Source organism: Schistocerca piceifrons, chromosome 1, assembly GCF_021461385.2.
Source record: "Schistocerca piceifrons isolate TAMUIC-IGC-003096 chromosome 1, iqSchPice1.1, whole genome shotgun sequence".
Classification (NCBI taxonomy): Eukaryota; Metazoa; Arthropoda; class Insecta; order Orthoptera; family Acrididae; genus Schistocerca; species Schistocerca piceifrons.
In genome coordinates this window covers 924,697,341-924,769,429 of record NC_060138.1, presented here as the reverse complement: position 1 = coordinate 924,769,429, position 72,089 = coordinate 924,697,341, and the positions used below count along the sequence as shown (strand labels likewise).

At 41.1% G+C, this 72,089-nt stretch overlaps 1 protein-coding gene across 1 annotated transcript; it reads right to left on the bottom strand.

Annotated features, from left to right (window-relative positions):
- Nucleotides 1-21,206: 21,206 nt before the first annotated feature.
- On the bottom strand, nt 21,207-71,625 carry LOC124805213 (CD63 antigen-like). The gene is made up of 5 exons (XM_047265717.1): nt 71,499-71,625; nt 49,834-50,022; nt 37,557-37,727; nt 29,466-29,648; nt 21,207-21,502 (listed from the first exon to the last, which is right to left on the bottom strand). Exons 1-5 carry the CDS (start codon nt 71,559-71,561, stop codon nt 21,410-21,412), a joined length of 699 nt encoding a protein of 232 aa, XP_047121673.1. The 5' UTR covers nt 71,562-71,625; the 3' UTR covers nt 21,207-21,409.
- Between the last annotated feature and the right edge of the window lie 464 nt (nt 71,626-72,089).

Sequence of the window (72,089 nt, the reverse complement as noted above, 5' to 3'; positions counted from 1 at the left end):
TTGGACCTGGCGAAGGCGTGGACAACTTGGTGAGAGAATGTGTAAGTGCCTGTGAAAACTACAAAACACTGAGCAAGTGAAATTTTCTAACTAGTGAACTGCAATATGCAGTATAAATTATCCTAGTACAACACATGAGGGTTTATTATTTGATGTGAGACAGGACTTGTATAAAATTATATGAATCTTTAAATGTAATCTTTGTTTACCCAAAAAGGACTTCACTTATGATGAAGATACCTAATTTTTTATTAAAAGTATAACTTGTGGATCTTGTGTGACAATGTAGAATACACTATATGTATGTATTTTATATGGGGATTTTCATATGGCCAGTTCATATAAGTATAAATTTGAAAAAACACTTGTACTGTAGCTTTGATAAGATTTGTTATGTAATATTTTTTCGTTTGTAGATTTTAAACCCAATTTCTGACTTTACTTGTGGTCACAGAATTGCCCAGTTAGCTATTTGCAATATCTACTTGGTCAATCCAACGAGGGGTTGATGTGATGAAGCAAGCCGGGATAATTTTACTTACCCTCTTGTTTTGCCATCTGCCTCCTTAAAATTCACTTTTTCTGTTTTAACTATTTCCCATTAACTTAAGTGAATATAATTTGCATTTCCATAAAAGAAAAAGATTGGCCCTTAGTCTTAAAGAATATAACTCCAGATCTAATTTTGTGCTTAGTTTTATGTATGTAATCGATTTTCTAATTTATTTTGACTATTCCTAGTTAATATCCTTCATTGTAGGGCCAAATAAACTTAAATTCTACTGTTGACTTATAAACAGATATAAATTCTGTACTAATTATAAACATTTGGAAGATGGAATACTAGTAATCGTAAAGTATCTGTTTGGTTCTCTTCAAAACATGTTAGGAACCAGCCCATAATTAATTCCAAAGTAATTAACACTTCTGTCAAAAAGACTGTTTGCATGATTTAAACGAATAATTCATCTTAACCCTCATGGTAGAAGAAACTGTTAAAAGGAACCAGTTATTCGATGTATTCATTTAATTTAATGAGTTAAGTTTTAATTGTAATTTTTGTAAATTAAACTTCAAACATGTGTAGTTTCAGTACCTATTATTGTGAGGATATATAAGGGCCCAATTTTTGGTCCCAAGACAGTCAGTCCATGGCCAAGCTTTAGTCGAGGAACCTGTGTTGCTTAGAACGACAACAATGCATCAACTTAACAGTGAAATAAGAGCTCAACAATAGGCCATGTGTTAAAGCAATGACAGTGTCTGTTCCATACATATCTGATTATTCCAAAAGAATGTGAATTGTATGGTTATGTTTTTACTGCTCATTGATTTTCAGGAGTAAACCCTTGTAGCAGTATGTGGATGTTCGCCTGCTAACTATTAATGAGGGTTACAGGAGGTTAGAACAATAGTGCACTGGCCATATATAACTGAGTGTTATTGGGTGGGTTGTGAAGAATGAAAGTAAAAGACTGTGAAATGCAACTGTGCATTTGTCGGCTAGATCATTTATAGTAGACAGTACAGCATGTCCACGCCCTATTTTTTCAGCCAATACTTTGACACTGAGGGCATCAAATGAAGAAATAAAGCAGGTGAGTGTCATCACAGGTGCTGCTATGGCCACAAGTGAGTAAATTTTGTAGAAAGCTGTAGGCCTCAAGCACTTGTTGGCAATAGTGATAGTCTCATTTAAAGTGATATCTACTTGCTTAGAGTGGCTAAACATCTCCCATACTGATGCAGCATATTCTCTTGCTGCAAAACAGAGTCTCATCTCTGATGATCAAACAGTCAGTTCATATATACTGTTTCTTGCACATATTTTTTCTTTCAGGATTGTATAGTGTTTTTTAAATGGCAGTATATGAGCCAGGCTGAGTACCAAGTATTTTGATTTGGTACAGTGTTGTAATCTAACCCCTCTTCATTCTATTTCCAGCTGTTTTGAGGCTTCTCTGTTATGCAGGTAATGCATTCTTTTGGTTTCTCTATCTAATTTATTCCCTTGGAGATTTACATAAAATCTAGATTCTGCAACATGCCTCTTAACGTGTAAGTCACTCAAATATCCATTATTATTTTGTACACTTTTGTGAGGAGTCATTGGTGATTTACTGTATCATACACAGCAGGAAGGTCACACAAAGACCGCAGCAGTTAACAATTTACTTTCAAAACTGTCTTCAGTGTGTTGTCAGATTTAGTATTTGACTATAACATGTTTTCCCTGATCTGAATACAACTTGTTCAGGGATAAGTTTTGTATTGATCTTAGTTGCTGTTCTTAACAGAATCATTATTTCCAACAACTTGTGTATGTGGCAGGTTAAGGAAATAGGATGGAATATTTTTGGCTCCACCATTTCTTTGCCACGCTTTAGTAATGCCACCACTTGTGCCTTCTTCCACAGTTTTCCAAACATCTGTTCATCATCCTCACTAGCGATTCATCATTTTTTAACCAAACTGCTTTATTTATTCTGTTCATAAGTCAACAGGGCCTGCTGCTTTATTTTCTTTCAGTTCTTGAACTGCTGTTTCCAGTTATTTAGGTGAGAGTGGTGTATCTAGAGATTCGCTCTCTCCTCCTACGTTTCTCTTGAGATTCAATGTAATTTCCTTCCACCTACTCTTCCATTCAATAAGATTTTGTCAGCAATCTGTGACATTTGTACTCAATGGTGGGCAGGTATGATCATTGCTAAGACTTTTTGTCAGCTTCCATGCTCTTTGACTGTTCTGTTTCATACTCCATGAAGAATGGGCTGCCATTCCCCAAGAAACCTTCCAGCACCTGATTGAACGTATGCTTGTGATAATGGAAGCTGTCATCAAGACTAAGGATGGGCCACCAAAATATTGAATTCAGATGGAGGGCGCCACAAACCTTTAAGTCATTATCAGGCAGGTGTCCAGATGCTTTTGATCACATAGTGTATATATAACACTAGAGAAACTTTTTCTAAAATAATCCTATAGTAAAGAATTCTACTGTACAAAATTACATGAAAGTAGAAGATAAAACGTTTCTGATTCAGTTATAAACTACATATAGGATAGGAGAAGAGTTTGACTGCCTCAGGAAACATGAAAAATGAGGCAGGCAGCTGGGGTAAGCATTATTGCCACATAATGAATCCAACACAAAATGTTGAACCCCCTACTTGCTAATTGCACAAGAATTTCATTCCAAATATTACATCAAGGCTGACATTTTGAATGACCAAGAAATTGCACTCCAAAAGCTGTGTTGTCAATTCCAGAATTAATAGTACCTCTTGTTTCACACCCTCTGATAGCTTACCAGTAACACCAATAATTTTTACTCCAGACACCTGCATCACCTCTGTGTTCTTAATAGAGTCAAAAAATGCCTGTGAAGTGCAATTCAAATCACTACCACTGCCCAGTAAACACTTAACATATATACCTTGCACACTTGCTGTTGTTACAGAGTGCCATACTTTCTGTTTACTTACCATGTGATCTTCTTCATACAACAAATCCTCATTAATCTTTTCCCTGGAAAAACTAATATCTTGCTTATCAAAATGATTATCAGACCCACTGTCACTTTCCCTATGCTTTAGATATTGTACCTCTTCCACGTTTATCTCCATTTCAGTCAATTTTGAATCTACATTTTCATTTAATTTTACCAGTTTTTCCTCTACCACTACTGCACACTTGGTTTCTACCTCAGTTTCTAAATCATTTTTAATCTGATCGATTTGGTTCTCAAGTGTAACCCTGTTTTCAGCACATTTTTTCTCAGAAACTTCCACCTTCCTACCATAATCATCAGAAAGTTTCTCTATCTCTTTGACACATTTACTACCATGAACAGGGGTTATTATGGACCAATTTTTGCTTGTCTTTTCATATGTGGCAAGAAAACAAAGGATAGTAACATTGAGAAAATTTCAAATTCTTTTTTCTAGCATTGTCAAATACTTGAGTTATCATTAATACGAATATTAAATGAAATGCATCACATCTGTAGCTGTGGTACCATAAAAAAAGTGGGCCAATGCTACCCACACTTGGGGTTCCTTTGACCCACTCAATCATTTCTTTAAAAAAAATAAAAATAAAAAAGAAATGAAAAGAAAGGGTAAAACATTTTTGGATCAAAGTAACCCTAATAAACATCTGTAGAGTAGACAAAGGGGAACATGATGGACAAATAAAACACTTAATTTTGAAGAGAAGAACAGGAAATACTGAACTTTATTCATAATGAAATATAACAAATTTCCAGTACACATTAAAACATGATGGCATACAGTATTTTAGTATCTTACATTCCCTTCCAAGGTTAGAAAATGTTCGCCAGTGTTTACAAAGAGATTATCATATGTTTAAGCTGCAGTACAGTACGCATTTGAGATTCATTAAATAAATATCTGAAGCTCTGGCACCTGAAAGTAACCATGTTTGATTCGTCATGGTGGAGTGATAATTCTCACCAAATCTTCCCATAGATAAAATGGTTCATGTTTTTGTTCTGGGCACTTGTAATACGATTTTGTCTTTTCTGTGCAATTTACATTATCTTCTTCCTCACTCAACTCTTACACAATTCTAGGATATTCTTCATGATTGTACAAAACTATAACATAACTGATAATTTTCCCATCAATATCATTTGATGCTGGACGTCATCTTCCAAATCTGATAAAGTTACAGAATCAGCATCAGATTCCAACATGACTGCATCCTCATTTTCTGAGAATCTGAGTCAAAAAGAGGGCTGCATGGTCTTCCCCTTTTTCTTTTGATGCCATCAATAACATCTCTGCCATGACAGGGCTGTACAATGTCTTCTGGTGATATACGTTTCCCTGCAGTAACATCAATTTTCCTTCTGCGTTTTCTTATTGATGTGCCACCTAATACACTTTTTCATTTGTCATCCAATGTCTTTAAAAATGCATCTCCCACAAGAGTGCTGTCAACAGCATGAAATCCTGGTAGTCGGGACAAAAGTTGAGATTTATCTATTGGCTAAATGCTACACTTCTTAAAACCAGCTTTCAAATTTTCAGCCTGATTTTCTTCAAGTGCACCTAGGAATTTTGAAAGCATAGCAAGAAACACATCCTTTGGAAGGACTGAGTAGGAATCGCTGTTGCAGGAGTCTTTCCCCAATCTGAGAATCTGTCACCACGCCCATTTCAGGGCAGAAAAGAATGCAACATCAAGAGGCTGCGTCAAGTGAGTGGAATTTGGTGGAAGGCAAATAAATTTGATGTCATGTTCTTGACACAAACTTATAACTGATGGGCTTAGATTAGATTAGATTAGATTAGATTTACTTTCATTCCAATTGATCCGTAGTGAGGAGGTCCTCCTGGATGTGGAACATGTCAGAAAAACAACAATACATGACAAATATTTACAACTAAAACAAATAAACTAATGTACCATTCCACAGGTCCCAAGTGGAATGATCATCATTTTTAATGAACACTAAGAGTCATTTTACAAATACTAATGCACTGAATTTAAAATAAAAAACGTTTTTTATTTATTTATAAGGTAATAAACATGTAATACAACTACTGTAATACTTATTTACAATGAACACATTACTGCACTGAAATGGTGCAGAAGTTAGATTATACTTACACACACACACACACACACACACACACACACACACAAATTTTCAGTGAACACATTACTGCACTGAAATTGTGCAGAAGTTATGTTGTACTTATATACAAATCAGTTGGTTTTACTAAGAAATTCATCAATGGAGTAGAAGGAGTTGGCCACCAATAAATCCTTTAGGCTTCTCTTAAACTGAATTTCATTGGTTGTTAAGCTTTTTATGGCTGCTGGCAAGTTATTGAAAATGTGTGTTCCTGAATAATGCACACCTTTTTGTACAAGACTAAGTGACTTTAAATTCTTGTGAAGATTATTCTTATTTCTAGTATTGATTCCATGAATTGAGCTGTTGGTTTGAAAAAGTGATATATTTTTAATGACAAATTTCATTAAGGAATAAATATACTGGGAAGCTGTAGTTAGTATCCCTAGTTCCCTAAACAGGCTTCTGCAGGATGTTCTTGAGTTCACACCACATATAATTCTTACTGCACGTTTTTGTGCCCGGAAAACTTTAGCTTGGCTTGATGAATTACCCCAAAAAATAATCCCATATGACATTATGGAATGAAAGTAAGAATAGTATGCCAGCTTTTTCATTTTTATATCCCCTACATCTGACAAAATTCGCATTGCAAACAGAGATTTGTTAAGACGCTTCAGCAGTTCTGTGGTGTGCTCCTCCCAATTGAATTTATTATCAAGCTGTAATCCCAAGAATTTAACACTGTCCACTTCTTCTATCTTCTTGTCATCATATGTTAGACATATACTCTTGGGACACCCCTTACAAGTTCTGAACTGCATGTAGTGTGTTTTTTCAAAGTTTAGTGACAAAGAATTGGCTAGGAACCAGTGATTAATGTCCACAAATATTTTATTGGCTGATCTTTCTAAGACTACACTTGATTTGCTATTTATTGCAATGTTTGTATCATCGGCAAACAAAACAAACTTGGCATCTGGTAATGTTACTGATGAAAGGTCATTGATATACACAAGAAAAAGTAAGGGCCCCAAAATGGAACCTTGTGGGACCCCACATGTAATTAGTTCCCAGTTGGATGATGCCTGATAGACATGTATCAAGCTCTTTCCTAATAACACCCTTTGTTTCCTGCCAGAGATATAAGATTTGAACCATTTTGCAGCATTTCCTGTTACACTATAATATTCTAGTTTACTTAAAAGGATATTGTGATTTACACAGTCAAATGCCTTTGATAGATCACAAAATATACCAGTTGCCTGCAATTTTTTGTCTAATGAATTAAGCACATTTTCACTGTAAGTGAAGATAGCCTTCTCAATATCAGAACCTTTTAGAAATCCAAACTGTGACTTTGACAGTATGTTATTTGAGATAAGATGGTTATAAAGACGACGGTACATTACTTTTTCGAAAATTTTTGAGAATGCTGGTAACAGTGAAATTGGACGGAAATTTGATGCTATTTCTTTATCTCCCTTCTTAAACAGTGGCTTAACTTCAGCATATTTCAGCCATTCAGGAAATATTCCACTGATAAACGACTGGTTACACAGATAGCTTAATATGTTACTTAGCTCAGAATCACATTCTTTAATTAACTTTGTTGATATTTCATCATACCCACTAGATGTTTTTGATTTTAAAGATTTTATGATGGACATTATTTCTGTTGGGGTAGTGAGGGTCAAATTCATATTATGGAAATTACTTGAAATGTCTGGTCTAAGGTAATCCATAGCAGCATCTACCGAACCTGACAACCCCATCTTTTCAGTAACAGTTATAAAATGTTTGTTAAAAAGTTCTGCAACACTATACACATCTGTCACCAATGTATCATTTACTCTTAATGCTATTTGTTCCTCTTCATGTCTGGTCCTACCGGTCTCCTCCTTCACTATATCCCATATTGTCTTTATTTTGTTATCTGATATGACTATCTTTTCCTTGTAATATATTTGCTTTGACATCCATATTACAGTCTTTAATATTTTGCAGTATTTCTTATAATGTGCTATAGCATCAACATTGGAAATGTTTCGGATTGACAGATACAGTTTTCTTTTTGTTTTACAAGATACCCTTATTCCTCGAGTAATCCATGGCTTCTTTGTAGATTTTCCTCTAACCTTGGTAAGTTTTGGGGGAAAGCAGTGTTCAAATAAGGTAAGCACTTTATTAGCAAAAATGTTATATTTTTCATTCATGCCATGAGCACTGTAAACATCAGTCCAGTGAATGTCTCTGAGGAGTGTCCTAAAATAATCAATTTTTGGCTTACTGATTACCCTCTTGAGCTCAGATTTAACAGATTTTATATCCTGTTCAGTATTAACATTTAACAGAAGGAACTGCATGTCATGGTCTGAGAGGCCATTGGCTATTGGTTTTGTAATATAATTTTGTTCATTGGACTTTTCTATAAAGATATTATCAATGGCTGTTTGTGAGCAAGTGGCTATCCTAGTGGGGAACTTTACTGTGGGAATTAAGTTGAATGATAGTGTTACTAACTCAAATAAGTTCTTATTCGGAGAGTCTTTAAGGAAATCTACATTGAAATCACCAGCAACCACTATTTCTTTGTTTTTGGTTATTAAATGGGCCAGTACAGCTTCAAGGTGGTTTACAAACAGATTAAAGTTACCTGTAGGTGCTCGATATACACTTAATATTATGAAAGATTTTTTGTGAAAATCTAATTCTGTTGCACATGCTTCCATATGCTGTTCTAGGCAAAATTTATGAATGTCTATGTTCTTAAATTTATGACAGTTCCTGATGAATGTGGCAACTCCTCCTTTCTCCATTTCTGATCTACAAAAGTGAGATGCTAACCTAAACCCTGTAACACTTAAAAGTTCTATACCAGTGGTCACATGATGTTCAGAGAGGCAGATTATGTCAGCTGGGTTTGAAGACTCTAATTCATCTATGCATATAGTTAATTCATTAATTTTATTTCTCAGTCCTCGAATATTTTGATGCAATAAAGATAGCTGACATTTCACATTGTCTGAGTTAAAATTGGGTGGAGTTAAAATATCTGCTGACAGTTGAAAATTCTTAACCAATGGCTGTTTATGCTGATGTAATAAGCTGGAATTATGTTTTTTGATTTCTTTTTCAAACTGAAGGTTTGTCTCAGTTCTAACCTCTCTTAAAATTTGCTTTCTTTCTGTCCTCCCTACCCTAAAAAAGGGTCTTTTCTGAATCCTATAACCACTGGTATTTTACCACTCATGACAGTGCCTCCCCCCTTTAACTTTCCTGCTATTTCCCCAGCCAATTTACCCTTCCCCTTCCTGTTGAGGTGAAGGCCATGCCTAGTATAATCCCACCTACTGAGAGAATCAACATGAACCACACCAATGTGTGACCCCGCACCCGACATGAGCAGCCGTTCCAGCTCCAAATTAACTCTCTTGACAGAAGAGTTCAAATGAGGTCGGTCATGGCGCCCAAGAACAGATACAAACTCAACACTAGTATGCTTCGATGCTGATGCAATCTTCGCCAGGTCACACTCTATACTGTACCCAGGATTTCTGTCAATACTGTTACCTGCCCCACCCACTATAACCACGGTGTCTTCCTTAGTGAAATCTTTGCAAAGCGATCCTAAATCCTCTGTCACCTGCTCCAGACCAGCACTAGGTTTAAAAAAATTGGTGACCTGGTATTCTGATCCTAGTTCATCCTGCAAGAGTTGGCCAACACCTCTTCCATGGGAACTACCTAACAACAACACTTTCTTTCTCTTTTCTGATTTCCCTACATTCTTACTTTTCAATCTGCTGCTGAAAGTTTGTTGTGCCCTGTCTACACCTGCAACTGCTTGAGGCTCACCAGCTTCTAACTGAAGCAACAGGTCAAATCTATTTTCCACATTCACCATAAAGCTGTCAGACAAAGTTCTAGGCCTGTTCCTCCTGTTGCCTGTTGCCACTTCCCACCTCTCTTTACCCTTCTCCCTCCTTAACCTGTCAAGGCTTATACGAGATGAAAGATTGTCTCCAATTAGCACTTTTGTTCTTAGTAAACGATGTAAGTGAGGCAACACAAGAGAATTAAACCAGTCTTCAAACACTACACTATCAAACCATCCAGATTTTATGCAATTATACCCTGCTCCCCGAGGTCCATTCTCCACCCAGGTACTCCACAAATGTTCAGCTTTGTAGACAACATATGGAGGGAATATTTCTCCACCTGCACTGCCACAAAACATTCAAGAGATCACAGAGTTACTGTGGTTGCAAACAGTTTCAAAATATTTCATGCCCCTGTTACATAACACTTTATTAAGGCCTAGGTCATCTGTCAAATTAGTCTCATCAAAGATCCATATGTTGCCAGGAGGAGCATCTTTCAGTGTAGTTTCTAGGTGGTTCAAATATTTGTTCAGGTCATTTTCATTTAATGTGGCTCTAACTTTTTTAATACTTTTATTCATTCTAGTAGGAAGTTCACTATGTTCTTTTCAGAAATGATTTACACCATTCATAACCTGACACATTGTTTCTAATTGTTTAACAGTAGCACGTTTTCTGGACAGGTACTCCTTCACTGTCATTCGAAATCCAAATTCAGTGACTGGGTAAGCACACCCAATCAGCTGTATCAAGTGATGGACAAAACTTTGATTCTCTGCATCATTAAATACTGTAGGATGTCCTATGTGTTTTGATGTCATCCTTTTAGTTTATTTTTCATTGTACTGTGAGGAATTGAGAATGAAGCAGCAGCTCTTCATTGTGAAAATTCACCTGACACTATCTTCTCAAGGCACCCTTCCAAAATTTCCAGTGGTATAGGCCCTTTGCTGTTCCTTATCTATATAAACGATTTGGGAGACAATCTGAGCAGCCGTCTTAGGTTCTTTGCAGATGACGTTGTCGTTTATCAACTAATAAAGTCATCAGAAGATCAAAACAAACTGAAAACGATTTAGAAGAAATATCTAAATGGTGCGAAAAGTGGCAGTTGACCTTAAATAACTAAAAGTGTGAGGTCATCCACATGAGTTCTAAAAAGAACACATTAAACTTCGGTTACATAATAAATCGGTCTAATCTAAAAGCTGTAAATTCACCTAAATACCTAGGAATTACAATTACAAACAATTTAAATTGGAAGTAACACACAGAAAATGTTGTGGGGGAACGCTAACCAAAGACTGCGTTTCATTGGCAGGACACTTAGAAACTGTAACAGATCTACTAAGGAGACTGCCTAAACTACGCTTGCCCGTCCTCTTTTAGAATACTGTTGTGTGGTGTGGGATCTTTACCAGATAGGACTGACTGAGTACATCGAAAAAGTTCAAAGAAAGGCAGCATATTTTGTATTATCGCGAAATATGGGAGAGAGTGTCACAGAAATGATACAGGATTTGGGATGGACATCATTAAAAGAAAGGCGTTTTTCATTGCAACGGAATCTTCTCACGAAATTCCAATCACCAACTTTCTCATCTGAATGGAAAATATTTTATTGACACTGACTTACATAGGTAGGAACGATTACAAAGATAAAATAAGGGAAATCAGAGCTTGTAAGGAAAGATATAAGGGTTCATTCTTCCCCCACACTATGCGAGATTGGAAGAACAGAGAACTGTGAAGGTGGTTTGATGAACCCTCTGCAAGGCACTTAAATGTGATCTGCAGAGTATCCATGTAGATGTAGATGTAGATGTCACCTTATATTTAGCTTAACTGGTGTGATCTCTCCAGGCAGAGTTTTGGACATTTAAAAGCCACTAACATTTTTACAATTGATAAAAATTCCAGTGGTGCCAACACAATTTCACTTTGTGAAACTCACAGCCTTCTAGATCATTCGTTTCACATTGTGAATGCATACCGCCCTGTTAATTCCATGTTAGGGATGTTACTTTCATGGAAAAAAACAATGTTAAACTTTTTCTGATGAGTGGGCCAAATTTACCCGCAAAGAGCCAAAGTAACACCAGCTTTTGGTACTTAGTGTTAGTTTCTTATTAGTATTATGTACAACTTTATTTATACTATTTCCCTGCCTCATAACGTCTTCTTTCAAACTATTAATGTCTTCTTTTATATTCATATTACTCAAACAAACAAACTACTCATAATCTGCCTTAACATCGCTTCCACTTTTCCATTTGCCATAAACTTATGCCCTTGCAGATTTTTGCTACTAGGTTCCTTCTTCTTAACCTTAATAATTTCATACATTTCAGCACTGGTTCCATCCATTTTGCTCATAGCAACACACAATGTGGATGACGAATTTATCATTTTATCTACAACAAGTCTTTTGTCCCCATCGTTCAGAGTTACATTCATGTTTGATTTACAATTGTCTACAGAACCAGTGCCAGTTACGTGTTTCTATTCATTTAATAACTTAACATCTACAACTTTGTTCTCAGTCACACTGTCTTGTTCGTTGAGGCCACTCATTATCTATCACTTAATATGAAAAGGATTTTGTTATGAATTACCTTATCTGTAATCACTCTTCTTCTGCTTCTGCTGCTGCAGTTGTCATCCAATTTGTCATCTACACAGCCGCAGAAAGTTGTAAGGCTCTCTAGGCTAGGCATCTTGTTTATCTTGATCAGCTGTATCCAACTGCATGCTGCTTTGCTGCTCCTGTACTCAATAGCTGCTTCTATGGAACCTGCTCACTGATTGGCTGCTGTCCTACTGTGAACATGAAACCCCAGTGCTGGTTGGCTGTTGCACTACTGCACTGTAAACCTCTGATTTCACACTTCACTGTCAACATTCGTGAGTTCTAGTTTATTGTGCCCACGTACAATGTTCCTCACCCGGGGCACCACATGTGACAATGCTCACCTGCTTTATTTCTTTGTTTGTTGTCCTCGGTGTCAACATACTGGCTGGAAAAATAAGGGGTGAACATGCAGTACTGTCTACTGTAAATGATGTAACTGACAGATACACAGTTGCCTTTCACAGTCTTTTACTTTCACTTTTCACAAGCCCCCAATAATACACAGTTATATATGGCCAGTGCACTATTGTTCTAACCTCCCATAAGCCTCATTAATAGTTAGCAGGGGAACATCCAAAGACTGCTACAAGAGTTTCCTTTTGGACATCAACGAGCAGTAATAACATAACCACATAATTCACAGTTCTTTCTGAATAATGAGGTATGAATGGAACAGATACTGTCATTGCTTTAACACACAGCCTATTGGTATAACATTTCACTGTTAAGTTGATGCATTGTTGTCGTTCTAACCAACACAAGTTCCTCGTCTGAAATTCAGTCATGGACTGACTGTCTCAGGACCAAAAATTGGGCCCTTACATACCCTCACAATAATAGGTACTGAAACTACACATTGTTCGAAGATTAATTTACAAAACTTATTGTTACAACTTAACTCATTAAATTAACTGAATACATCGAAAAACTGGTTCCTTTCAACAGTTTCTTCTACTACACGGGTTAAGCCAAATTATTTGTTTAAATCATGAAATTAAGATATATAGTTATGTAAACAATACTTTTGACTAAACTGTCAATTACTTTGGAATTAATTAAGGTCTGGCTTTGGTAACGTGTTTTTGAAGACGACCAAATAGGTACTTTAAGATTACTAGCATTTCATCTTCCAAATGTTTATAATTAGTACAGAATTTATATTTGATTATACATCAGCAATAGAATTTAAGTTATGAAAAAATTATTGATTTTGCCCTATAATGAATGATACTAACTAGGAATAGTCGATATAAATTAGAAAATCGATTACATCCGTAAACTAAGCGCCAAATTAGATCTGGTGTTAAATTCTTTAAGACTAAGGGCAAACCTTTTTTATATGAAAATGCAGATTATATTCACTTGTGTTAATGGTAATTAGTTAAACGTGAAAAATGAATTTTAAGGATGCAGATGGTGAAATAATAGTAAAATTATCCCAACTTGCTTCATCACATACCAAATATCAGAAACAAAGCAGTCAGTGAAATAGAGAGAAAAGACAGCAAACCAACCCATGGTATTTAATGCATAATCACCAAACATTTCCAACTCGCCTTAGGTCAAGAAATAGTTTTACCCAATGGACACTACTGGTAGAAGGCCAACCAGAGACCCACCACCTATCTTTGTGGTTGGACTCTCTGTGAAATACGGACCTGCACCTGCACCTCCACCTGCAAATCACACAGAGGCAGCAACTACAGTTTAGTACACAGAGAGCAGTGAACAGGTTAAACCTTGAGTGGGCACATCTATGTATAAAGTGCGCCAACCACAAATAAAATGGTTTTGCGGGGTTCCATTGTTGTTTCATAGTTGTGAGCCTGTACCTATTCCTTCATTATTGCTTCAGCTAACATGGAGGTAAATTCTGTTGTCATATGTCCAAGTGAGCATCAGAATATAAAATACAATGCCAGCTAGGCAAGAAACATTTAGGATTAGTGAAATAAAACGACCCACACTATGAGCTAGCAGCACAATCCCATGATGTGACAGTTGTCTAGGAGGCAATTAGTTATCAAATAAGCAGTTGGCTGGGATCTTGTGCAACTGTGCTTTTTAATGTGTCGAGTGGGTCATTACTGTCTCTGTAACATCTGTCAGTGGCAACAGAATAATATAATGAAAGTTTATTCCATAATTGTTTAGTAAAACAATTTTAGGTCATATTATGTAAGTCTAAATTATTGTTGTTTAATTAAACTAAGATTAAACTGTGATTTTGCTCATATGTGTTTACCTTGGTAACATCATGACAGCTATTCTTCACTTGTGTACAAAGTGTGTCACGTGCCCACTGGTGTTATGGAAACAAATGGACCCACTCGAGGGTTAAGAACAGGAGTTGCAGAATGCAAAGTAAACACAGTTAAGTAGGGCTACTCTGAAAATGACCAGTGTGAATGAGGAGAAACATAGATGACTGAATGTTTGCTCATGTATCCACAGTTGGAGCTTGTTTACAGAGTAGAAGACCTATTTTTGTGCAATGAAAGAGCCATTAAATCTGCAAGGGTTTGGAGGAAGAGAGTTTAGGTGTTTCGCCCAGACACAAAAAGTAAAGTAAAGTAAGAATCTGACCAGAAAGTCTTATCTTCTTTCTATTATTCTTCTATTATACTTCATTGACTGTCCTTATATCTTTGTAGCTTCTCATTAACCATATAATTATGACTGAACTTGTAACACCATAGCTCTGCTGCTCTACTGATTTATTTTGCCTTTTTGTTTTATTTAATATTACATCATTGAGTTTCTGTAAATGTTGTTGGATTGAATCCATACCATGAGAGTGTTTATTCTTTTCTCTGTTATAAACTTTGATGTCATTTAGAATGTGGGGAGTCTGACCTATGTAATATGTACGAAATGAGCAAATGATATGTTTGTGTCTTTTTCACTTAATGTCTTTGGTTATCTTTGAGATTGAATAATTTTGTTTAAATAATTTTGCGTAGAACTACCAATATATGCAAATGTTCTGTTTTATTTAATATGTTTGTTGCTGTTATGTAAACTGCTGACCTTCACTTGGGGTTCTTAGTTGTTTTGTATGTAAAAGGTGTTATGGTTCCCCTCGGGAACAGAATTGTGTAGCACACATAAACTGTGGTTGGCTTAGGTAGAAAAGGTGGAACCAAGAGTCAGTCGGGGATGAGCTACCAAACTATCTACTGCTCATGTAAAAGTTGTGTATTGTGCTGGTTCTGAGAGAGGCTTTTCCTGACACTTTCAAATGCCTCGGATGGATGGATGAAGAGCTGGGACTATTCTGGAATTGGTATCTATCATTGACACTAAGAAATGACAGAGTCCAGCAATTTTTCTTGCAGATCCACCTACCAAAATGCTCCCTGCCGCCGTTGGATAAGCAGCTGAGCAGCAAGTCGTATACTCCTAGCTCACTCATTTGTTACATAGTTTAATTCTTAATTTCTTTGCGTGTTTTTGGTACTTGCATTGTTTAATTCATAAATTTCGGGCATATTATAGTATTTGAGAGTGTAGCATCGCGTTTTAGTACCTGAATAGTGTAATTTCGCTTAGTCTCCTTCCGCCGCCGAGCAGTGTCAGCAGTGCGCAAGTAGCAGCATTACTGCATTTACTAGGCAATCTTGTATTTTAATAACCGTTTAAATTTTGTCGATTTGTTTGCGCTCTCTGTAGATTAGTTCAGACATTCTTTGCAAAACAGTTTTTAGCATGGATAGGGACTGCAACTGCTGTGTTCGGATGCAGGCTGAGTTGGCATCCCTTTGCTCCCAGCTTCAGGCAGTGTTGGCTTCGGTCACACAGCTTGAGGCTGTTGCCAATGGGCATCACTGTGGGGGTCCGGATGGGGGTTTGTCGGGGATGGCCAGCTCGTCCCACGCATCCCCTGATCGGACTACGACTGTGGTTGCCCGGGATACTACCTGCATTGAGGCTGATCCCTCACCTGTGGTAGAGTGGGAGGTCGTTTCAAGGTGTGGCAGGGGGCGAAAGACATTCCGGAGGGCTGAACGGAAAGCCTCTCCAGTTTGTCTGACGAACCGGTTTCAGGCTCTGTCTCTGTCTCAGGCTGATACTGATCTTCGGCCTGACATGGCTGCTTGTCCTGTTCCAGAGGTTGCCCCTCAGTCTGCAAGATCCGGGCAGTTGCAGAGGGTGGGCTTACTGGTAGTTGGGAGCTCCAACGTCAGGCGCGTAATGGGGCCCCTTAGGGAAATAGCACCAAGAGAGGGGAAGAAAACCAATGTGCACTCTGTGTGCATACCGGGGGGAGTCATTCCAGATGTGGAAAGGGTCCTTCCAGATGCCATGAAGGGTACAGGGTGCACCCATCTGCAGGTGGTCGCTCATGTCGGCACCAATGATGTGTGTCGCTATGGATCGGAGGAAATCCTCTCTGGCTTCCGGCGGCTATCTGATTTGGTGAAGACTGCCAGTCTCGCTAGCGGGATGAAAGCAGAGCTCACCATCTGCAGCATCATCGACAGGACTGACTGCGGATCTTTGGTACAGAGCCGAGTGGAGGGTCTGAATCAGAGGCTGAGACGGTTCTGCGACCGTGTGGGCTGCAGATTCCTCGACTTGCGCCATAGGGTGGTGGGGTTTCGGGTTCCGCTGGATAGGTCAGGAGTCCACTACACGCAACAAGTGGCTACACGGGTAGCAGGGGTTGTGTGACGTGGGCTGGGCGGTTTTTTAGGTTAGATGGCCTTGGGCAAGTACAGAAAGGGCAACAGCCTCAACGGGTGCGGGGCAAAGTCAGGACACGCGGGGACCAAGCAGCAATCGGTATTGTAATTGTCAACTGTCGAAGCTGCGTTGGTAAAGTACCGGAACTTCAAGCGCTGATAGAAAGCACCGAAGCTGAAATCGTTATAGGTACAGAAAGCTGGCTTAAGCCAGAGATAAATTCTGCCGAAATTTTTACAAAGGTACAGATGGTGTTTAGAAAGGATAGATTGCATGCAACCGGTGGTGGAGTGTTCGTCGCTGTTAGTAGTAGTTTATCCTGTAGTGAAGTAGAAGTGGATAGTTCCTGTGAATTATTATGGGTGGAGGTTACACTAAACAACCGAACTAGGTTAATAATTGGCTCCTTTTACCGACCTCCCGACTTAGCAGCATTAGTGGCAGAACAACTGAGAGAAAATTTGGAATACATTTCACATAAATTTTCTCAGCATGTTACAGTCTTAGGTGGAGATTTCAATTTAACAGATATAGACTGGGACACTCAGATGTTTAGGACGGGTGGTAGGGACAGAGCATCGAGTGACATTATACTGAGTGCACTATCCGAAAATTACCTCGAGCAATTAAACAGAGAACCGACTCGTGGAGATAACATCTTGGACCTACTGATAACAAACAGACCCGAACTTTTCGACTCTGTATGTACAGAACAGGGAATCAGTGATCATAAGGCCGTTGCAGCATCCCTGAATATGGAAGTTAATAGGAATATAAAAAAAGGGAGGAAGGTTTATCTGTTTAGCAAGAGTAATAGAAGGCAGATTTCAGACTACCTAACAGATCAAAACGAAAATTTCTGTTCCGACACTGACAATGTTGAGTGTTTATGGAAAAAGTTCAAGGCAATCGTAAAATGCGTTTTAGACAGGTACGTGCCGAGTAAAACTGTGAGGGACGGGAAAAACCCACCATGGTACAACAACAAAGTTAGGAAACTACTGCGAAAGCAAAGAGAGCTCCACTCCAAGTTTAAACGCAGCCAAAACCTCTCAGACAAACAGAAGCTAAACGATGTCAAAGTTAGCGTAAGGAGGGCTATGCGTGAAGCGTTCATTGAATTCGAAAGTAAAATTCTATGTACCGACTTGACAGAAAATCCTAGGAAGTTCTGGTCTTACGTTAAATCAGTAAGTGGCTCGAAACAGCATATCCAGACATTACGGGATGATGATGGCATTGAAACAGAGGATGACACGCGTAAAGCTGAAATACTAAACATCTTTTTCCAAAGCTGTTTCACAGAGGAAGACCGCACTGCAGTTCCTTCTCTAAATCCTCGCACAAACGAAAAAATGGCTGACATCGAAATAAGTGTCCAAGGAATAGAAAAGCAACTGGAATCACTCAATAGAGGAAAGTCCACTGGACCTGATGGGATACCAATTCGATTCTACACAGAGTACGCGAAAGAACTCGCCCCCCTTCTAACAGCCGTGTACCGCAAGTCTCTAGAGGAACGGAGGGTTCCAAATGATTGGAAAAGAGCACAGATAGTCCCAGTCTTCAAGAAGGGTCGTCGAGCAGATGCGCAAAACTATTGACCTATATCTCTGACGTCGATCTCTTGTAGAATTTTAGAACATGTTTTTTGCTCGCATATCATGTCATTTATTTGTTCATGAGACCCAGAAAATATTAGATACAGGCTCCCAGGTAGATGCTATTTTTCTTGACTTCTGGAAGGCGTTCGATACAGTTCCGCAATGTCACCTGATAAACAAAGTAAGAGCCTACGGAATATCAGACCAGCTGTGTGGCTGGATTGAAGAGTTTTTAGCAAACAAAACACAGCATGTTGTTATCAATGGAGAGACGTCTACAGACGTTAAAGTAACCTCTGGCGTGCCACAGGGGAGTGTTATGGGACCATTGCTTTTCATAATATATATAAATGACCTAGTAGATAGTGTCGGAAGTTCCATGCGGTTTTTCGCGGATGATGCTGTAGTATACAGAGAAGTTGCAGCATTAGAAAATTGTAGCGAAATGCAGGAAGATCTGCAGCGGATAGGCACTTGGTGCAGGGAGTGGCAACTGACCCTTAACATAGACAAATGTAATGTATTGCGAATACATAGAAAGAAGGATCCTTTATTGTATGATTATATGATAGCAGAACAAACACTGGTAGCAGTTACTTCTGTAAAATATCTGGGAGTATGCGTGCGGAACGATTTGAAGTGGAATGATCATATAAAATTAATTGTTTGTAAGGCGGGTAACAGGTTGAGATTCATTGGGAGAGTGCTTAGAAAATGTAGTCCATCAACAAAAGAGGTGGCTTACAAAACACTCGTTCGACCTATACTTGAGTATTGCTCATCAGTGTGGGATCCGTACCAGATCGGTCTGACGGAGGAGATAGAGAAGATCCAAAGAAGAGCGGCGCGTTTCGTCACAGGGTTATTTGGTAACCGTGATAGCGTTACGGAGATGTTTAATAAACTCAAGTGGCAGACTCTGCAAGAGAGGCGCTCTGCATCGCAGTGTAGCTTGCTCGCCAGGTTTCGAGAGGGTGCGTTTCTGGATGAGGTATCGAATGTATTGCTTCCCCCTACTTATACCTCCCGAGGAGATCACGAATGTAAAATTAGAGAGATTAGAGTGCGCACGGAGGCTTTCAGACAGTCGTTCTTCCCGCGAACCATACGCGACTGGAACAGGAAAGGGAGGTAATGACAGTGGCACGTAAAGTGCCCTCCGCCACACACCGTTGGGTGGCTTGCGGAGTATCAATGTAGATGTAGATTGTGCAATCACTGTAATGGAACACTATAGTAATGTACAGTGAAGGATCAGCTCATTGGATGTTTTAGTGTGCGCAAATATAAGGAAACTTTGACTGAACTCTTGTACCTACCGTGATATATCCTCAGTCACTTATCCATTTAGGGTCTCTCCCACGCTAAAGTGTTTACCAAGTGTTCTTTATTGGAGGCATATTAAAATTAATATGGCATTAGAGTGTGCTAAAAATAATATTGTTTGTTGAAAGGATCTTACAAATATCTCAGATTTGTGTTTTACTGCAGTAAAAGTTCAGAACTGCACCTGTTGAGAGTTATATGTTCATGCTTGCTAAGTACTTGTTTCTATAGGGTATTGAAAGTATGTTTAGTTTGCTCTGCTACAGTGGTCAAGATTAAGAGCCCCCTCCATTGAAAGTAGTCCAAATGTACAAAGTTACTTAACTATAGCAAGTTTCAATTACTCTTGCTACCCAAGTGAAATTCTGTACAATATTGGGCTCCTCTTGTGTATTAAAAGTGCATATTAATAGCATAACAGGACCTAAAGTTTGTCTATTGTGCTCATGCTAGATAATGATTAATAGAAAGACCACTATTTATGAAAACAATAATTTCTTTATTCAAAAGACAGTGAGAAGTAACCTGTTAGTGAATTCCATTTAAATTTCATTCTAAATAGAAAAGTATTTAGCTGAGGGAGACTTAACCTATTTTCCAGTGAACAACACTTACTATTTTTTGTCAGATAGGAAAACGTTTGAAAAGTAATACTGAACCCATGTCCAATTTATGACTCTACAGCGAATATTAATAGTAATGTTACAAAGACCATTCAGTTTGAATAAGCCCTGAAAGTAATAGTGTGTATTGTTATCTATTATATTTATGCAAATAGTTAGTTCTGGTCTGTCAGCTCCAACCTTACCGTGAACATATGCAGGTGTCAGAGTTCATTACACTCTTGAGTGACAAAAGTATAGGCAGTGTTTGTCCATTTAGGTTACTCAGATCCATTTTCTTGAACAAGAATGTTACTCATTCTTATGCCTAATTAGGCTGGAGACCGTTTTCTTTATTCTTTGAACCATGTAAATAGGTAAAATATTGTTTGTTACTGTTTAAATATTTCCGTAATTCTGACTTTCACTTCTGATAAGCCACCTCCGTTAAGTATATCACGGTCAACACAACTAAATTCCTTTCACAGGGTAACAGTGCTCTGCTTCTTTATGCTGTAATTGCTTTAATAAAAATAATTTCACTATACGAATTGCATCCAACTTAGAGGTTATGGTATAGTAGTAGCAGATGGAAGTGTTATAAACTAAATGGAAGTTTGTAGTTCTGTAACAATGATGTGTATTTCTTGATTCATATTTTTTCTATTATTTTTATTTTTTAAGAAACAGATACAAGTGATTCACAATGTTCTGGTTAAGCTCATATTTACACACATACAAGTAAAATATTTACATCTGTTATAACTGTCCATTGGTTTTCCACACACACACAATCTTTTTTTTGTGTTCTTGATATATAAAATCATCTGGAGACAACGCAGAAGTGTCAACAGATACATACTGGAAAATTCAGAAACTGTTCAATGATTTCTGGATAGCATTTTATTAGATGCATTTAAAATAGAAATGTGCAAACCAGTTAATGCCTAACATTAAAAAACTGTGACCACAAAGTGCCAGTGGTAATTTTCAATAATAACATTGCATTTTAGTACACAAAAAGCAAATGTTGTTAATTTTTCAATACAAGGTGTGCACTGACAAAATTTTCACTCATTTCCACCACCACTGTTTCCCCCTCCACCATCAACACTTTTCTTAATGGACGTGGCCATGAACAATGCCAGGACTATCCCAGCAAGCTGAAAAGAAACATTTGTTAAAGCTTGAGAAGAACAGTTACAGTTATTCACGTAAAAATTTTATTATTGCTTATAGTTGAAAGGAGAAACTTTTGGTAGCAGCAATATACCAGTTACTTTGTTATCTATATGTTTTATTCAGCAATAATTGAAAAAAAAAATTGATCTGGGAGCACAATATTCAACTGCTGTGAGTGCTTATAACAGGGATTAAAAAATGCTGATAGCATCAGTGGTATACATCATCAATTTAAATGATATACTTATTATACACTTCTGTAATACAATAAAGGCCACATGAGACAACGCACACACATTTGTGTAAAGATAATTAATTACAATGTCATAAATGGTTCACAACAGTATTAAGAAGATTTTTTTCTTTTTCTTAGTTACTAAGGAATAGTTTTCACTTTTAAAGGCCTTAAACAGTTCAGGGAAGTTTTGGCTAGCTGCAGCACTTCTTCCCTGCAAATCCCTGGCATATTAGAAATGAACCAGTTTTCTGAGAATCACACTCAAACAGATAAACAAAGGCTCAGAGGATTTTTTTTTTATTTTATTTTATTTTGTTTCATATGTCATTACGTTTTCAGATCTAGGCAGGACGTGTAGCAGTTGAGTCTATGGTCTTTTATTTGAGAAGAAAGGAGTTCAAACTTCTGCTTTGCATGTAGAATTACTGTAGTTTTACATCAAACACAATAAATCAGTTGAAACAAACATTCATTTCATTCATTTGGAAGGTTAGGTTAGGTTATGTTAGGTTAGGACATGCCAGATTTCCTTTGCCAACATTATTGAATCAGAATTTGTGTAAATGTGATTTATTTTCAATTATATTTTCTCAGCAGGTGTAAACAATCACATGTCTGTCCTCATACTAATTCACAAACATGACAATAGCTTCAAGAAGAAAGAAGGAAGCCTCAAGGTGAGCAGGTCCTAGGTCTCCATGCTGTGGTGAATGAGTGCTGCAGGTAGCAAGGGGAGAACTACACCAGACATGACCACAGAAAAGCCTTTGGATGTTGGTGTGCCAGGTACATACAATCTAAGGCTGTGAGCTCGACTCCAGTCCACTACCAGAGAAGAAGGGTGAAGCTTTGACAATGCCAGCCACTCATAGCAGCGAAACATCAGAAAAATCAAAGATCTGCTGAAGAAGCCGAGACAGATGCCAACAGGCAGTTTCTCACCTCAGAAATAATGTGTATACCAAAAAGAACCATCAGATTTAAAAAAATAATAACTATTAGGTTATTTTAGATATGTGCATGAACAATGTACTGTTGAAAGAGCAAACTCTCGAGTTTAAAGTAGTTCCTGCTAGGCAGCAGGAGTGTGCACCCACTTCAGTTCTAGTAAAAATGGTGTTGGGACAAAACGAAACATTTTGTGTTCTATGTTTTGCACAGTGTATGTCAGTAATAACTGTTCAGCATGACTTACGTACTAGGTATGGTGTGGATTCTCCTACAGCACAGAGCATTAGACGATGACTTGACCAATTCTAAGAACCAGGTTGTTTGTGTAAAGCCAAATCGCAGGGCCAACCCCGAGTGTCTGACACAGATGATAAACACAGCTGTCATGCATGAGAACTTCCTGCATCCTTGAGAACTTTTTTTCCCACAGTTGGAGACTGATTCGAACAATTTCACTTACCAACAGGATGGGGCACCACCACACTGGCATCTGGAAGTGCGGGACTTTTTAAATCAAAGGATTACTGAACAGTGGGCCAGTCGCACTGTACCAAATGATTCAGCCTGATATTACTGGCCTCCAAGGTCACCGGACCAGACTGAATGTGATTATTTCTTGTAGGGGTTTATAAAAGACTGTTTATGTGCCTCCATTACCAACAACATCGAATGAACTGAGACATCACATAACAGTAGCTGTGGAAGCTATAACTCAAGATATGCTCGCTGCAGTATGGGAACAATCTGAATACTGCATTGATATACTCGTATGCTGTGCATCTCAAGGGGGGCATATTGAACGCCTATGAAACGGCATGAAAAAAAACTTTTCGAGTTTCCTGTTTATCAAAAAACAAAATTCATTGTACATGTTTATTAGTTTCAGAAATACGGACTGTTTTTGATACACTCTTTACATCAAATAAAAATAGATAATCATCTACGTTTTTCTTTTCTCTTGCGGGCACTCACAAACTGGTAGACTTCTAATGATGAATGTGGTTCCACAACTGGTCTGTATAGAAATCATTAAGAGCATTGACTGATCACTGTAAATTTCTCAAGTTTGTGATTTTGATATTCTTATGATTTTGGAAGCCTGGCACTTTAATTAGTCATTAGTTATATATGTATCACGAACCTTCCATTTTCTGCTGATTCTTTGAAATGCTGAATTCTTTTTTTGACCAGCCGCATCACTACACTGTCAATATTATTATACAGGGTGGTTATAAAAAGTCAGAAAAGCTTGTAAGGATGTCCCATTGTAAGCTGTGCTGAGAAATAACTGTTAATAAAAAAAATCGATAGGTTGTCGTTTCCGAGTTAATCAGCATGGAAGTCAGCCAGTCAGGCCATTGAGCGCTTAAGTTCAAGGGGCTCGCCATAGAGGATGCACCGAACGTATTCTTCATTTGGTTTCCTAAAACCGAACAAGAAAGTGATATAAAAACTGTTTATGGTAAGGTAGACCAAAGGTTGAGCAGTCTCGAACGCTATCTGAGACTTGCTATTTGGTGGGCCTTTTACACTACTAGCCATTAAAATTGCTACACCATGAAGATGACGTGCTACAGATGCGAAATTAACCGACAGGAAGAAGACGCTGTGATATGCAAATGATTAGCTTTTCACAGCATTCACACAAGGTTGGCGCCGGTGGCGACACCTACAACGTGCTGACATGGGGAAAGTTTCCAACCGATTTCTCATACACAAACAGCAGTTGACCGGCGTTGCCTGGTGGAACGTTGTTTTGATGCCTCGTGTAAGGAGGAGAAATGCGTACCATCGCGTTTCCGACTTTAATAAAGGTCGGATTGTAGCCTATCGTGATTGCGATTTATCGTATCGCAACATTGCTGCTCGCGTTGGTCGAGATCCAACGACTGTTAGCAGAATGTGGAATCGTTGGGTTCAGGAGGGTAAAACGGAATGCCGTGCTGGATCCCAACTGCATCGTATCACTAGTAGTCGAGATAGGCATCTTATCCACATGGCTGTAACGGATCATGCAGCCACGTCTCGATCCCTGAGTCAACAGATGGGAAAGTTTGCAAGACAACAACCATCTGTACGAACAGTTTGACGACGTTTGCAGCAGCATGGACCATCAGCTCAGAGACCATGGCTGCGGTTACCCTTGACGCTGCATCACAGACAGGAGCGCATGCGATGGTGTACTCAACGACGAACCTGGGTGCACGAATGGCAAAACGTCATTTTTTCGGATGAATCCAGGTTCTGTTTACAGCATCGTGATGGTCGCATCCGTGTTTGGTGTCATCGCGGTGAACGCACATTGCAAGCATGTATTCGTCATCGCCACACTGGAGTATCACCCAGCGTGATGGTATGGGGTGCCATTGGTTACACGTCTCGGTCACCTCTAGTTTGCATTGACGACACTTTGAGCAGTCGACGTTACATTTCAGATGTGTTACGATCCGTGGCTCTACCCTTCATTTGAACCCTGCGAAACCCTACATTTCAGTAGGATAATGCACGACCGCATGTTGCAGGTCCTGTACGGGCCTTTCTGGATGCAGAAAATGTTCGACTGCGTTCCTGGCCAGCAGATTCTCCAGATCTCTCACTAACTGAATACGTCTGGTCAATGGTGGCCGAGCAACTGACTCGTCACAATACGCCAGTCACTACTCTTGATGAACTGTGGTATCGTGTTGAAACCGCATGGGCAGTTGTACCTGTACACACCATCCAAGCTCTGTTTGACTCAATGCCCAGGCGTATAAGGGGCCGTCATTACGGCCAGAGGTGGTTGTCCTCGGTACTGATTTCTCAGGATCTATGCACCCACACTGCGTGAAAATGTAATCACAAGTCAGTTCTAGTATAATATATTTGTCCAATGAATACCCGTCTATCAACTGCATTTATTCTTGGTGTAGCAATTTTAATGGCCAGTAGTGTACATTTGCGCGCAATTACCTGATTGGCAGGGAAATGGCACAACGTATCGAATTTTTTTCTTAACAATTATTTATCAGCACTGCCTATCCTGCAACACGCTTACAAACTTTTCAGACTGTTTCTGACCACGCCGTATATATAGCTCATGCCAGGGCGGTGACACTTAGCCTTAGTTGGTCGGGTCGTATACCAGTTCATCATTAGGGGTCTACCAGTTTACGAGAGCCCGCAAGAAAAAAGAGAAACGTAGACGATTATCTATTTTTACTTAAAGCCAGGCTTTGCGCTAATATTCTACGTAAGTCACAAGCGTCTCAGGTATGTTTCAGGGTGACGCCATGTACAGGATGTATCAGAAAGGACTTTACAGTTTTTAAAATTGGTACAAACTTATTCATACGACTTACACACTTGATCTGGGTGGCATCTTTAGGGAAAATAAATAAAATTTTGACTCACTTGTTACGATAGTACAGTATCGCTGCACTCCAGGAACTGGCGGAAGTTCAAGCAAAGGATTCCACCATCGGTCCCAAGTATGATCCCTGAATGTTTTGCTTTGAAGGGTCGATGTCTGCTACAACCGTGCACCGTAAGTTTTGTACATAGTATGGTAAAGATCGACCCAATTGCATCTATGAGTGCCTTAAATAATTTTGTGAAAGTGGATGTTTGATAAGACATGACTAATCCTCAGATCACCCCCGTGCGTCTGACAACGCCATAGAGAAAGTGAGTCAAAGCTTTATGAACAGTCCTGCAATATCGAAATGGCGTACTTCTCGAGAGCTGAGCGTCCCATATATGAATTTTTGGCGTGTGTTAAGAAAACGGTTACATCCCCACCATCCGGGATTTCTTAATGTCCTCTTTCCTACTAAGTGGATTGGTAAGGGTGGGTGAATTGCGTGGCCCAGACATTCACGGAACCTTACACCTCTTGACATTTTCTTTGGGAAATTTATCAAAGATGCACTGTTTGTTCCAACTTTAGCGGTTTCTCTACCATAGCTCAGCGGTAGAATCTACCTCGCAACTGAATAAGTCGCGCCTGACGTGGTGCAACTACTTTGGCAAGAAATCGACTTCAGATGGGATGCGTGCTGCGTTGCTGATGGAAGACATGATGAACTTGTTTGGATATAAGGTAAAAAACATTGATGTAATTTGCTCTAAAGTGACACCAAAACTATGTTTGTAAGTAAATTGTTATTGTTGTGGTCTTCAGTCTTGAGACTGGTTTGATACAGCTCTCCATGCTACCCTATCCTGTGCAAGCTTCTTCGTCTCCCAGTAGTTACTGCAACCTACATCCTTCTGAATCTGCTTAGTGTATTCATCTCTTGGTCTCCCTCTAGGATTTTTGCCCTCCACGCTGCCCTCCAATTTGTGATCCCTTGTTGCCTCAGAACATGTCCTACTAACCGGTCCCTTCTTTTTGTCAAGTAGTGCCACAAACTCCTCTTCTTCCCAATTCTATTCAATACTTCATCATTAGTTATGTGATCTACCCATCCACTCTTCAGCATTCTTCTGTAGCCCCACATATCGAAAGCTTCTATTCTCTTCTTATCCAAACTATTTATCGTCCATGTTTCACTTCGATACATGCCTACACTCCATACAAATACTTTCAGAAACGACTTCTTGACACTTAAATCTATACTCGATGTTAACAAATTTCTCTTCTTCAGAAACGCTTTCCTTGCCATTGCCAGTCTACATTTTATATCCTCTCCACTTCGACCATCATCAGTTATTTTGCTCCCCAAATAGCAAAACTCCTTTACTACTTTGTCTCATTTCCTAATCTAATTCCCTCAGCATCGCACGACTTAATTCGACTGCATTCCATTATCCTCGTTTTGCTTTTGTTGATGTTCATCTTATATCCTCCTTTCAAGGCACTGTCCATTCCGTTCAACTGCTTTTCTAGGTTCTTTGCTGTCTCTGACAGAATTACAATGTCATCGGCGAACCTCAAAGTTTTGATTTCTTCTCCCTGGTTTTTAACACCTATTCCGAATTTTTCTTTTGTTTCTTTTACTCTTGTTCAATATACAGATTGAATAACGTCGGGGAGAGGCTTCAACTCTGTCTCACTCCCTTCCCAACCACTGCTTCCCTTTCATGTCCCTCGACTCTTATAACTGCCATCTGGTTTCTGTACAAATTGTAAATAGCCTTTCGCTCCCTGTATTTTACCCCTGCCACCTTTAGAATTTGAAAGAGAGTATTCCAGTCAACATTGTGAAAAGCTTTCTCTAAGTCTACAAATGCTAGAAATGTAGGTTTGCCTTTCCTTACTCTTTCTTCTAAGATAAGTCGTTAGGTCAGTATTGCCTCACGTGTTCCAATATTTCTACGGAATCCAAACTGATCTTCCCCGAGGTCGGCTTCTACCGGTTTTTCCATTCGTCTGTAAAGAATTCGTGTTAGTATTTTGCAGCTGTGACTTATTAAACTGATAGTTCGGTAATTTTCACATCTGTCAACACCTGCTTTCTTTGGGATTGGAATTATTATATTCTTCTTGAAGTCTGAGGGTATTTCACCTGTCTCATACATCTTGCTCAACAGATGGTAGAGTTTTGTCAGGACTGGCTCACCCAAGGCTATCAGTAGTTCTAATGGAATGTTGTCTATTCCCAGAGCCTTGTTTCGACTCAGGTCTTTCAGTGCTCTGTCGAACTCTTCACACAGTATCGTATCTCCCATTTCATCTTCATCTACACCCTCTTCCATTTCCATAATATTGTCCTCAAGTACATCGTCCTTGTATAGACCCTCTATACACTCCTTCCACCTTTCTGCTTTCCCTTCTTTGCTTAGAAGTGGGTTTCCATCTGTGCTCTTGATATTCATACAAGTGGTTCTCTTTTCTCCAAAGGTCTCTTTAATTTTCCTGTAGGCCGTATCTATCTTACCCCTAGTGAGGTAAGCCTCTACATCCTTACATTTGCCCTCTAGCCATCCCTGCTTAGCCATTTTGCACTTCCTGTCGATCTAATTTTTGAGACGTTTGTATTCCTTTTTGCCTGCTTCATTTACTGCATTTTTATATTTTCTCCTTTCATCAATTAAATTCAATATTTCTTATGTTACCCAAGGATTTCTACTAGCCCTCGTCTTTTTACTTACTTGATCTTCAGCTGCCTTCACTATTTCATCCCTCAGAGCTACTCATTCTTCTTCTACTGTACTTCTTTTCCCCATTCCTGTCAATTGTTCCCTTATGCTCTCCCTGAAACTCTGTACAACCTCTGGTTTAGTCAATTTATCCATGTCCCATGTCCTTAAATTCCCACCTTTTTGCGGTTTCTTCAGTTTTATTCTTTTGCGTTTTCATAGTTGTAAAGTTCTTTTTGATACACCCCATATTGTTGATAGTTTCATTGTAGAATGATGGAATTTACCTCTGCGGTCTCTTTCCTGATATTGTAGAGAAGTGAGAATAGTGTTTCACCATTTCTCCTCCTTTCATTTCTAATACTACTCATAATAACTCTAACCTCCACAAAGATTCACACAGCCACATTTACGGGACACTTCGGTGGGGAAAGATGAACTATATATTAGTGTTACAATGTGCCCCACTCGTATGCTTGAATGTCTATCAAAAAGTTTGGATTCGAACTGCTTAGCAAGCAAATAAGCATTACACAAAAATATCTCAACTCTCCTTCTGAACACGTGGTTCAGAAAGATCATACAGGTATAAAGTGGTAATATCAAGTGTTAATTTAGATATTAACTATAAAATCAATAGTAGGGTCTAAATATTATGAGAATGATAAAATTAACTTATTAAGATTATTTACCTCAATGAAGGCAATGCCGATACCGACTCCCGCTAGAAGCAATGCACTGCTCTTCACTTCATCCTTCAGTTTCTCTAGACAACCGTCTGTGTAAACTTTCAAGCAAAGGTCTGGGTCTGCACAGCAGGATTTTGGAGGAAGAGGCTTCCATTCTTGCGAATTTTCTACACCGCAACATGTAAGCTGTGAAGATGAACATTAAAATCAACTGCATTATTGTAAACAGCATAGTGCAAGATTCTTACTGACTAAATATTGTGTTTGTTACCTTTAAAGTGAAATTCTCGGTGAAGATACACATTAAGTCTCCAAGCGTAGTTCTACGTGCTACGCAACATATATGTAAGGTTAACAAAATTTTCCAGAGTTTCCAGCAGTGTAAAGTGGTTAAACGACACGAGCTTTCGGACGAGTGCTTCTCGATTATTGTCAAGTGGTGTCTGTAATGTCGTTGCTGTTTCCATTTCCATGAGACCACCTGTGACGTCACTGTACCCATTCCAGCGCCACATGAGGTAATGTTTACGTTTCACGCCGGCTTCAACCTCTCGATGGCCGAGTCGCAAGCTATGTTTCGCTACAAACCGCTGTCTTTACCGAGAGAATTGTCAGATATTTTTATCTTTACTGCTTCTTTTATTTTGCTATCCCAGAAACCATTTTTCCATTTAATGTTAGATAATTCGTAGAATGCAATTTGGTTTCCGTTTCCCAAAGCATGTTCTGCTACCATTGTTTTCTCGGGATGCCGTAGTTATGGTCATAGGCAGAAACATTTCTCATGGTGGTCTTCAGTTGCTTACAGAGTTTGCACGATATAAAACTATTTACGCCCATATCTCGAGCCTACATAATCTTCCATGGGTATCATGGGTTTTTGCTGGGGACCTGAATCAATTATATGCCTCTTAAGAGGTACTCGTGTCGCTGAACCACAGAAAACAAAAGGAGAGCTCCTTCGTGTCCTCCTTACGGCCCTTCTGCTTACGTGTCATCGATGAAATGACTTACAAAATTTCAGTTGTTGTAACAGTTTTTCGCGTTTTTGTGTTCGGTGACGCTAGCCTGGACAGCAGTGATGCGACAGGCAAGGCAGTAACACGGCTACGTGAGGATGGAAGCAACAGCCATAGCGGATTTTTAAATGACGTCATTCCGCTTTAGGCTGTTGAAATAATATCTACTGCGGCTACAATTTTGACAAAGCTCATGTCAAGACCTTTGGGATGTTGTAGCCCACTCATTAACATGAAGCTGTGACAGGTTGTAACAAATTTCGCAGCAGTGTAAACGCAAATACCTGTGATAGTGTACATTTATCCACACTCTTCATACAAAATGTTAGTACACGTTAGAAAGTTGGTGAAATGAGAACAGACATGATAAACACCTATGTCAAAATGTTCGTGTAACTTACATGGTAGGTGGATCATAATAGCGAAAAAGATGTAAACTTACAAACAGCATTGTGATCCATCTACCACTCATGTTACACGAAAAATTTGGCCTAATTGTTTGTCACATCTGCTGCCATTTCACCAAATTTCTAACGTTTGCTCGCACTGTCTATGGAACAGCGGGCAAAGTTACACTGTCACAAGTATTTACGTTTACACTGTTGGAAACTATGTTCCAGCATGAAGCAGCTTTATGTTACTGAATGGGTTACAACATCCCGCAATGCTGAAAAGTGACCATGGGTCGAAATTGCAATCGCAGTAAATAATATATTAACATCTTAAAGCGGAATCACTTCATTTAAATATTTAACGAACACTATGGACCCCATCATCATCAAAATTCTAGCAACAGGACAGTCACCTTTTGACAATGGCCGAGAAACTCCCATCCTAAAGCTCGTGGATACTGAACCAGTTGATGCGGGTGTAAACCTGAAATAATGTTATCAGTTCATGTCGCTGTGAGACAAAGCATTCGTACAGACATAACAGATGCCGTCAATTTGAGAACAGTGAGGGAAGTTACCGTACTCGATACTATGGGAAAGAGCTAAATCCTTGATTTATTTTGATAGTTCTGGTCAAGTCAATACATCCATAGCATATCAAATTAATTATATAGCACAGCGTAATTATGTAGCAATATTATTATGTTACATACAAAAATAAGCACATAATTGTATGGCGGAAAGGATTACCCTCTGACACTCATCACGGACATTTACAGAGTGCTAATGTGAATGTAAACATAAAGAAGCATTCTTCCAAAACCATTTCCAATATTTCTTTCAATGCATATTGCGACTGATAGTAGATGACCTTACTATAAGCTTATTACAAGAGACACAATGATAAATACAGACTGTACCTCATCTCAACAAATTCCGTAGATTTTTCAGAGACACAATGATATATTGTACCTCAACTCAACAAATTCCGTAGATTTTTCAGTGATTTTTTCTGAGTGTTTTATTATAAGGGATCCATGCTCTCTAGTAGCTCATTACAGAAAAATAGTGTAATTATTATTTGTCCGCCGGCCGGAGTGGTCGAGCGGTTCTAGGCGCTACAGTCTGGAACCGCGCGACCGCTACGGTCGCAGGTTCGAATCCTGCCTCGGGCAGGGAAGGGTGTGATGTCCTTAGGTTAGTTAGGTTTAAGTATTTCTAAGTTCTAGGGGACTGATGACCCCAGAAGTTAAGTCCCGTAGTGCTCAGAGCCATTTGAACCATTATTTGTCCACTTTGTTACCCCATTTAACTTTGTTTTTTTGAAAATGTCTTCACAACAGTGAAACAGCCTCTTATAAGCAATCACCAAAATGTACAACACAGAGTAATACAACACCTATCAGTAGACGCAAAGTACTGCGATGTGGCTACCGTCACTGCGGAAGCTGATGACTCAGTGGTGTTATGCCGTTCTTCCTCTGCATTCAGTGTACGATACAGGATATGCACATAGGCCAGCTCTCCGTCGGTAAGTCTCTCTATACTGCTGTGTGTCACTGCCAACGTACAGCATACCCAACACAGAAGCGAGTTGTGCTGAATGCAAACTTGAGGCCGAGGAGTAAAGTGAACGTTGCTGTTGTCAAGAGCAAGTACCGTGGTGCAGGTGAATGAAACAAGTTTGTGCACAAGCAGGTTACACAGTGCACACAGTTGACAATTGCGCTGTTGTGCAGATATTTCCAGAGAAATATAGATACGAGGATAAATGGAAGAAGAAATCAAACTAAATACAATTATCAACCACAAACTGCCGCAGACCACGTACATATTACAAAAAAAAAAATCCCTGAACGAACTGTGAAATATTGCCGATGAAGTTAACGTTCAACCCCAATGTATGAAACAGTAGTGACTTCACATACCACTCAATCAAATGTCATTGTGACGAATAAGCAAATGCGATTCCTGTAAATTATAGAACTTCACAGTAGATTTTGCGGTGACACCTAAGTAATTTGTGTTAATACATAAGCTTTTTGGACTGTGATTGGCGGTCAGTTTGTGAGGTTGTGCATCCTCCCCCAGACAATACGAGTAGATCCTATGAACAAGTAGATTTCGCAGTCGGGAGGGCCTTCAGCATGACTAACAAAGTAAGTCTGGTATTTGTAACACTTAGACAAAGTGCTATACATCGTATAGCGAAGCAAGAGACTATAGGATTCACACCGTTTTACCTGCTCCATAGTCGCGAGGCTGAGGCAACAGCGGATACATTATTTCAGCAGGTCGTTATTCAGAATGACTAAGTTCGCTATTTTTGTTCTGTGTCCGAGATTCGATGTACTTTTGTAACACATGACAAGGAATCGAAAACAGGAATCGCACTCATTATAATGACATTTTTAAATAGTGAGAAATTCTAAATGCACCATGATAGTACATCTACTAACCTGTTACGCATATTATAAAAACCTGTTAGTAAGTATTGCACTAATAGTACTGAATAGACATCGTTGGAATCACTTGTTGAGACAAAGTAGTGGTCGATAAGTTAAAGTATAAAGAAGGGCTGGGAGAGAACAGAATGTCCGAAAAGATTTTGGTGTGTAAGGCTAATGACTCGATATAATCTTACCCTACAACCAATGTGGAGGAGCAAGAAAATTCCAAGAAATGTAAATCTACTATCATTATTCCACTACATAAGAATTCAAATGGTTCAAATGGCTCTGAGAACTATGGGACTCAACTGCTGAGGTCATTAGTCCCCTAGAACTTAGAACTAGTTAAACCTAACTAACCTAAGGGCATCACAAACATCCATGCCCGAGGCAGGATTCGAACCTGCGACCGTAGCGGTCTTGCGGTTCCAGACTGCAGCGCCTTTAACCGCACGGCCACTTCGGCCGACTAAGAATTCAACGAACTGCCTTGAGACACAATTGCAGATTTCTGCAAATAATATGGCAGTGTTCAAAAAAATGGACCTTTACCGTATCGTGAAGAATCAAGGTAGATTAGAATAAAACGTATTGCTGACGTTAGCAGGTGAGCAATAGCTCAATTGGGCAGGGTTCTGGAAGAATATTGTCCAAGGCTGTGTTAAAGGAATGGTCGAGTCATTCGTAAAAAATGATTTAGAGTAATCATGAACCTATGTCTGCCTCCGATTGTGAGTGGCCAGCATGCACGATTATCATGCAGAGGAGCTGGTTTCAGTTGCGAGTACTGCATGGCATTTCCATGGTAGGAGGACTAAAACGGGGAACACTCAATCTCGTGGTGTCGACAGAGATACTACTTGAGGGAGCAGTAACAGATCCAGTGGCTCGGGAGCAGACAACGATCGGGAGAACGGTGTGCTGACTCCATGCCCCTCCATTCTGCACGAGAATGACGTCATTGACAGAAAATGACACAGTGGCTGTTTGCCATTGAATGGTCCGTCAGGGTTGAAACTCGATGCTGATGTGAATCTATTGAATCGATATTATGTGGTGACGAAATCTTCCAACCACGTCAATTGCTTCCGGCCGTGAGTTCCTCGACTATTGTCAGGTTGTGACTGTCACTATATTGCTGCTGCCGTTCTTATACAGGGTGTTTATAAATGAATATTGGTGTTTTAACGCTTTATAATATTTATTATATTAAACTTGCAGTTATAAATGATATGTCAAATGAAAGAGCAACTCAAAAAGTTTTACCAAGAACCTTATAAATGTTCAATGTGAGCATCATTTGTCACATGGCACATCAAGTCTATAGCCGAGTTCTTCCCAAACGTTGATAATTGTGTCTTCAGTGATCGTAGCAACAGCTGCTGCAATCCGGTTTCTTAATTCAGGGAGGTCTGCTGGTAGCGGAGGCACATACACACGATCCTTGATGAAGCCCAAAAGGAAAAATTCGGATGGCGTTAGGTCGGGTCAGCATGGAGGCCATGCAAAGCAAGCCCTTTCATTGGGCTCCTTGCAACCTACCCTGCGCTTGGGTACAGTGAAGTTCAACCATTCACGTACTTTGCTACGCCAGTGAGGTGGCGCACCATCTTGCTGGAAAATGAAGTTCTCTGGCTCATCTTCTTCAAACTGAGGAAAGAGCCATTGCTCTAGTGAATCAAGGTAAAAGTGCCAATTACAGCAGGTTCACCAAAAAAGAAAGGCCCATAAACTTTCCGCCACGATACGGCACAAAAAACAGTCACTTTAGGGGAATCGCGTTGCATTTGTACTACCTCGTGAGGATTTTCTGAGCCCCAGATGCGCACATTGTGAGAGTTAAGATGTCCACTAAGGTGGAAGGTCGATTCATCACTGAAGACAACATGATCCAGAAAATCTTCATTGTCATGAAACAACATTTCGTTTGCGAAGTTGGCATGCAATCCATGGTCTGCCGGCTTTAGAGCCTGTAATAACTGTAAATGGTAAGGACGTAGTTGTACGCGTTTTCTTAAAACTTTCCAAACAGTCGACATGGGAACTTGTAATTGACAGCTAGCCTTCCGGACTGATTTCTTTGGGCTACAGGTGAACTACTCTCTCACTCGCTCAACAGTCTCTTCACTAACTCTTGGTCGTCCTGCGCTCTTCCCTTTACAAAGGCAGCTGGTATCTTCAAACTGATGATACCATGTACAAATGTTATTATCAATTGGAGGATCACAACCGAACTTCAGCCAGAATGCACGTTGCACAGTAACTACAGATTCGGTCTTTGCAAACGGCAAAATACAAAACACTTTCTGTTCATTAGTCGCCACTTCGCTACTACCGCTGTCTAGCGGTTGGTGACGGAAACATTGCGCGCTGCGCATGCGTTCTGAAGCCAAACACAACTGTTTGAGTTGCTCTTTCGTTTGACATATCATTTATAACTGTAAGTTTAATGTAATAAATATTATAAAGCGTTAAAACCCCGATATTCATTTACAAACACCCTGTATAAGAACGGCAGCAGCAATATAGTGACAGTCACAACCTGACAATAGTCGAGGAACGCACGGCCGGAAGCAATTGACGTGGTTGGAAGATTTCATCAGCACATAATATCGATTCAATAGATTCACATCAGCATCAAGTTTCAACCCTGACGGACCATTCAATGGAAAACAGCCACTGTGTCATTTTCTGTCAATGACGTCATTCTCGTGCAGAATGGAGGGGCATGGAGTCAGCACACCGTTCTCCCGATCGTTGTCTGCTCCCCAGCCACTGGATCTGTTACTGCTCCCTCAAGTAGTATCTCTGTCGACACCACGAGACTGAGTGTTCCCCGTTTTAGTCCTCCTACCATGGAAATGCCATTCAGTACTCGCAACTGAAACCGGCTCCTCCGCATGATAATCGTGCATGCTATTACTATCACAGGTCCCATGCAAGCGCAGGAGAGTGTCTCCCATAGCATAACACTTCTCCCACCAGCCTCCGTCCGTCGCCAGCTGCATGTTTCGAGCCGCCATTCACCTCGATGACAGCGTATGTGGAGACGACCATCAATCTAGTGTAGCAAAAATGTGATTCACTCTAATAGCAGTCAAGTTTCCATTGATCTAGTGTCGAATCCCGATGGTCCCGTGCCCACTGTAGTCATATTTGATGACGTCGCTGGGTCTACATGTGAGCAGTTAGGGGTGGTCTGCTGGGGAACTCCATGTTCAACCACGTACGATGAACAGTGTACTCCGAAACACCAGCATTGCGCTCTTTTGGCAGAGATGCCACAGATCACGTCTATCCTACTTTACAGAGCAAACAAGCCTCCGAACCCCACGTTCTGTGAAGAGTCGTGGACGTCCAACCATTTAGCGCCGAGTGGCAGTTTCACTATCCTCCTACCTCTTTCCGTAGACTCCTACGACAGTAGCACGTGAAAACTCGACCAGCTTCATCGATTTCGAGATACTCATTGACAGACTGCGTAGTAACAATCTGCTCTTTATCGAAGTCGCTTACCTCAATGGATTTCCCCTTTTGCTGCCCACATCTTCCCCATCCGTGTCTGCTCCGCTTACATACTTTTGGCCCGCAACGCCACCAGTCAGCTTACAACGTAACAGTGGGCGGTGGTCATAATGTTCTGGCTTATTAGTGCATGCTCAACTTTGAACAGCAGAAGTGCTGTGTCGTGAGACTTTTCTATCTAAGTGGCAGTGAAAATGAGAGTAAACAACTTACTTATCAGCTACGCCCGTGATTTTCAACCAAGTTCCACGTGGGATGCTGCGTTGGCGCAAATTCGGCCAGGGCACTTGCTAGGGGCGAAGGCTCCAAGAAGAATGGACATTACCGCATTCTACACTACCAGAAGAATACTGCAGGACAGCAGTTCCCAATGTATGAATGATCATTTGCTACAGGAACACAGATCAATGCTGTTCAAATTCGTGGTACTAGAAACCACAGCCAAAAGAACGACACTGTCCATTACTTACGCGCCATATGGGGTAAGTGGGAAAATCCAACTAACACTCTACACTGTTCATATCATCAAGAGTAGAGGCATCGCCTCACTATTTTGGGTGACACGAGAAATTAATTCTGTGTTCGTGAATGAGGATAACAACAAAATATCCAACGAAATCCTCGGCCAAATATTGTTTTGTGACGAAATGAACTAGTTTTTTCTAGAAGCTGAGCTGCTGGTCTTACACGGAAAGGGATGCCACGTACCTCCGTCTGCAGGCGGTCCCAAGCGGTCTTCTCGATGGTGGAGTTCTGGTAGTGCTTCTGGGAGTCCTCCATGGACGTCTTGAGCACGTCCTCCAGACGGTCCTTGCTCGCCGCGGCCGCAGCGCCCGCCGCCAGCTCCGCTATGAACACCGCGCCCAGCAGCGCCGCGTACTGAAAGCAAGACATACGCTGTACTTCCTCCGTCTTCTTATTGAGAAGATAGAGAATAGGCTATCTCATGTTGCGATGCAGAAATAACTCCTGAGCAATATGCAACAATAGTAACCTAGGATATTTGAAACTAATCGCTTATCTTAGTGTATCCCCGATGCTCAGTCATTTGGAACGGTAGAAATCAGTTGATATTTCGGCAGAGCATCATGCTCCCATTCTCAGGTGATCAAACTAAGATTTGAAGCGTGGATGATTACTTATACAAGGTGAGGCAGTTAAGACAGCCCCCGCCCCCCCCCCCCCCCCCCCCCCCACAAAGTGGCGGAAGTGTTGCCCGTGCAAGATTGTGTACGCGAACTGACCTCTTGATTACGTCCCATAAATGTTCGATGGGATTCATGTCGGGTGATATGAGTGGCCAAATCATTCGCTCGAATTGTCGAGAATATTCTTCAAGCCAGTCGCAAACAGTTGTGGCCCGGTGATATGACGCATTTTCATCCATAAAAATTCCATCGTTGTTTGGATCAAAATGGTTCAAATGGCTCTGAGCATTATGGGACTTAACTGCTGTGGTCATCAGTCTCCTAGAACTTAGAACTACTTAAACCTAACCAACCTAAGGACATCACACACATCCATGCCCGAGGCAGGATTCGAACCTGCGACCGTAGCGGTCACGCGGTTCCAGACTGTAGCGCCTAGAACCGCACGGCCACTCCGGCCGGCCATCGTTGTTTGGGAACATGAAATCCATGAATGGCTGTAAATGGTGTCCGAGTCAGTGACCGGTTTAGTTGGACGAGAGGACCAAGTCCATTCCATGTAAAGACAGCCCACAGCATCATGGGGCCACCACCAGCTTGTACAGTGACTTGTTGGCACCTTGGGTCCATCGCAACGTGGGGTATATACCACACTCTAAAACTACCCATACCTCTTACCAACTGAAATCGGGACTCGTCTGACCAGACCACCGTTTTCTAGTCGACTAGGGTCCAACCGATATGGATATGAGCCCAGGAGAAGCGCTGAAGACGATGTCATGCTGTTAGGAAAGGCTCTCGCGGCGGTTGTCTGCTGTCATATCCTATTAGCGCCTAACTTCAGGGCACTATCCTAAAGGATACATTCGTCGTACGTCCTACATTTCTGCGGTTATTTCACGCAGTGCTGCTTGTCTGTCAGCAAAGAGAACTCTATGCAAACGCCGCGGCTCCCAGTCGTTGAGTGAAGGTCGTCGGCCACTGCGTTGTCCGTGGTGAGACGTAATGCCTGATATTTAGTATTCTCGGCACACTCTTGACACTGTGGATCTTGTAATGTTGGATTCCTTAACGATTTCCGAAATGGAATGTCCATTCGGCTAGCTCCGGCTACCATTCCGCGTTTAGCACCTGTCAATTCCCCGTCGTGCGGCTATGATCTCTTCGGAAACATTTTCACATGAATTACCTGAGAAAAAATGATAGCTCGGTCAGTGCACTGCCTTTTTATGCCGTATGTACGAGATACAGTCGTCATCTGTATATGTGCATATCGCTGTACTACGACTTCTGTCACCTCATTGTATGACTGTGTTTGAAAACAGCGACTCTAGATGTTTGTTTAGTTACAGTGATCACCAGCAACGTGGCTGCCTGACCAACAAGAAGGCATTTTGCATGATAGAGTTCTACAGGAGCGACTCCGGAACCGCAGTGCATCGGCAATAAAGAACCACATTCGGACGGCTGTACCTACTAGACAATCCATTCACTAATGGATACAGAAGTTTAAGGAAACAGGACGTCTTTTTAAAGCCAAAAGCACTGAGCGGCTATCAATATCCGAAGAACAGGTCGATTGGATCAAGGTAACTTTCCTCGGAGGTCCTTATAAGTCACCGTCTCATGTCAGTATAGAGCCATGAATCCCACTACCAACAATGAAAACAAATCGGATTCAGTTGCTCCAAGCCATTACACATGGTGACAAACGTTTGCAGAAACAGGTCTGAATTGATATGCACACTTAATTGAAGAGGACGAATTCATCTGCAGGATGATTTTTGGCAGTGAGGCTACCTGTCACCCAAACGATGCAAAAAAGCAACACAATGTGCGAATATGGAGAACAGAGATCCCCACATTGTCGATGAACGTGTCTGTGGATCCCCAACGGTTAACGTGTTTTGTGCTTTGTCGAGGCAAAACGTGTCTCTTGTAGAGACTACCATCGACATTCTACTGTTGTGGCTGATGCCGCAATTACAAGAAGGTTCTGTTAATTTCATTTTTCTACAGGATGGCGCTCCACCACACGTCCACAGTGTACGCCCCTGGTAGCTGAGTGGTCAGCTCGACGGAATGTCATACCTAACGGCCCGGGTTCGATTTCCGGCTGGGTGGGAGATTTTCTCCACTCAGGGACTGGGTGTTGTGTTATCCTGATCATCATAATTTCATCCCCATCGTCACGCAAGTCGCCGAAGTGGCATCAATTCGAAAGACTTACACCAGGCGAACGGTCTACCCGACGGGAGGCCCTAGCCACCTGGCATTTCCATTTTACACTTCCAGAATGACGATAGTGAGTACGCGGACACTGAGCGACCACGACGATGGATCGATCGTGCATCAGCTGGCAACCTGCAGTTGGTGGCATCGCCCCCCCCCCCCTTTCCCCCCTCACCTTCTCCAGACCTGATACTGTGATTTTTATCTTGCAGTTATTCACGAAGGTCCAGTATTGGCTGTTATTACCGCATGGCAGCGAAACTTGGTAGATATGCTCATGTGTTGAAGCGTAACCTATCCACGATGGAAAAAATGTGTTCCTACTTTGGCCACTAGGTGCAAATCTGGCGCTGTACAGCATGTCGTCGACATCTCCGGTGCTCATGTTGGACAAATTGTGCAAGCGGCGGTAAATAATAAAATCAACTTTTTGCCTTTCTCACTTGTTTGACTTTTTCTGACCACGTCCAGTTCCTAAACCATTACGTAAAGAAACATTTTATATTTCTGTCTTGCACTCACAGCGCCAGATTTGCACCTGGTGGCCAAAATTGGAACTAATTATTTTTCGAGTGTAAATCAATCCCACATGTCGGGGAAACGCGGAGAACAGTGTAGTCGTTGTACTAACGTGAAAACCGAACGATTTATCTGACGTCCTAAAGGGCATGATCATTGGCTTTCGGGACAACGGCGGAAACGTTTACGAAATGGCTGAGTTTGTAAACTACTCGCGTGCCGCTGTAGTTAAAGTGTAACCATGTGTGGCAAAATGGAGCTATCTAAAACTGGTGCCAAGGCAACTGTGGTGCACCAGGGCCATAAATGACAGGAGGGAACGACGACTGCAGAGATGTGTTCAGGCGAACACACGTGCAGCTATTGGGCAACTGACCGTCCAGATGAACCAAGGCGATATCACAGTTTACCATCGGCGATTTACAGCGAATGCGTATGGGCCTCCGCAATAGGTGCCTGGTTCATGCATCCATGCTGATCGCTATTCATCGGCGACAAAGGGCGTTTTGCACGCTAATACCGTAGCTGGACGTCCACTGAGTGGCAACAGATGGCCTTTCCAGATCAATCACGTTTTAAACTCCATTAGACAGAGGGCCGTTGGCGTGTACGGCGTGAAACGTCTGAAGCAAACACCATGCAACAATCGTTGGAAGGGTCCAGGCAGGAGGGCATTGCCTGGATGATCTCGTCATTCTGGAAGGCACAATGAATCAAAATAAGTGTGCGTCTGTCCTTGGGTACCGTGTCCACATCCACATGCAGTTTGTTTTCCCTCAGCACAGGGGCATCTACCAGCAGGACAATGCAACGTGTCGCACAGCTCGCACTTTACGTTCGTGGATCATAGAGCACCAGGATGAGTTTAGTCCATTCTCCTGACCATCAGACTCACTGGATTCAAACACAGTCGATAACCTATGGGATCACCTCGATTGTGCTGTTCGCACCATGGATCCTCAACCAAGAAACCTAGCGCACTTGGCCGTAGCACTGGAGTCACCATGGCTCTACATTTCTGTCGGTGCATTCCGGAGCCTCATTGGTCTGCGCTGCAAAAGGTTGATATTCATGTTTTTAGCAGGTGGTCACATGAATGTGATTGGACACTGTAGAAGCAAATACGTAACTCAAGTACTATACCTGTATTTATTAGTATGGCTGGCACATCAAGTACTATGAACATTGACTTTGAGTGTTGATACATGCTTTGTAGCGGGAAGTACAGGCAGTACTACACGTTGAACTTAATCTGCACTCACCACAACACTGGTCCATGTTAAATGGCATTCCACATTTTCGGGAGTCGTCGCTGTTTCCTTTTAGACTTCTTTTTTTCAAATTTACCCGCAATGGAGTTAAGTCTCATAAGTTTGAAGGCCATTTTGTATCTCACGAGCAACTCATCCGGCGGTCTCCAAATGTTCTGTTAAGCCCTGTAATTATCAATGCTGAGTTGGTGGGGAAGCTGCCGTGTTCGTCCAACATGGATTGCCTTATTTCCAGTGGCGTGCCTTCCGATAACTGCGTAGCACATCTGAGAGGAAATGTAGCTACTTGCGACTATTTGCGGTTTTGTCGATAAAACAAGGATCAATGCGTCTTACGAAACGCGGCTTACACAAGCACGGATCAAAGGAGTAATTATTAAACAAAGAAATGTATGCAAACTGCAAATAACATAGCACCTACAAAGAATGCAAAAGAAAATCTCAAATGGAAGAACACAGCTACGAGGGTTGGAACTTAAATAGTGGCAACTATTTATTCACAATCGATACAAAAGAACTACATGTTTTTATCTGTTACTGTCCTTCAGAGTAGTCACCAGCGTTGTGTAGAACCCGTTGCCAGCGATGTGGAAGGCGTAGTATACCATTAGCAGAGCCTGTTCTGTTGATGGTGCTAATGGAGCAGCCTACTGCCTGTCGAATCTCTGGAACAGTTCTGAAGCGAATGCCACGATGCCACAAGTGAAACGCCAATCCAACGAATGACGTCATTATGGTTCGCCCGGAATTCGAAAGTGCGTCAGAGCCCCAGTATGGCGAAAGTTAAGATCAGTTTCGTGTACGACTGTGATGGTGTTATCACAGTCATCACAAACTGGGAGGAACGCTCTATGCCGAGCCGACCGGGGTGGCCGAGCGGTTCTAGGCGCTTCAGTCTGGAACCGCAGGCCGCAGGTTCGAATCTGCCTCGGGCATGGATATGTGTGATGTCCTTAGGTTAGTTAGGTTTAAGTAGTTCTAAGTTCTAGGGGACTGATGACCTCAGATGTTAAGTCCGATAGTGCTCAGAGCCATTTGAACCATTCTATGGCGAACACGGTGCGAGGGCGCTGCTGTGCTGTGAGAGAGGGCGAGTTTACTTCAGCCTCTCCCATTCGTCGTTGCGGACTGCAGCGCGATATCGCTAATGTCTATGACATCGATGAGCGTTGCCGATTTTGGCGTGGCACTGAGTCCTATGGATGACATCACAAATACGTATTTCATGAAACTTCTTAAAAAACTTATATTGTGCAAGAGATAAACAGAAAAGTAATGATTGGTGAAGTCTCCAAAGCCATTCGAGGTATGCAGAACGGGAAAGCTCCTGGTATTCCTTTAGAAATGATTAAAGCTGGAGGAAACGTTATACAAACAAAAGTTACAAAATTACAAGCCTGCGATGCATCTGGAAAGGAAATCTTACAGTGTGCGGGTGGAGAGAAATGACGAATGCAGAAATCATTCAAAAACTGAGGGCTGTTCAGCGAGAAATGGAGTAACATGTTTTTGAAATATTTAGAATAGTCCACGAAGCAAACAAGTGAGTAAGGTAACAAACTGGAGAAGAAGACGCAGTTATAGCCGCATGTTGCTGTGGTCCTTCGTCAGAAGACTGGTTTCCTGTACCTCTCCATACTACTCTATTGTGCACAGCTCTCTTCATTTGTTCATAAGTACTACAGCCTACACCCATTTTAACCTGCTTACCTTAGTCGAGCTTTGGTTTCCCTCTACAATTTTTACCTTCCACACTTCTAACCATTACCAAATTAACAATTCTTTGATGCTTTGTGATGTCTCTTATCACTTTAATTCCTCTTTTGGTGAATATTTAATATAAAGATCTTTTCGACCAACTCGATTGAGTATTTCACTGGATATTCTATCTACTCATAAAATCTTCACAATTCTTCTGTAGCACCGTATTTCAGACACTTCCATTTTCTTATTAGATGTACTGATTGTCGTCCATGTTTGACTTCTGTACAAGGTTACACTCCAAACAAATACTTTCAGAAAAAACTTTTTAACGCTTAAATTTATATTCAATGTTAACACTCTTCTCTTTTTCAGAAAAGCTTTCTTTCTTACTGCCAGTCCACATATTAAATCCTCTTTATTTCTAGCACTGTAAATTTTTTGCAGCCCAAATGGCAAAACTCTTCTACTATATTTAGTCACTCGTTTTCTAATATAATTCCTTCACCTTCACCTGATTTATTTCTACTACATTACATCGCCTTTGTTTTACTTTTTTGATATCTTACTACTTCTTTTCAAGGCATTATACATTCCATTGATCTGATCTTGCAAGTAAACTACGGTCGTAATGAAAATGAAATTAGGTTTGGCGGGATATGTAATAACGCCAATCGATGATAAACTGTCTGACAAAAAAAGTGAAGCATCCATTAGGCATAGGCGGATACCAAACTTCATACACGTACATGCCATCGGCGGGTATGTAAATGACTGGAGTTACATTCCTCTGTGATGCGTGGAACGGCCACCAGAGTGCATTAGTCTTCTTCACCTTTAATGTAGTTAACAGGCTTGTTAGGTTATATATGGGACGCTAAAAGCGCCAGGTATTGAGTGATCACTTTAAAGAAGATGGATTTATCAGCACCTGCCGGAGTTTGAAAGAGGCCTCATTGTGGGTAGCTATTTAGCTAGTTGGTCAAATTGAGCGATATCCAGGTTTTGGGACATTGGATGTGACAGTGGCCCTATGTTGGACTGCATAGGGACGTGATGACAGGCATACTCGCCGTCAACAGTCGGTCGGCCACGCCTGACCACCAAAAGTGACGATCCCCGTACTGCGCACCAAGCACACACCCCTGCCATCCGAGAATAAGTAATGGCATTCTTGCAACGTTCTGTGTAATCCAGCACCGCTGGTCGGAGACCAGCAACAGCTATGCTGGGAAATTATCGTCTCATTCTTAGTACGCCGCTACACCACAACACAAAAGGCTGCATTTGAAATGGCAATGTGTCCGGGAAGCATGACTGGCGTTGTACTGTGCTCAGCGATGGGTCGCAGTTCCATACTACCCCGAATGACCGATTATAGTGGCAACCTGTGTAGACGTCCCATTCTTCCAATGATTAAAAGAGGCAGAGTTGTATTGTTTCTAGCGTCGCGGTGCAGGAAGCCATCGGGTATGAGCGTGCAAGGGATAAATCCCTGCAGTCGCGATATCCTCCGTGCCCTCGGTGGCTCATATGGATACCCTGTCTATATGGTCTCCGAAGACGGTTGGAGGGAGTGCCGTTGCCACAGCTGACCTTTAATTGCCGCGCTTCTGCTGACGATGTGATGCTGGTGGCACGGACAGGCGAAGAAGTACGTACGGCGTTGGCATGGATACAGCGATACGGGATGGCGGCAGGAAGCGTGCTTAATCTACAAAAATCACGCTGCATGAATGTCGGTTGAGGATTACAACCGGGGGAGGAAGGCCCGCTCATGTTAGTTAAGACCATAAAATGCCTAGGTATTACGTTCCACACGGATGTGCAGCGGACAGCAGCGAATAACTACCGACGCATATTGAAGTTGATGCGGACAATGGTGCTGTTACAGAAATTAAGAGCGTTGGATATGATTCAGAGGGTGACCTATGTTAACGTATACTTAGCACCGAAACTCACTCACGTAGCGCATGTCCTGCCTTTAACGCGCACAATGGCATCACGGATACAAGCAACTTTCGGAACCTACGTGAGTGTGGGACACCTGTTTAAGATCCAATACACAACGCTTACGCTACCACCTGGAGAGGGTGGACTTGGTCTAGTGAACGTATATGAAAAGGCACAGGCGTTATTCGTCATTACGATTTTCCGACAGTGGCGCGGTCAATTTCGCAATATCTCGGGTGCGTTGGCCGATGCACTAGCGCCCACTTCAATGCTGCCTCCAGTCAATGTGGGCCATATTTCACCGAAGCTGTCACATTTCAAGTCTTTTTTTTTTTTTTTTTTTTTTTTTTTTTTTTTTTTTTTTTTTTTTTTTTTTTTTTTTTTTTTTGTAGTGGGACGGCTCCAGTGTGGCACTTGGCACAAGAGATATTGGCGTCCCTGTTAGGCTTCGCCCCTCACACAATTTCATCAGATACACTTTTTCCCCCCCAAGAATCTTACTTTCCGGTCCAAAAAACCAATGCCGTGACATGGGTACGGGGAATGGTGGTGGGCTACATGTATAACGAATCGGAAAAGGACAAAATTGATTTTTGGCATTTTCTCCCGGATGGACACACGAAACTGCAACAGCATAAGAAATATGGGCAAGACTTCGCTAATTACTTGCGACTTACATTTACCGACCCGCCGGCCAGATGGGGTGTGACGGGTGAGAGATGAGATAGACGAAGAAGCCGAGATAGACATCGATCACACTTACGGACCCTTAGTTAATTTCGAGAAGACGACCCAGTCTTAAACCAACGTCTGGAGAACGAATCGATAGATGGCTCTCTTGCTCTATCGAACGTCGGGTCGTGAGCAGGTGTCGCCCCCGACACGAATTTCATTTCATTGCTACAGGAGCATGTTTCTTTTGCATTTGTACTATCCGCAATGTTTGGGCATTTTCAGTTTTATTCATTTCCTTAATTAATTAATTTTCTAATTAGGCACTATTTGTCAACATATGGACATTGTAGACACTATTTATGCGGTAGTACAACAAAATGTATGTCAGCAAAGGTGGTAAGCCTGACATTGGAAATAAATAAAAAAAATTTAAAAAATAAAAAAAATAATAAAAATAAAAAAAGTTGGTAGAGCACTTGCAAAAAAAAAATATGGATAGAGCATCTGCTATGCAATCAGGAGATCCCGCGTTCGAATCCCGGTCGGGGCACAAATTTTCAACTGTCCCCGTTGATGTATATCAACGCCTGACGACAGCTTAGTGTCTTCATTTAACTATCATTTCATTCTAACAGAACTGCATGATCACCGATGCTGCCACGTTCTTTCCAAATTTGACTCGATTTTGTAATCACTGAAATAACATCACACACCTTCCCACAGAACATAACCTCATGTCCAACAAGAACAAAAACTGTAGAAAATGGCGGAGACTGCTTATGACGGTGCCTAGTGCGCATTCTTTCATGTTATTCTAAGATCGGTAGCTAGACTGAAGTACCGTCCAAAAGCATTGTGTTTTGAGATACACAATCTTCTAGGTACGGAATTCTCCCCTACAGAATTCCAGTGTATTGGTACGAAATAAGAATTTCAAAGGACATGGAAAATCTCATTGCCAGCTTCCATTTCATCTAGCGAACATGATATGACAAGAGTGATAAAATGGTGGGGCGTGCAGAACGGCGGTACTTTTTTATGTGTTTAGATTAGCCTTTGTATGAAAATGTTACTTTAATCACATGTCAAGAAATCAAAAACAATGACTACAAAGGTTTATTTAAATGTATGTAAGTGTCTTTCATACTTTGCTGATTAAGGACTGAGTACCATTTAATACTGAAGATCGAGAGTGGATGCATTGGGCCGTGGTCATGTTGAAAGAATCGTTCCGGTATTCGTCTGAGATGATTTGAGGGAGCTACGGAATAAGTCTACTGGCAACCACATGGAACTCGTTCCTCCAGACCGAATGCAAGGTTCTTAATTTAATTTAGCGAAACTTGGTAGCAAAAAGAAATAAAAAGGAGAATAATTACCTGGAAACATTATAAGGTATTTCCAATATGGATCTCACAAAGGTTACACCATTAACGATTTGCCTTTAAAAGAGGGAAACCGACTGTATACGACAGAGCTGAAGACCCCCTTTAGTCCTGTTCTCGCAAACTCTAGGAGTAGGCGCATAGGAGTAGAAAAACAGCAGTGCACTCTCCTATGTTGTGGCTTGAGAGAACTGAGGTCGCGCAAGCACAAGTGCACAGAAATTTCCCCTGGGAGAGCGCAACTTCCCGGGAGAGTGAGAAATCCAGCAAGGCAACAGACGAGTTAGTCCGTAACACGAGGTGTGTCTGCTGCTGTTTCACACTGCTTCGCAACAAGGGCAAACAAGAAAAACTACGTGAAAGTCACGGTGCGCTATAAAAAGCTGACATCTACTGTGAACGCATTCAGTCTTCATCTCAGAAACAGACTGTATTTTATCGGTGTTTTTAATTTATTTTTAGAGGCAGAGGCGTCAGAGCGGCCACCCATCGATCTCGTGTTGTGAGAATGTTGCAATATACTTGCTTTATTTGTGAAACAATCATCCAGGCGGCTACTCGTACAGCTCAGAGTGCAAAACGCTTTCTTGACACGCGTAGAAGGGCACCAGATCCGAATCTATTTCATACAATGGATAATTGAACCTTTGTCTGGTGCACCAGAATTTTTTAGTGTTGGTTTTATGAGATTCTCTCAGTCTAAGGAATTGTGGGGATGTTCCCAAGCTCCAGCTCAGAAAAACGGCACTCAAACAGTTCAAAAACTACTGCACACCGAACCCATTTTATTGATTCACAGACGACGGTGAGCAGGACATTCTTCTTTTGAGCCAGTTGGCATTTATGTTGATTAGAAGGGCACATGGTAACAGAAGTAATATCAACAGAACTGGCAAATTGTGGCTAGTCGCTGCATAAAAGTCGTTGATTTCGGTACAAACATGTGGAAAATGGGACACTATTACGTAAGCAAACACACTGATATTAGTTATTTTATATCGTTATTTCCAGCCAGGGAGCTGAGCTCAACTTATTTGGCTTATGAATTTGCTTTTTCCTTCAACTAAAATCTCAGCTTCCTGTTGAATTCCTCTTTCGTTCTTTTCTGTAGGTTCTTTCGGTTTCTGTTCTCGGTTTGTCTGTAAATTTATGTTTCTCAATAAGTGTTCCGTATCCTGTCCCATGATATCTATATTGTCATTTTCCTGGTGATCTCTTTCAGGTTCAAGCAAGCAAGTGTTCTTAACTTTTATTGAAGTCATTCTTCCACTAAAAATAAAATTAATGTGATTCAGACAGACGCTTTTTATTTACATGTTGTTAACAAATACTACTTTTGGAACAAGGCACGACATATTTGTTCGTTTTAACACGTCGCGTTGGCGACAACAAGCATTAATTTCGCAATGCATAGTTGCTACTTGGCTCGAAAATTGCCACCAAAACACAGAAAGGAAGAATTAAGAAACACCAGGATATTTTCATGCTTCTTGCGAATCAAGAGAAGGCCTTCATCGAATGGAACAGCTGTTCGAAATTCCGAGAAGAATGGGTGGATAGAAAGAAGTCTACATTAGAAGAATAACAATTTTTTGATTCTCCTTTATCTACACTGAAATAATCCTGTTGTCTTCCCATGTATAGTATCCTTGCGCTCTACGGATTCGGTATTTCGTCAGCTGGTAACGTCGATGACACCGCGTTCTCTCAAAATTTCTATGCCAACCGCCAGCCCACGGGTAGTGGAGGGAACTAAAAGAGCTGTTAATCGATAGTATCGCCCACAGTATAACTAAACTATGATGGGATGCAGTGAGATGAGATTTGAGCTCAACTACAATAAGCGAAAAGGAAGCCCAAACATGAAGTTCACCTCGGGCCGAGTTGAAGCCGCATCATTCACAGTAATCACGTCTCCAGCCGAGCGTCACCATGAAGGTCATTTCAGCCTCTCTGTCTGTCTGATAATTCCTCCCTCTTTCTCCGTGTCTCTTCCACATTTTCACTCTCGGTAATTTGCCAATCTCTCCCGTTTTTTTCCCACCGCATTTCTCTCCCTCACTCTCTCCTGCTGCCACTTTTTCTTCGCTAAGCCACTCACCGCGATGAGTAAAGGAGCGCTCTCCCGTATGGCGCCACAGCACCCTAGCGACGCCACCAAAAAGATGATGACGCCGATGACGATGAGTACGACGGGCGTCGCGACGACGCTGCCCTCCAGGAAGTTGGAGTAGCCGCCGACATCCGCCACCACTTTGGCACCGGCCGCAATCAATCCAATGCCGGATATCTGAAAAAAAAACAGCCATTTGTTAACATGACTACATAATATGTGATAGCGGAAAAACGCAACTGTACGCAGGCATATAATACTGACTAGTCTTGTAAAATTACCACAGGCTGCTGCGAGCTATCGTAAGTAAGCGTTAACTACGTAAGTTTTTCTGGTGGCTTTGGTCAATTAAGATCGTAACCGCGTTACCTGTACTTTAGGCGTGTTTTGTACCTGTTCGGTGTTACCTCATTTCGATCGCTTTATCTGAGTTTGTGATGAGGGTCTTACCGGATTTCTCTAAAAACTGGATGCGGTGAACCGTCTAGAAACAGGTTGAGGATATAGAAACGGCCACGTAACATATGGAATCTTTTTGTTATATATAGTTATCCGAAGGTCTACGTCTTAAAAATATTGTTTAGAGAAAAATTGGAATCTTCAGTGTTCATTCAGTTTTCATTCGAAAATTGTTGATATCTAACAAGAAACAGAAAGACGTTGTAGTATACATAATAAATAAAGATTTATCATATAGCACTAGAAAACGCAATTTCTTCAAAAAAAAAGGTAAACCTAAAGAAAACGCAAAATAAAAACATATCAAACATCGCTTCAATATTTCGTTGAGCTTATACAAAACATGAATCTGTTATTGCTAAACAACTTTCGCACTTATCAATTATAACAGGAAACTCTTGCCTTTGATCGTGATGAACATTCTATTGAGTACAAAATAATAACAATAATTATACAATTTTTTGTGTTTGTGCATGTAAACTGTACTTACATCAAAGGTATTTGCTTTAGTTACATAAGAACGCAGAAGTCAACCAATTTTTATTATAAAATCCAGTCTGTATTTTGTAAGAATATAAAATACATGACGTGCTAACACTGAATGTCGTGTGGTTTTCGTTACGTGCAAAACAAATATATAAAAAACAAGGAGAAGTCGTAGGATCCTAGTTTCTCCCTCACACCTTCAGTTATGTTCCTTACCTACCAATATTATGAATACTACCAGTAATTCTGCAATTAACTACGTAATTTATATTGTGCATCAAAACTGCCGAACCGTAGCTGCGACGGAGCGCAAGTCTAATCCTGACACTGGATTTAAACATTCATTCTCTATGCATAGGCCTATGCAGAACACAATATTCAGCCAGGAACCAAAATGATATAGAACAGGTCGCTTTGGCACCAGCCTAATTCCCATATATTTCAAACATAAAACAGTTAGAATGCTTCATAAACTAATTCTACAGAAATCATTCACTTTGACTTTTTTGAATCACGTACAATGCATAATGGCGTGGAGAATCTGTCCATGGAGGAGATATCAGAGCTACAAGTTTTCAAGGGGAGTAAAGAGTGTAAAATCAAGAAAAGACAAACAAGTATGCGTAAGATAATAAGCTGCAGGACACAACTGTTCACCGTAAAATGTCCTCAGTAACCACACAAATACTGACAATTCCACCGATTTTTTGTCAATGTAGGATTTAGTCGATGAGCTTGATTGCGAGAGACAGCATACCGCGAAAATCCTCAATGTTGTCACTGGCGAAACATGCAGCACCAGATTACCTGAACATGTAAAAATTAAAATAATGCACTAGTCGTAGCTCACTCCTTTTACATGAAGCCAAGTAATGCATGCAAACTTAAGAAAGAAACAGTTACACAAACTCACGAAAAACCTTGAATAATCAGTTTAAATCACTGTACAGAAAGAGACTGGTCCAATAAACATCGAACGGAAATGATATAGACGAAACAACTACAGACTAAAGACCTGTAAGCATCCAAAGGAGCATATATATGCATAGAAAGATGAGAGGAACTCAAATGCAAATTTGTTCGCGCACATTATATGAAAGTTTATCGGGAAAAAGTTTGCCTTTCCCTTTTCTTGCTCGATATATCCCTAATCAAGTTGCATGCAACAATAAAAGTTCCCATTTTCATGTGTTTTTCACTTGTGGCGAGTGCACAATTCTGAGATTTCTACTTACAGTACATCCTATACTGTCACTAAGATTATACGACTCGTTCTAAATGATTAATTAACCAAAATTAAGAGGATGAAACATTTTAACAGTTCTTTCTCATGAAGTTTACGACATGCCCAAAGTACTGCCAATATGACTCATCCGGGTCGAGCAAGAAAATGGGAAGGTAGACTTTTTTCCGATAAACTTTCACCTATTATTTAAGAAACTACCGTAATTGACTGATACTTGAAAGCGACTTTGTGTGCTACCAGCCATGGATACTAAGGGCAACATTTCAGCCCCCTGTAATAAGTAACAATTGCTGTCACTGTAAAATACGTAGTTGAAAAGCTTAACATTCTGATGAATCGTTATTCCTACGTAAGCTCAAATGCAGCATCGAGATTGGACAGGTTTTATGTCTCGGAAATATTGACGTAGATGGCTATTAATTCATACCGCTCAGCATTACTGATAATCATTCAGTTCTAATTAAAGGATTCTCGACATCAGTTCCGTATGGAAGGTGCTATTGGAAACTAAACTCTAGCAACCTCGACGCAAGCGTGGTGAAAAAAATTTGAGCATAGAGTTCTCCAACTGGAGAAGAACAAAACGATTCTATAGACATCACAGTAACGGTGGGAGAAGGTAGTCAAACGTGTTATTGTATCATTTAATTTTTTTAACGCTTCGTATGAAACCTGCTGATAAAAACAAGATACCGGCTAATCTTGTTACAAAACTTACGAGGTATACAAAAAAAAAATTTGTGGTATTCCAGAGTAAAGGAAATGAGGTTGCTCAGAAAGGGAATATTGGAAATAAATCAGACAGACTGAAAAGGAACACTGGCAGGTCCAAAGGCCATACAAGTTATCCTGATTAAAAGTGGCGAGAGAACACAGGAACACTCAACAACGTGCACAATATCCGATTACCATCCAGTCACATTGCTTTGCATAGATTACAAGATAATAGAAAAAATTCTCATTGCGAGAATACAGGGATTACTACATGAAATTGCTGGACCAGACCAGACAAGTAGCGTTCCAATCCTTAATGGAACTGGAATACTGAGAGACTGTTTTTTTTCCGGGTCCACAGTATTCAGCAGCAAAATACTGGCTCCCGCAGTATTGCTTTAGATCGTGCGTTTGACAAAGTGACCCATGATTTTTGAGGCATCTGATACTTCACTTCATCTTCCCGTAATCAATAATACATTCTTATCGATACATATAAAAATTATTTCAAGGATCCAAATGAACAATTACCTAATAATAGGACGTCCAGTGCAAATATCTGTCAGACAAGGATATCCGTTGTCTGCTGCTTTATTTATAAAATCCTTAGACCTGTTAATAGTCATATTTAATACAAAAAATTGTAAACTGTAGCTTTACATGACCTAACCACAATAGTGAAAAATGACACTGAAGTTGTACGAACTAATCAGATTTTGGTATGTGAAGCAGTTATTAATGTGAAGAAAAGCAAACTACTCTGCATAACGAATCACATACACCTAGGAAGTTATCCTTACACGGAATGCAACAAAATAGAAGTACTAGGCGTTCTTTTCAGAAACAGAATCAGTGCATTCCTGAACAAGAACGCAAATAAATTGTGTAGAAAATAAGAAGAGGAGCGTTGATACGTTTCCACTATATGTTCCTCCGCCTAGCCAGAAAACACTTAACGCTTCCAGCTAAAGAAGGCAGGCTAAACCTGGCTGACGTCGAATACGAATCAAAACTACTCCTTGTGAAAAACATACTTCATACTCCCACAGGCCCTCTGGACAGAGCAGAGTCCTTAGAGGAAGAATAGGGCATGTCAGGAGAAAATGAACTATATTTGGCCAAAACCAACTCTATTAAATATATTTGGCAGTTAGTCGGGAAAATGGAAACAGGAAGGAATCACAGTACAAAGAGTATTGCCAAAATTTTATCTTCATTTAAACGTGTAAACTCGAACATTCAGTTTAAAAGTTTGAATATCTACTGGAAGACTGCAATAAAAACTCTCTCTGACGAGTGTATAACTTCGGACGTACGCTCTAATGCAACATCTTCATCAATGATCTTTTACCCACCGCAGAGCTACGGCCCAGGTTTCACCAATAGCACAACCCATTCTGTACCGCCATGTAAGAGACACCACAATACACAGAATGGCTGAAATTTATAAAACCGTAGACGTTTCGAAATGACGACACAGCACTATGCAAATAAGGTAAATGAGCAGCCATAAAACCTGTCGAACAGGGAGCTGATTTGCTTCGACATTTGAGCCTTCCCGTGAGCGAAAGAGTGAATGTTAACATGGTTAATTTGTGATAACATATCGTGTGTACTAAGAATAGTTAAACAACGTGTAAAGGTTTCCAAGGCCACGGAAGGAAAGAAAGATGGAAAATACTGATAAACCGAAACTGGGAACAAAATACAGATTATAGATAAATGCAGGCATATGGATCCAGGTACAAAGACACATGTCAATTGTAATCTTAACATTAACCTTGCTTTCAAATAATTTCTAAAATTAGAGAATTTCACTTGCAAAGCATACATAATGCTAGTCTAATTTGAAAAGAAATTTTAAGTTAACAACCTGAATACATAAAAAAAGCTGTGACCTAGATTTATGCCTACGGTAGAAGACTCAGTTATCATTGAAATTTTCCTTTCTGTTAACATTTTAATCAGTTGCACCAAGTTCCTAACAAAAATTGTATTTATAATAGTCAACTAGTCAAGAAGACTTTAATTTCACACTTTCTTTCCTTTCAGATTTTTTCCACTTTGGAAGAGAAAAACATTTTAAGTTATTGACTATGAAGAAATTTTATTTCACCTTAATTCAAAGCTGCAAGTCTAACGTGAAGAGTATTTCAATTTTGTGAGTATATATTAAGTTTAATTTACTTCACGAAGAAGCACTGTTTATTAATCTCATTTCTAAGCAAATACAGACAATTTAAAGAAAAATTACTGCCAGTACATACCAGAGAGGTTTCTTTTCTTACATACTCTTAATCTACCAGGAAATTTTACGGAAAGCAATGTCGGTATCTGTTTCAATAAAATCTATAGCCCATTGAGGTACAAGTTTTACTGAAACTTACCCTAAACGCTCTCTTACAAAGTCTGCTTTCATCTGATGATGACAGCACCCGAAATGTGATTGTAAATTTTGAAACGTGTTACTAAATGTAGGAGGCCATAATCATAAAAATAGTAAAGATTATGAAAATTTTATCTGTTTCCGGACATATGCAGGGCCTTTCGAAAAGATACCTCCGATTTCACAAGAATATATATTCTACAAGCCTAAAGATAGAAACTTTGCCAGAATTTTCACTTATGCGTCAAAACTAATACTCTGTCACGGCGACAAGTGTAAATTGCTGCCGGCCGGTGTGGCCGTGCGGTTCTAGGCGCTTCAGTCTGAAACCGCGTGACCGCTACGGTCGCAGGTTCGAATCCTGCCTCGGGCATGAATGTGTGTGATGTTCTTAGGTCAGTTCGGTTTAAGTAGTTCTAAGTTCTAGGGGACTGATGACCATAAATGTTAAGTCCCATAGTGCTCAGAGCCATTTGAACCATTTTTTGTAAATTGCTGCTTCTGGTGGTTGCTGGGAGGGAACTCCCTGCTGTAGCTAACTCGCTCGCCACCCAATGTGCATTAACTAAAGATGTCGATAGCATAGCAACAAAATGATGTCTCCTTATATCAATATCTACATCTTCATACGTACTCCGCTAGCTACCATACGGTGCGTCCTGCAGGTTACCTTGTACCACAACTAGTCATTCCCTTTTCTGTTCTACTCGCATAGAAAGCGAGGAAAAACGCAGTGTCTGTATACCAGTGGTCGCCAAACATTTTTGCTCAAGAGCCAATATTGACACTGTGGGGCGATACCTCGGGCAGCAAACACTGATCAGACGGAGCGTTATGACTACCTACCTAACTGCTGGCATGTCCACCTTTTGCACGGGTAACAACGGCGACGCGTCGTGGCATGGCAGCAAGGGGGCCTTGGAAGGTCGTTGGAGGGAGTTGACACCGCACCTGCACACACAAGTCACCTAATTCTCTTAAATTCCGGGGAGGGGGCGATAAACTCTGACGCAACTTTCAATCACATCACAGATCTGTTCGGTGGGGTTCAGAGATGACGATTTGAGGGGCCAGCACATCAATTTAAACTAGCCACTGTGTTACTCGACTCACTCTAACACACTCCTGGCCTTTTGACAAGGAGCATTATCTTGTTGAAAAATGCTACTGCCATTGGGAAACATGATCGTCATGAAGGGATGTACGTGGTCTGCAACCAGTGTACGATACCCTTGACCGTCATAGTGCCTTGCACGAACTCCACTGGGCCCAATGATGCCCAAGTGAATGTTCCACAGAGCATAATGGAGCCGCCGCAAAACTTGTCTCCGTCGAAGGTACAGGTGTCAAGAAGTTGTTCCCTTGGAAGACGACGGAATCGCGCTTTCCATTGGCATCGTGAAGAAGGTATCAGGATTTATCACACCTTGCAACGCTCTGCCACTGCGCAAACGTCCAGTGCCGATGCTCACTTGCCCATTCCAGATGTAGTTGCCGATGCCATGGTGCTAACAATGGCACAAAAATGGTTCAAATGGCTCGGGTTACTGTGGGACTTAACATGTCAGCAGTCCCCTAGAACTTAGAACTACTTAAACCCGACTAACCTAAGGACATCACACACATCCATGCCCGAGGCAGGATTCGAACCTACGACCGTTGCGGTCACGCGGTTCCAGACTGATGTGCCGAGAACCGCTCGGTCACCCTGGCCGGCGAGCAACGCCACATTCATGGGACGGTGGATGCGGAGTCCCACCATTAGGAGTGTTCAGTGTACTGTGTGTTCAGACATCCAACATTGAAAAATGATGTTAGTTCAGCCACAGTTCGGCGCCTGTCCTATTTTACCAGTCTTCCCAGCCTACGATGTCCGACATCTGTAATGAGGGGTGACCCAACTGTCTATTCCGTTCAACTGCTCTTCTAGGTTCTTTGCGGTCTCTGACAGAATTACAATGTCATCGGCGAACCTCAAAGTTTTTATTTCTTGTCCATGGATTTTAATTCCTACTCCGAATTTTTCTTTGGTTTCCTTTACTGCTTGTTCAATGCACAGATTGAATAACATGGGGGTTAGGCTGCAACCTCGTCTCACTCCATTCCCAACAACTACTTCCCTTTCATGCCCCTCGACTCTTATAACTGCCATCTGGTTTCTGTACATATTGTAAATAGCCTTTCGCTGCCTGTATTTTACCCCTGCCACCTTCAGAATTTGAAAGAAAGTATTCCAGTCAACAATGTCAAAAGCTTTCTGTAAGTCTAGAAATGCTATAAAACTAGTCTGCCTTTCCTTAACGTTTCTATGAGAAGGCGTTGGGTCAGTATCGCTTCGTGTTCCTACGTTTCTCCTGAATCCAAACTGATCTTCCCGAGGTCGGCTTCTACCAGTTATTCCATTCTTCTGTAAAGATTCGAGTTAGGATTTTGCAATCGTGACTTATTAAACTGGTAGTTCGGCAATTTTCACATCCGTCAGTACCTGCTCTGTTCGGAATTGGAATTATTATATTCTTCTTGAAGTCTGAGGGTATTTCGCCTGTCTCATACATCTTGCTCAACAGATGGTAGAGTTTTGTCAGGGCTGGCTTCCCAAGGATGTCAGTTATTCCAATGGAATGTTGTCTACTCCCGGGGCCTTGTTTCGAATTAGGTCTTTTAGTGCTCTGTCAAACTCTTCACGCAGTATCATATCTCCCATTTCATCTTCATCTACATCCTTTTCCATTTTCATAATATTGTCCTCAGTTACATCGTCCTTGAATAGACCCTCTATATACTCCTTCCACCTTTCTGCTTTCCCTTTTTTGCTTAGAACTGTGTTTCCATCTGAGCTCTTGATATTCATGCAAGTGGTTGTCTTTTCTCCAAAGGTCTCTTCAATTTTCCTGTAGGCATTATCTATCTTACCCCTAGTGAAATATGCCTCTACATCCTTACATTTGTCCTCTAGCCATACCTGCTTAGCGATTTTGCACTTCCTGTCAATCCCATTTTTTAGAAGTTTCTGTTTCTTTCTGCCTATTTCATTTTGTGCATTTTTGTATTTTCTCCTTTCATCAATTAAATTCAATATTTCTTCAGTTACCCCAGGATTTCTACGAGCCCTCGTCTTTTTACCTACTTGATCCTCTGCTGCCTTCACTATTTCAAGATTATGATAACGTATTAGTTTTTTTAAAGTTGGTCAGTAATTACGCGGAATTTTTAAATCAATTTTTGCCTTGGAAGCCGTTAGATAATGGTTACTGATATTGGGCTCCGGAGTAGTTGCTTACAATTAATAACACAGATGATCCACAACAGATTAGCTACAGTAAGGGCGTGATAAGTCGGTGGCCGTCTCTGAAGTACTGATCGCTTCATGTCAGCACCACTCGGAACACCTCGTGTAGACTGTTTCAAACTGCTGCCAATCTCAGCGATATAACAGTTGTGACTGTATAATTGCGCGTTGAAGTGTTGTTTACTTTACCACGAGTGTGATGACTTTCGTTGATAATAATATTTGTACCCATATTTAAACGCAGTATTGAATATGAGACACCATCACGAAAGTTTGATAAATTCTTTAATGTTGTTTTTCTTCTACTCATTGCATTACATTAAAACAGCTTTAATTAATTTGAAGTTGCTTGCTACAGGTAAGTACCACATTTGAAGATAACCTCTGTAGTGCGCACTCGCGATTCCCTGTTACCGCTGTGTCAAAATTGATACCAAAACAAATGACAGACATTATACCGGTGCGAGTCACGCAGGCTCGTGTGTTGTCAGTACCAGATGATAAACAATAAATCACTCACCCTTCTACTCCTGAGTTAAGCGGCCACATTTACTTATCTCATGGCCAAATTCAGCAACGACAATTAAAAATATGCACGTCTTAAAAATGTAACGGTCCCTGTAAATATTTTTCTTTGTTGCTGTGCGGAAAACAAGACTCCGAAGAAGGTCCTGACGTTAGTTGACGTTTTTGGACTCGGCTGTTAGTTTCTAGGTGCGTGTTACTATAAAGTACGGCTGAGAAACGCGGACTGCACGAATACGTGACTCGGGACGCATGCGACCCGTGGGCCACGGTTTGACGACCACTGGTCTATACGCTCAGTACCAGCCCTAATTTCTCTCTTCGTGGTTCTTAAGCGAAATATACATTGGCGACAGTAGGATCATTCTGAAATCCATAACAAATGTCTGCTCCCTGAATTTTCTCAACGGTGTTTCCCCAAAAGAATGTCATCTTCCCTCAAGGGATTCTTATTTGAGTCCACGAAACACCTCCGTAATGCTGACGTATTAATCAAATCTAATGGTAACAAAACTAGCAGCACGCCTCTGAACTGGTTAGTTGCTCCGATGTCTTCTTTTAATCGTATCTGATGAGGATCACAAGACTCGAGCGGTACTCAAGAAAGCGCCAAGTCAGTAACGACAACGCCACTGTCCTAGAATTCTCCCAGCTAACCGAAGTCTACCATTCGATTTCCCTGCTACCAATCTCACGTGCTCGTTCCATTTCATATCCCTTTGTAACGTTACGCCTGGATATTTAATCAATGTGATTGTGTCAAGCAACACACCACTAGTACTTTATTCCGACATTACAGGATTGCTTTTCCTTCTCATCCCCATTAACTTATATTTTTAGGTTTAGAGCAAGCTGCCATTCATGACACATATTAGAAATTTTATCTAAGGCATCTCGTATCCTCTTATAATCACTCAACGACGACACCTTACCGTACACCACCGCACCACCAGCAAACTGTCTCAGATTGCCGCTCACCCTCTCCGACAGATCATTTATGAACATAGAGAATGATAGCGGTCCTATCACACGTCCCTATCACACTTACTTGGGACACTCCTGACGATACCCTTGTCTCTGATGAACAGACGTCGTCGAGGACAAAGTACTAGGTTCTATTACTTAAGAAGTTTTAGAGCCACTCACATATCTGAGAAGCTATTTCGTACTTTCGTTAAAAGTCTGCAGTGAGGCACTGAGTCAAACGCTTTTCCGGAAATGTAGGGAGATGGAATATGCCAGTTGCCGTTCATCCAAATGCAGAAATGGAAAATCATTTTCTTGAAACTGCTGGTGCCATCGTGAAATGCTTTGAGCTGTACGGGGTGCAGTGCCTTACTCTCGAAGTAAGTCATCCTATGCAGTTGCAATTAGACTGTACCTTTTGTTGCTTTGTGATCACTATCTAGATCCGACGTATGTTGAATAATGAACGAGCAAGCGAACTAGGTAACTGCAACGTATGAGTCACCAACTTTGAATTGGCACCAAGGTTTTTTTTTAAGTTCGATACGTATGTTAAAATTCACCCCAAGGTCCTGTCTTCATTCTCGTAAAAGATTTGTGAAATTGGACCTGTCTGAAACAATCTGCTTTTTTCGTGTAATGATTGTTACTTTTTCGTCCTAAAGGGAAGGGCTATCATAAATCTGCCACAGTCCGCTTGATTTAAGATAGGTCTATGAAGATCGTAATGCAAGAGGATTACTATTTGTAACTATCTACCTTCTTTCTCAACACACGTACTTTTTTCTTCGAAAAAACGTAATTGAAGAGTGGAAGAAAGGAAGAGTAGGATATTGGAGATGGAGCACAAACTCGGATTAATTCAAGAATGGGGAAGGAAATCGGCCGTGCCCTCCCAAAGGAACAACGCCGGAATTTCCCTGGAGCTATTTAGAGAAATCACAGAAAATCTAAACCTGAATGGTCAGGCTCGGATTTGAACCGTCGTCCTCCCGAATGAGAGTTCAGTGTGCTAAGCATTTCACCCCCTCGGAGTGACGGATGGGTTGGAGCTCGTTGATGTGGGTGGAAGACTGGTGGAGATTCAGGGGCTAATGAGAAATTTCTTTGTTAGTTTCAAGTGAAGGATATGTTGGTCTGGTCGCTAGCAATTCCTGCAAGCAGTTGTTCTACTGAATAGAGCTTTGTGGTGCGGTAGTGGTCATATCGTACTGAGTATGCCATAGCATGCGACCCGGGTACATTACCGTGCTGTGGGTAATCAATCGCTCCGGCGCTGTATAACTACTAATCACGCCTATACTTAACAATTATGAGAATTATTTTTTCTTGGGGGTGAAGAAAAACTGAGACGTTTAACATTGCTTAGATTTCAACAGTCATTGCAAATTACATTACTTCGAGCTCATAGCACTTTCAGCTACGCAAGCTCGTTGAGAACAACTCAGAGGATACATTTCTCAGCTCGATATTACCGAATTCTATTCACGAATGAGCAATACAAAAACGCCTTAACTTACATTTTCACCATTAGCCAACACAGGATGAGCGAAAAGGTTATTTACTTTCTACGAAATAAATTTGTGATATTAAGTAAACGAAATACGGACTGTTTGCACTATTTTGCACTATTATTGCGTTCCGTAATTCACTTTCTTCTGTAGAATATTTTAAAATATTTACAAATTCTTATTCCCCCAAGTAGATTTACATTTTCCGATTTTACCAATGAAGTATGGGAGAAACAATGTCTCTGCAAGCAGTAGCCGGCCGGTGTGGCCAAGCGGTTCTAGGCGCTTCAGTCTCGAACCTCGCGACCGCTACGGTCGCAGGTTCGAATCCTGCATCGGGCATGGAAGTGTGTGATGTCCTTAAGTTAGTTAGGTTTAAGTAGTTCTAAGTTCTAGGAAACTGATGACCTCAGATGTTAAATCCCATAGTACTCAGAGCCATTTAAACCATTTTTTTTTTTTTGCAAGCAGTATTATGTTCATACGATATATCACTCTTTCTGAGATTATACCTCAGAGTTCAGCTTTTCTCGGTGAACTTTCTCCCTGCTTCCTTCTCATAATGGTAGGCCGCTTGACTCCATGCTCGTGGTACCTCTTTGTTCTCTGATGGCTTAAGCAACATTCGTTGGGTGTTTGGTGTATGATCGTCCTGAGCAGAACCAACGTCATTTTAAGATATAGCGTAAAAAGATACACACTTCAAAAAAGTTTTGCATCACCTCGGTTTCGACAGTTACCGAACCTGTACAGAAAATTTGAAGAGGGGTTAAGATAAACATCATTTCTGCCCTTTTTATTGATCATGAAAACCACACATTTCATGTTGAACCACCATACAGCAAGACCTTCAGAGGTGGTGGTCCAGATTGGTGTACACACTGGTACCTCTAATACCCAGTAGTACGTCCACTTGCATCGATGCATGCCTGTATTCGTCGTGGCATACTATCCACAAGTTCATCAAGGCACTATTGGTCCAGATTGTCCCACTCCTCAACGGCGATTCGTAGTAGATCCCTCAGAGTGGTTGGTGGGTCACGTCGTCCATAAACAGACCTTTTAAACATATCCCAGACGTGTTCGATAGGCTTCATGTTTGGAGAAAATGCTGGCCACTCTAGTCGAACGATGTCGCTGTCCTGAAGGAAGTCATTCACAAGATGTGCAGGATGGGGGTGCGAACTGTCGTCCATGAAGACGAATGCCTCGCCAATATGTTGCCAATATGGTTGCACTATCGGTCGTAGGATGGCATTCACGTATCGTAAAGACGTTAGGACTCCTTCCATGTCCACCAGCGGCGTACATCAGCCCCACATAATGCCTCCCCAAAACAGCAGGGAACCTTCACCTTGCTGCAGTCACTGGGCAGTGTGTCTAAAACGTTCAACCACACCGGCTTGCCTCCAAACACGTCTCCTACGATTGCCTGGTTGAAGTTATATGTGACACTCATCGGTGAAGAGAAGGTGACGCCAATCCTGAGAGGTCCATTCGGCATGTTGTTGCGCCCGTCTGTGCCGCGCTGCACATTGTCGTGGTTGCAAAGATGGACCTCGCCATCGACGTCGGGAGTGAAGCTGCTCATCACGCAGCCTATTGCGCACAGTTTGAGTCGTTACACGGCATCCTGTGGCTGCACGAAAAGCATTATTCAACACGGTGGAGTTGCTGTCAGGGTTCCTCAGAGACATAATCCATAGATAGCGGTCATCTACTGAAATAGTAGCCCTTGGGTGGCCTGAGCGAGGCATATCATCGACAGTTCCTGTCTCTCTGTATCTTCCTGTCTCCCTGTGTCTCCTCCATGTCCGAACAATATCGCTTTGGTTGTCTCCGAGATGCCTGAACACTTCCCTTGTTGAGAGCCCTTCCTAGCACAAAGTAACAATGCGGACGCGATCGAACGGCGGTACTGACAGTCTAGGTATGTTTGAACTACAGACAACACGAGTCGTGTACCTCCTTCCTGGTGGAATGACTGGAAATGATCGGCTATCGGACACCTTCTGTCTAATAGCAGCTGCTCATGCATGGTTGTTTACATCTTTGGGCAGGTTTAGTGACATCTCTGAACAGACAAAGGAACTATGTCTGTGACACAATATCCACAGTCGACGACAGCCTTCGGGAGTTCTGGGACCCAGGGTGATGCAAACCTTTTTTTGATGTGTTTATATTTCAAACCATTTAGAAATACTTTCATTTCATTTTTAATTGAGGGCTTTTGTGTACCTGCACTCACGCCGTATAGCAATGTTAAGATAACAGAAAGAATCGCTAAGTTTCACTTTTTCCTGCTCATTTTGTCTCTTAAGTTTTTTTTCCAAGTAGTGCTGCAGTTTTATTACTTTCCTACCTCTAAAGACGAACAGGGATGATTTTAAATTGAACAGAAAAAAAATTTTTTTGTTTGACATAAAGCAGCGTCGTCTAACTTTATTGCTCAAGATCCAATACTATCTCTGTTTGGCAGCACCTCAGACCACATTGATACCGATCTTATTTAATTGTTAAGTTAGTGTGTTGTGAGCTCCAAATACATTAAGTGTAGTATGGCCATGTAAGTTCGCTGCCGGCCGCAAAGTACAGATCGCGGAAAGACGGCACCATTTGGAACGCTTCGTTGCGACTATTCTGTTTCAGATTGCTGCCTCGCTCCGTGAGCCCAAGGTAGTAACATTGTAATTTCCTGAAGAAGTGTTGCTGTAATTGTACTTGTATTGAAAAGTATTACGCAATGCGAAACACGATCACAAATTATTAATAAACTCTTTGAATGTCGTTTTCCTTCTACTCTCTGCATTGTATTACAATAGCCGTAGTTTAATGTCATATTCTTTGCTATAAATATGTGCCATATCTGAAAATGATCTCTTCTATAATACACATTCACGAATCCATGTTAATTCCGTGTCAAAATTTATACCATAGCAGATGATCAGTAAGTCTACCTCTACATGACTGCTCTGCAATTCACATTTAAATGCGTGACAGGGGGTTAATCGAACCATTTTCACACTATTTGACAACCGTTCCAGAACGAAGACTTCAGTCTATCCGTGCGAGCTCTGAAAACTTTTATTTTATTACGATAATCATTTGCCCGTGTGTAGTTGGAAGCCAACAAAATATTTTCGCATTCGGAGGATTAACTTGGAAATAAAAATTAGTGAAAAATCTCTTCTCAACGAGAAACATTTTTATTTTAATGACTATCACGCCAACTCGTGTACCATATTCGTCACTCTCTCTCCTCTGTTTCGCGATTACAGATAACAAGCCGTTCTTTCTTGAACCTTATCGATGTCTTCCGTCAGTTCTATCTGGTAAGGATCCAGCAATACTCTAGTAGACTGTTTAACGACTTCCATTATTACTCAAGTCGATGACGTCACACCTATCATTATCACGTTCAGCTGCCACTTTTCACACCTTATGTTTTAGTCGATGACTTTCCGCTGCCTTTCTGGCAGGAAGTCACGAGTCAAGTCGCATAAGTGAGACGATACTCCAAAGATACGCAGTTTGATTAGAAGCAGCTTGTAAGGAAGGGTATCCAAAGCCTTCTGGAAATCTACACGTGTGGAATCAATCTAAGATCCCCTGTTAATAGCACGCATTACTTCATGAGAATATAGAGGCAGTTGTGTTGCAAAAGAACGATATTTCCTGAATCCATGTTCACTAATTGTCAAACGAACATTTTCCGCCGAGGTAATTCGAGTCGCGTACGCCCGTGATTGCAAGGACTGGAAGACAAACAATAAAACATTTCCCCCTCTCACATCATCTAACCCCACAGCGGCCGAGTTACTCACCCTTCGCAACTGAAGTAGGCGGCCAGCTGTACGTCTCTCACGGAAGAATACACCAACAGTCAATTGAAATTATGATCATGTTGAAATTGTGGTGTCACCGCCAGACACCATACTTGCTGGGTGGTAACCTTTAAATCGGCCGCGGTCCGTTAGTATACGTCGGACCCGCGTGTGACCACTGTCAGTGATTGCAGACCGAGCGCCACCACACGGCAGGACTAGAGAGACTTCCTAGCACTCTCACCAGTTGTACAGCCGACTTTGCTAGGAAAGGTTCACTGACAAATACGCTCTCATTTGCCGAGACGATAGTTAGCACAGCCTTCAGCTACGTCATTTGCTACGAACTAGCAAGGCGCCATTATCAATAGATATTTAACTTGTTGCCTGTACCGTCAGACCGATGTACACCACTTATGGATTAAAGTTAAGTATTCCAAGAACTTCGTTCTTTTCTTTATAGGATAATTACTTTACCTTGTTCCAGACCTCACGCCAATCTGCGTGAGCAAAAAGCGTGAATTTCGGCCTCCTCTAGCAACACGGTGTTGGCTCTTCTGCCAACACTTCAGAAATATTACTGTCTCTGGGTTTTTATTTCTGTCTGAGCAGGAAAATTACACTCTTAAGAAGCTCTTAACGTTACTCGACATTTGTGAATACGGTTGTTGATTGCTAGATCCGTATTGTTTTACATTCGTCTGAAAAGTTGGGCGAATGGTTTCAGCAAATAAAGGAAGCGACAGCTACAAACAACATAGCTTTACCAGCCTTCAAAATAATCATTACTAGCTACAACACGCTTCCAACATCGGTTGTGAATCTGTTGGAAACTGTGGAGCAAACGCTTCTTGTGGGACCATTCGAAGCAGCGTGGTCACGCGTTGTTGGATATCCACAATGTCTGCGGATTTTAGTGAACAACAGAGTTCACATTGTCGTTGCTTATCTTCAACTCTTCTGCTCTCATTCACAACGAAAGCCGCTGCTCAGCGACGAGCATCCGTCGCACTCGTCCGATGTTGTCTGGGGCCTCGCGCGTTGACGCGAAAGCGGCTAATCCTGGAAACCGTGTCCTTTCCATCTCTAAAGCGTTTAAATTGATTCAACACCGTACACCTGTCGTATCATTCCATGAGCCTCCGTCGCCGTTTTCCTTAATTTGAAGCAAAACTTCATGTTAACGCGTTGCTCCGTTGCGCTCCAACTTGCTATTTCACGAGTGCGACGAATGCTCGCCGATGATCGGCCGCTGTCTCAGAATGAGAGCAGATGAAAAGAAGTAAAGATAGTACAAGCACTACTGTTCAAAAACATTCACAAACGTTACGGATGGGTTGGTTCAAATGGCTCTGAGCACTATGGGACTTAACATCTAAGGTCATCAGTCCCCTAGAACTTAGAACTACTTAAACCTAAGTAACCTAAGGACATCACACAACACCCAGTCATCACGAGGCAGAGAAAATCCCTGACCCCACCGGGAATCGAACCCGGGAACCCGGGCGTGGGAAGCGAGAACGCTACCGCACGACCACGAGCTGCGGAACAAACGTTACAGATATCAACAACGCGTGCCCACGGTGCTTCGAGCTATCCCACATGAAGCGTTTGCTTGACAGTTTCCAAGCGCTTTACAATCGATGTCAGAAATGTGTTGTAGCTAATGTTGATTACTTTGAAAACCAGTAAAGGTATTTGTTTTGTAACTTTTATTCCCGTTATTTTCTGAAACCAGACGCTCTTCGTATTATAAAATACGCCTCAGGAACGCGAGCAGCCGTAATACTTGATTCGGACCGCATGTAGCCCTTGGGCTGCAGTTTGACGATCATTGAATTAAAGGTTCCAAGATAGAAGCCTCAAAAATGGCTCTGAGCACTATGGGACTTAACATCTTAGTCATCAGTCCCCTAGAACGTAGAACTACTTAAACCTAACTAACCTAAGGACATCACACACATCCATGCCCGAGGCAGGATTCGAACCTGCGACCGTAGCAGTCCCGCGGTTCCGGACTGCAGCGCCTAGAACCGCACGGCCACCGCGGCTGGCTTAGAAGCCTCCTCTGACAAGCTGTGATATTGCAATTTTAATGGCCATCAGTACATTTTTATGCAGCAGAATTGCGATACAGGAAGAACCTAATTTAACTTACGTTATGATCATTACCAGAGACTGTCATCTGTATTGGATGCAGTCTCAGAATCTACACACGATTGTTGCTCTTATTACGGAAGTTTATTTGCCCATATCGCAAAAAATACACAATGATTACTAGTTTCTGCGAAATTAAATCGCCTTCTACAGATCATTTGCACAAAAGAATGTTTTTACAGGGCCATTCTATTTCGTCGACTGTTCACATTAATTGGACATAGCTCACAGAGACGACATTCCACAGTAACGCCTCACGTGATACAGTGGAAGTATACTTGTGCGAACGGTGCACAGTTACAAGTAAAATAGATAATCCGTGTATAAAATGTTTTTGTTCTGTCTTTGTTGACATTTGACAGGAAACAGGCTCCTATCACATGTCAACATGAACACAACGTGACAAGATCTTGTACAAGTATTATCTATTTTATTTGTAACTATTACGCACTGTTCGCACAACTATTCTCTAATTGTATGAGAGGCGGCACTATGGATGTCGCCTCTACAGGATGGTCCTTTGATCGTGACCGGGCTAAATATCTCACGAAATAAGCGTCAAACGAAAAAACTACAAAGAACGAAACTTGTCTAGCTTGAAGCGGGAAACCAGATGGCGCTATGGTTGGCCCGCTAGATGGCGCTGCCGTAGGTCAAACGGATATCAACTGCGTTTTTTTAAATAGGAACCCTCATTTTTTATTATATATTCGTGTAGTACGTAAAGAAATATGAATGTTTTAGTTGGACCACTTCTTTCACTTTGTGATACATGGTGCTGTAATACTCACAAACATATGGCTCACAATTTTAGACGAACAATTGGTAATTAAAATACAAATCGTAGGTACGTTTGAGCATTTTGTTTCTGTTGTTCCAATGCGATACATGTACCTTTGTGAACTTACTATTTCTGAGAACGAATGCTGTTACAGCAACAAATGCTCAAAATATTGTCCGTCAACCTCAATGCATGTGGCAATACGTGTAACGACATTCCTCTCAACAGCGAGTAGGTCGCCTTTCGTAATTTCGCACATGCATTGACAATGCGCTGTCGCATGTTGTCAGGCATTGTTGGTGGATCACGATAGCAAATATCCTTCAACTTTCCCCACAGAAAGAAATCCGGGGACGTCATATCCGGTGAACGTGCGGGTCATGGTATGGTGCTTCGACGACCAATCCACCTGTCATGACATATGCTATTCAATACCGCTTCAACCGCACGCGAGCTATGTGCCGGACATCCATCATGTTGGAAGTACATCGCCATTCTGTTATGCAGTGAAACATCTTGTAGTAACATCGGTAGAACATTACGTAGGAAATCAGCATACATTGCACCATTTAGACTGACATCGATAAAATGGGGGCCAATTATCCTTCCTCCCATAATGCCGCATCATACATTAACCCGCCAAGGTCGCTGATGTTCCACTTGTCGCAGCCATCGTGGATTTTCCGCTGCCCAATAGTGCATATTATGCGGGTTTACGTAACCGCTGTTGGTGAATGACGCTTCGTCGCTAAATAGAACACGCGCAAAAAATCTGTCATCGTCCCGTAATTTCTCTTGTGCCCAGTGGCAGAACTGTACACGACGTTCAAATTCGTTGCCATGCAATTCCTAGTGCATAGAAATATGGTACGGGTGCAAACGATGTCGATGTAGTATTCTCAACACCGACGTTTCTGAGATTCCCGATCCTCGCGCAATTTGTTTGCTACTGTTGTGCGGATTAGCCGCGACAGCAGTTAAAACACCTACTTGGGCATCATCATTTGTTGCAAGTCGTGGCTGATGTTTCATATGTGGCTGAACACTTCCTGTTGCCTTGAATAACGTAACTGTCCGGCGAACGGTCCGGACATTTGGATGATGTCATCCAGGATACCGAGCAGCATACATAGCAAACGCCCGTTGGGCATTTTGATCACAATAGTCATACATCAACACGACATCGACCTTTTCCGCAATTGGTAAACGGTCAATTTTAACACGGGTAATGTATCACGAAGCAAATACCGTCCGCACTGGCGGAATGTTACGTGATACCACGTACTTACACGTTTGTGACTATCACAGCGCCATCTATCACAAAGCGAAACAAGTGGTCCAACTAAAACACTCATGTTTCTTTACATACGGATATATAATAAAAATGGGGGTTCCTATTTAAAAAAACGAAGTTGATATCCGTTTGACCTATGGCAGCGCCATCTATCGGGCCAACCATAGCGCCATCTGGTTTCCCCCTTCAAGCTAGACGTGTTTCGTTCTTTGTAGTTTTTTCGTTTGAAGCTTACTTCATGTGATATCTGGCCCGGTCTTTATCAGTGGACCACCCTGTATAAGATGTGTTCAATTAATATTAACAATCGTCGAAATCGATTGGCTGTGTAACAAAAAAAAAAAAAATCTGTACAAATTATCTGAAGATGGTGATTTAATTTCGCCGAAATCAGTAACCATTGTGTATTTTCGGTTACCTCTGCGAATAAACTTCTCTAATAAGAAGAACAACCATGTTTATATTATGGTGACGTAAAAATTTCAGTAAGATTTCTTCCCTCTTCTCCTCCGTTCTCTTCCAGTCCCGAACGACGGGCGGGAAGAACAGTTGTTGGTAAGCCTTCGTGTTAGTTCCAGTGTCACCAGATTTACCTTCATGGTCATTTCGCTAGATAAACGTAGAGGGAATAAGTGTATTTTTGACTGTTCTATGAATTTACGCTTTCAGAATTTCGGCAGTAAGCCACGCCGTGATGCTCAACGCCTCTCTTGTAGCGTATGCCACTGGAGTTGTATTAGCGTCTACGCGACGCTTTCCTAATCGTTCAACGAACCTGTGAAGAAACGAGCCGCTCTTCTTTGGATCCTCTCTATCTATCGTATCTGTTATGGGTCCTAGAGGGACAAGCTACCTCCCCTTCTTGGGTGTACTACACTTCCTTAGGATTTCTGTAATGATTTTTCGCTCTGGTACCTGCCTTTACTACGATTAATTTTGTATGGTAGTTCCACATTAAATTGCTCAGTACATTTACTCCCAGATATTTGATGGATGTGACTGATTCTAGTGACTCATTGGCATTCGTTTAGTCATGCAATAACACGTCTTATTGTTGGAAGATTAGAGAAAGCCTTGCTATTATGTTTTTCATGACTGCTGCGTGATATGACTTTCTGTCTGTAGTACTTCACCTGTACTTAACTGAACTGCAGAAGCACCTGACACTACTTATTACGAAAGTGAGAATCAATAAATTTAATTTATCGTAGCTGCTACTATTGGCCAATTCACAGCTGCTTACACTAACAGCGACTTAATAAACAGTAATCAAACCGGCACTGGATCTAAACACTCCCAGGACATAAGTTGGATGTTTATTCGTATGTTCTGCTCTCGTGTGAGTCATTGTGTTTTCCAAAGTCTTCTATACAGCGAAACACTGCAAAGACATCTTCCGTTATTTATTGCATGGCTAAATATAAAACAATCTCAGAAAGAATACTGTGCACGGGTAAATACAATCTAAAAGTAGCTACTTTGAGGTGAAACAAACATAAGCTACAAATAATAGTGAAGCCATTGTGTTAGCTAATACAGTAAGCATTAAAAGGAACCCAATAAGAGAGTTTCAAGAATAATATTTCCTTCTGACAATGTATTTGTAGATATAATTTTCTCTAGGTAGGTCCGCAAGTCGGAATCAATTAAAGACAAAATGAAAGTAATTTTTTCATTGAAAAATCATGCAAGCAGAGTGCGTATAGAAATAACTTAAATCATAAACTGTAAGCAAAGAACAGAACCTCTTTCCCACTAATTTTTTTTATGTGGTCAACTACTGTGAAATGCTACAACAATACCTAGCAAGCGGGTGAGATTCGAATCAATCTCTTAACTGGTGTTTTTAAAACTTCAGAGCATCCTGTCTACGAATACAAGCGAGATCTACAAAAAAAGTAGGGTAAAATAGAATAGAAACATGTCATCTTCCTCAATCACAGGTTATATCTGAAAAATGCTTATTTCATTCAGATCAGGATGTATTAAGAACAGAAGAGATTATTCACACTGACCGTAAACAACAGGTTGAAGAAGAAGAGAAGGTACTTAATCAGTTCCATTCCACACGACTGCATGTTGATGCGTCCTCCAGACAATGTTCGCTGCAGAAACCGAATTACAGAACTGGTTTAGGAGCCGCGAGGCGAGCATTTGCCCTGTCTTCGATCGCGCCCCGTTTCAAACGATATTATCTCTCCTGCTGGGCGCCCATTGGCTGAATCGAGTGGTTGCCAGGGCAACGAGCGAAGCAAAGTAGGCGCGCAGAAGTGCAAATATTCATCGGCCGACGCTACTGTGAAGGACAATACCTGTCGAACCTAACGCTACAGAAAACAAAAATATGATATGATCATTAAAAGAGAACAAAATCTTCTTATCTGAACGGAGCTGCAATCCTTCTGAGTACTGAACTAACACATTTGAATAAATAGTGAATTAGTTCGTATAACAATTTTTCACTTCATTACACCGTAGAACACTGTTTGTGGTGAACAGTATAAAGTTCCTACAGTTTACATAAACTATGGATGGTTCCACTCGCGGATAACAATATAGTCTTGAACTAATGCAGGCATCAACACACAGAAGCGACAGAACCTGTA

Bases quoted from the DNA above. Each gene is read 5' to 3' on its own strand.
- LOC124805213 (XM_047265717.1), bottom strand. From the start codon at position 71,561: ATGCAGTCGTGTGGAATGGAACTGATTAAGTACCTTCTCTTCTTCTTC. The intron at 29,649-37,556 runs GTACGTGGCATC...TCATCTTCACAG, and splicing joins GGGACCGCCTGCAGACGGAG to CTTACATGTTGCGGTGTAGA. The intron at 21,503-29,465 runs GTAAATAATCTT...GTTTCTTTTCAG, and splicing joins TCGGCATTGCCTTCATTGAG to CTTGCTGGGATAGTCCTGGC.